Source organism: Moschus berezovskii, chromosome 21 (genome assembly GCF_049115385.1).
Source record: "Moschus berezovskii isolate FMDL1 chromosome 21, NW_MosBer_1.0, whole genome shotgun sequence".
In the NCBI taxonomy this organism is placed as follows: Eukaryota; Metazoa; Chordata; class Mammalia; order Artiodactyla; family Moschidae; genus Moschus; species Moschus berezovskii.
In genome coordinates, this window is record NC_142480.1 from 49,019,430 (window position 1) to 49,090,640 (window position 71,211).

Here is a 71,211-nt window from a genome sequence, read left to right on the forward strand (position 1 = left end):
CAAAATCCCCTTTGTCATGTAAAGCAACTTCTTCACAGGTTCTGGGGATTGGACGAGGCCATCTTTGAGGGGCCGTTATCCTGCATACCACAGGGCCTAAGATATCACATTTCTAACAGGTTTCCAGGTGCCACTGCTGTTTTGAGAATAGCTTTTTTAGGGGCTTCCCTGGTGGCTCAGCTGGTAAAGAATCTGCCTGCCAATGCAGGAGACATGAAAAATACAGGTTCTATCCCTGGGCTGGGAAGATTTCCTGGAGGAGGGCAAGGCAACCAATGTTGCCAATGCCAGCCAAAATCCTTCTACCCATTTCTACACCTAGACATCCACTTCTCAAGGCAACTTCGACTCCTTTGGATCTCATTTTCTATAAACTCTAAAGTGTGCGAGCGCTCTCAGTCATGTCCAACTCTTTGTGACCCCGTGGACTGTAGCCTGCCAGGCTCCTCTGTCCATGGGATTTCCCAGGCAAGAATACTGGAGTGGGTTGCCATGCCCTCCTCCAGGGGACCTTTCCGACCCAGGGGTAGAACTCACATCTCTTACGTCTCCTGTCTTGACAGGTGGATTCTTTGCTGAGCCATCGGGGAAGCTCTGTGGAGACTCTGTACTTAACAGTAAATAACCATCTCAGGAGGAACTCTGTATTAGTCTGCTCAGGAGATTTCTTGCTTCTTCTTGGCAGAATGTAAATGAGACAGAGGTTAAAATGTAAATAGGATCTATCTCCCACCTCTCTGGTGTCTTGATTCCTTATGCTATTGAGATCCCTGGAATTTAAATATTCTTCCATCCCCCTTCCCTTTCCTTTACTAAAATTCAGAGTAATTGATAACAACAGTACTCTTCCCTGGAGTATCTTTTCATTTTAACCAAACCTAAATCAAAGCAATGTTTTTTTAGATTTATAATTCCTATTTCCATACAAGGATACATGAAATACATCAGGATTGTATAAATAAAAAGTAAGTGAGAATGTGACAGGGAAAACAAGGATAAGAACATAAAATTAAACCAGGAACAAGGCTACTATTTAAAAAAAAAAACAAAACACCACTATGGAGTTCTATAACATGAGTTAAATATAAATATAAATAACTAGTTATCCTTTTTTCTCTTGCCTGCCAGGAAACCCAATACGTGCAGCAAAAATATAGAACTCCATAGAAGGAAATGGCAACCCACTCCAGTGTTCTTGCCTGGAGAATCCCAGGGACGGGGGAGCCTGATGGGCTTCCGTCTAAGGGGTCACACAGAGTCAGACACGACTGAAGTGACTTAGCAGCAGCAGTTATTTACATACTTCACAGGGTTCATGTGGGGAAAAATGAATCCACTACTTAGCAGAGGCAGAGTTAAAAGACCAGAACGACCTTGTGTAAAGTAGGGAGCCACCCCTTCAATAACAGCTTTACAATGGACTCAGGGCCAAGTTTCATACAGCATTTCTTTTTGGTGAAGCACAGCAGAATAAAGGTGAGTCTGCAGGGAGTGGAGCATGAGCCCTGGAGTTCATCCCCTGTTTGAACTGATTTAAACTGGGATTAATTTTAAAGTATCTGGATTGGATTATCTGCTTGACTTTCAAAGAGAGCTGTATTACCAGAAAAAGACCTGTCAGTTAGGATCCTAACACTTGCAAGCAACCGAAACTTTAATCCTACTGGCTAAAACAAAATGACATTTCTGGGTTCCTGTGACCAAAAAAGATCAGCAGTAGTTTTAGGATCAGACAAGGCTTTACCTGGGGCTTCCCGGATGGCTCAGCAGTGAAGAATCCACCTGCCAACCCAGGACACACAGGAGATTCAGTTTGATCCCTGGGTTGGGAAGCTCCTATGGAGGAGGAAATGGCAACCCAGACATGATTGAGCAACTACACATGCGAGGCTTTACCTAGGACTTAAAAGCTCTGAAAAGGGCCTGGTTTCTTTCTCTACACTTTGAGGACCACTTCCTGGGTGTTGGCTTCATACTCAGACAGATTCAACAGTTCTCAGAACTGACAGCACTGCACACGGTTACACTGATACAAATAGTTAGAATTTTAGAACATTTCTTTCAGTTCAGTTCAGTTCAGTCACTCAGTCGTGTCCGACTCTTTGCGACCCCATGAATCACAGCACGCCAGGCCTCCCTGTCTATCACCAACTCCCGGAGTACACTCAAACTCATGTCCATCGAGTCGGTGATGCCATCCAGCCATCTCATTCTCTGTCATCCCCGTCTCCTCCCACCCCCAATCCCTCCCAGCATCAGAGTCTTTTCCAGTGAGTCAACTCGTCGCATGAGGTGGCCAAAGTATTGCAGTTTCAGCTTTAGCATCAGTCCTTCCAATGAACACCCAGGATTGATCTCCTTAAGAATGGACTGGTTGGATCTCCTTGCAGTTCAAGGGACTCTCAAGAGTCTTCTCCAGCACCACAGTTCAAAAGCATCAATTCTTCGGCGATCAGCTTTCTTCACAGTCCAACTCTCACATCCATACATGACCATGGGAAAAACCATAGCCTTGACTAGACAGACCTTTGTTGGCTCTACTCAATGTCAAATAGGCACCATCTCAAGCCATCTGAATATCGCCGTGTGTGTGTGTGTGTGTGTGTGCTCAGTTGTGTCTGATTCTTTGCAATCCATGGACATAGCCTGCCAGACTCCTCTGATAATGGAAGTTTCCAGGCAAGAATATTGGAGTGAGTTGCCATTTCCTCCTCCAGGGGATCTTTCCGACCCAGGGATCAAACCCATGTCTCTTGTGTCTCCCACATTGACAGATTCTTTACTCCTGAGCCTCCAAGGAAGCCCATTCCCTAGTGTGGTGGTTAATTTTATGTTCAACTTAACTGGACCAAGGGGTGCCCAGATTAAACATTATTTATGGGTAAGTCTGTAAGGGTGTTTGTGGATGAGATTAGCATTTAAATGACGGACTCAGTAAAGTCCCGTTTCCTCCTGCTCCACTCCCCCATGTGGGTAGGCATCATCCAATCCATTGAAGGACTAAGTAGAGCAAAATGATGGCAGAAGGAGGAATTCACCCCTATTGCCTCTTGCTTGCCAGTCTGAGCTGGGACATCAGTCTTTTCCCGCTCTTAGACTGGAATTTGTACTATTGGCTCCTCTGGCTTTCCTGGTCCCCAGCTTGCAGATGATATATCTCAGCCTCCCTAATTATGTGAGACAATTTCTCATAATAAATCTCTTTGGTTCTGTTTTCCTCTGGAAAGCCCTGAGTAATACATGTAGCCACCCCGGGCCTCCCTAAAATGCAACTGAAGTATTAATGCCCAGTGTAGCCAAGAGCCTTGAAACCCTTGCTTCTTGCACTGGCTTGCTCTGATTAGTCAGATTTTGAAAATTGTCCCTAACTCTACTTTCTCTGTATTGTCTGGGGAAAGAGAAGGTGTTTTTCCCAGCATCCTCAGCAAATGTCCCAAGTCTCAATCTGATTACACTTGTTTAGGCCATATACACCCACTCCAGTACTCTTGCCTGGAAAATCCCAGGGACGGAGGAGCCTGGTAGGCTGCAGGCCATGGAGTCGCTAAGAGTCGGACATGACTGAGAGACTTGACTTTCACTTTTCACTTTCATGCGTTGGAGAAGGAAATGGCAACCCACTCGTGTTCTTGCCTGGAGAATCCCAGGGACGGGGGAGCCTGGTGGGCTGCCGTCTATGGGGTCGCACAGAGTAGGACACGACTGCAGAGACTTAGCAGCAGCAGCAGCGGGCCATATACTTAACCAATCACTGTGAGCTAGAAAGCACTGACTGACCTAAGCTAGATCACACGTTCTATCCTTGACTCCACCCAGTCCCTGGATGAGCACCTTGTCTGGGAACAAAGTGATGGATCAGAAAGTCATGGGCTTTAGAATCAGATCCTGGTTAGTTCATTCATTCGTGGATCAAAGCAATGGGTAGAAAATACCAAACAAAACAGACCTAGTCCCATCCCTAATGGAGAAATTAAATGGGTGTATTTAATGCTGTGTAATAAACCACTCCCAAACTCAGTGACTTTGAAAACAACAACCACTTTAGTTGCTCAGCATTGTGTGGGTCAGCAGTTTGGGCTGGGCTCAGTTGAATGATTCTTCTGGATTCACCCCCCATGTCTTCAGCCAGCTTGTGGGGCACCTAGAGCTAGTTGATCTAGAGTGACCTTCCTACCGGGTGGGTCTGGCCATTGTCGTTTCCTGGGCCAGGCACTTCAGCAGGCTAGACTGGGCTTCTTCACTTGACAGCAGCATTTGAAGAAGGCAAGCCCAATACACATGTGCTTGTCTTTTTTTGTTTGTTTGTTTAACTTAGTATTTATTTAGTTTTGGCTACAATGGGACTTCTCTGTTGCCTGTGGGCTTTCTCTATTTGTGGCAGGAGCAGGGGCTACTCTCTAGCTTCGGTGCACAGGCTTCTTCTTGCAGTGGCTTCTTTTGTTGTGGAGTATGGGCTTTGGTGCTTGTGGTGTGTGGGCTCTAGAGTACGGACTCAGTATTTGTCAGACACCAACTTAGTTGCAGCTTGATAAGTGGAATCTTCCTGGATGAGGGTTTGAACTTGTATCCCCTGCATTGGCAGGCAGATTCTTAAACCACTGAGCCACCAGGGAAGTCCAGCACATGTGGTTTTTCAAGCCTATGACTGCGTCATCATGCTCATGTGCCGTTGGCCCAAGTAGATCACATGGTCAGGCCCAGAATCATTACAATGAGAGGCTTCCAAGAATGTCGGTATGGAGAGACATGATCAGTTGGGGACAGACTGTAATAATCTCCCGCAATCAGTAGCAAACGCATAAACCAATGACAAGTTTTGATTACTGCTCTAAAGGAAGTGATCAGGATGCTATGAGAGGATCATGGGAAGGACCACGTTTAGGTGGGAGTCAGGGCAGGCCTTTCTGAGGAGCGTCATTTGCACTGATGCCTAAGGAAGGAGTCCCTGGAAGAGGGCATGGTAACCCACTCCAATATTCTTGCCTGGAGAATCCCATGGACAGAGGAGCCTGGTGGGCTAATGTCCATGGGGTCACAAAGAATTGGACACAACTGAAGTGACTTAACATGCATGTACTAAAGGAGTAGCCACATAAATGCAGGGATAGGATAGGAGTGAAAGGAGGACATCTAGGACCTTGCTACTCAAAGTGGTTCCTGGACGAGCAGCATCGGCATCACCTGGGATTTGTTAGAAAAGCAGCAACCCGGGCTCTGTTCTAGGCCTGCTGAATCTGCATTTTAGCAAGGCATTCGTGTGTACTATAATCCTTGAGAAGCTTGTGACTATCAAAGAGAAGGTAGAAGTGTAAGAACAAGGGAAGGAAATAGCACAGCTAGGCCAAGACATTCAGGTGTGCTCCTCAGTTCTAAAATTTCTACTGTGACCTAGCTACTAGCCCAGAAGAGACCTTTCCTCCACTGCCCTGGGCCCCAGTGAAGGGCCCCATGATCATGACTCTGTGGTGAGAAGGGCTTTGGTCCAGTGGGCATCACCCAGAAGGAAGCACTCGAAACCGGAGCTCTGCTGGCCTTGGCAGGGCACTTGTTCTCTGGTAGGTGGGAACAGTACAAACGGGGCCTGTTTATGCACACACAGCTCCAGGCGGCAAGGAGGCCTGTTATGGAGCAGGGAGTTCTAGGGCACCCCAATAATCTCTGGGAAGGCCAGACCCTCAAGCCTGCTTTGTCTTCTAGCCCCTCCCTGGGTGTTGAGGGTGATGACGAGTTTTCAGGTCCCTTCAGCCATAAGCCTACAAAGACGCTTTCCTGGAGGGCAAGTGGGTGGCATTCAGCTGTCATGCTAGGGTGATCATATGTCCCACTTGCCTCGGGCAGTCCTGTTTACACCTGCCGTCCTGGTGTAATGATTAATAATGCCTCCTCTCACTCTGGTTTGGATGATAACTAGGGTCACCTTAGAGTACAAGCTTGATTCCCAGAACCAAGGGAAGGTGACTCTGAAAGATCACTGGTCCAGGAGTGAGAAATATGGGCTCTTGTCTTGCCCTACTGCTGACAAGCAGGTGGACCTTGGGCAAGCCCTCTCTGGCCGCCACTGCCTCATCTCTGAATTGAAGGAGTTAGATGAGAGAGGCCTCTCTAGCCTGGGGAGTCAATGAACATGAGACATGGGTTGGGATGATCCCCTAGAGAAGGGATCATCACTCACTCCAGTATTCTTCCCTGGGAAATCCTATGGATACAGGAGCCTGGCGGGCCACAGTCAGACATGACTGAGCAACTAACACACACACACACACACACACACACACACACACACTGTTGATCAGTGTGTGGGTTGGGAGAAATTGACGAGGCCATCTGGGAAAAATACAATCTGCCACATTCTCCCCAATTCATATGGAAATCAGGACTGTTCTAAGTCACAAAATATAGGAGCTGCTTTTGGTTAGCTTAAGCAAAAAATTGGACTCCTTTAGGATTTATAGAATAAGACGCTTGCTCCTTGGAAGGAAAGTTATGACCAACCTTGATGGTATATTAAAAAGCAGAGACATTACTTTGCCAACCAAGGTCCATCTAGTCAAGGCAATGGTTTTTCCCGTGGTCATGTATGGATGTGAGAGTTGGACTGTGAAGAATGCTGATCGCCAAAGAATCGATGCTTTTGAACTGTGGTGTTGGAGAAGACTCTTGAGAGTCCCTTATACTGCAAGGAGATCCAACCAGTCCATTCTAAAGGAGATCAGTCCTGGATGTTCATTGGAGGGACTGATGCTAAAGCTGAAACTGCAATACTTTGGCCACCTCATGCGACGAGTTGACTCACTGGAAAAGACTCTGATGCTGGGAAAGGTTGGGGGTGGGAGGAGAAGGGGACGACGGAGAATGAGATGGCTGGATGGCATCACCGACTCTGTGGACATGAGTTTGAGTGTACTCCGGGAGTTGGTGATGGACAGGGAGGCCTGGCGTGCTGTGGTTCATGGGGTCGCGGAGAGTCGGACACGACTGAGCGACTGAAATGAACTGAACTGAACTGAGAAGGCCAGGATTGTCAAATAAGCCAGAACCAAGGAGGTCTGGAGGCCTGGGCAATAGGTACTCACATAAAGGAGGAACATAAGAACTGTACGATCTAAGAAGTCTAGCCCACCACTGCTCAGATAAATACAATCCCTTGGCACTCAGCTTCCTTGCAGCACTCTAAAGAGCAAAGCCCAGGAAAGTCAAGTTGATGGGCTGAGTCACATGCTTTCCTCCTGACTGGGACCAGTGTAGACAGAGCGGACTCATTGGTACCTTTTGCTTTCATAGTGGCAAGTTGGGATGTTCTCCACAAAGACTACACAGTGGGGCTCCAGCCTCCAACGCAGTGGGGAGATTCTCCCGAAGAGAGGTAGGGTGCTATAGGACAGGGGGAAGAAGGTGCTGGAGATCCCCAGTGCCCAGCAGAGAGTCCACAGACTCAGACACCCCTCTGCAGTGATCGGTGACCCCAGTACTGAGAAGGAGGAACAGAAAACTGAAGAAGACGCTCAGAGGGAGCAGAATATTGTCTTAAGGACTTGAGGGGCTGTTGCTTAGAGGAGAATTTGATTTGTTCAACATGGCTGGGGGATATATTTTGGCCCAATATCAGAAAGAACTTAAAAAATGTTTTTTTGTATTTTTAATGTTTTGAATAGGCAATACATTAATTGAAACAGTATTAACGGGAACGCAGTGAAAGTCTCGCTCCCACCCCTGTTACCTATCCGCCTACTTTTCAGCTTATTCCCCACCTCCACTCCAGATAGTCATCTTAATGGTAGTGGAGGTTTAGGCGCTCAGTCATGTCCGACTCTTTGTGACGCCTTGGGCTGTAGCCTGCCAGGCTCCTCTGTCCATACTATTTTCCAGGCAAAAATACTGTTGCGGGTTGCCATTTTCTTCTCCAACTCGTCTTAGTAGCACCTTGTATATGCTCCCATAGGTTTTTAAAATTTATTTTCTTAATTGTGGTAAAATATACATAACATAAAATTGACCATTGTCACCAATTTTAAGTGTACAGTTCAGTGGTATTAAGCACATTCACATTCTTGTGCAACTGTCACCACCATCCATCTCCAGAATAGTTTTCATCTTCCCAAACTAATAATCTGTGCCCCTTAAAACAATAACTTATCAGTCCTCCTTTCTCCAAGCCTTTGGCAACCAAGATTCTATTTTCTTTCTCCATGAATTTGCCTATTTCAGGTACCTCATACAAGTGAAATCAGCAATCAATGCAAAGCAAAAGAGGAAAACAATAGAATGGGTAAGACTAGAGATCTCTTCAAGAAAATTAGAGATACCAAGAGAACACTTCATGCAAAGATGGGTTCAATAAAGGATAGAAATGGTATGGACCTAACAGAAGCAGAAGATATTAAGAAGAGGTGGCAAGAATACACAGAACTGTACGAAAAAGATCTTCATGACCCAGATAATCACGATGGTGTGATCACTCACCTCAAGCCAGACATCCTGGAATGTGAAGTCAAGTGGGCCTTAGAGAGCATCACTACGAACAAAGCTAGCGGAGGTGATGGAATTCCAGTTGGGCTATTTCAAATCCTAAAAGATGATGCTATGAAAGTGCTGCACTCAATATGCCAGCAAACTGGGAAAACTCAGCAGTGGCCACAGGACTGGAAAAGGTCAGTTTTCATTCCAATCCCAAAGAAAAGCAATGCCAAAGAATGCTCAAACTACCGGACAGTTGCACTCATCTCACACGCTAGTAAAGTCATGCTCAAAATTCTCCAAGCCAGACCTCAGCAATATGTGAACCGTGAACTTCCAGATGTTCAACATCTGCTGAATCATGGAGAAAGCAAGAGAGTTCTAGAAAAACATCTATTTCTGCTTCATTGACTATGCCAAAGCCTTTGACTGTGTGGATCACAATAAACTGTGGAAAATTCTGAAAGAGATGGGAATACCAGACCACCTGACCTGCCTCTTGAGAAACCTGTATGCAGGTCAGGAAGCAACAGTTAGAACTGGACATGGAACAACACACTGGTTCCAAATAGGAAAAGGAGTATGTCAAGACTGTATATTGTCACCCTGCTTATTTAACTTATATGCAGAGTACATCATGAGAAACACTGGGCTGGAAGAAACACAAGCTGGAATCAAGGTTGCCGGGAGAAATATCAATAACCTCAGATATGCAGATGACACCATCCTTATGGCAGAAAGTGAAGAAGAACTAAAGAGCCTCTTGATGAAAGTGAAAGAGGAGAGTGAAAAAGTTGGCTTGAAGCTCAACATTCAGAAAACAAAGATCATGGCATCTGGTCCCATCACTTCATGTGAAATAGATGGAGAAACAGTGGAAACAGTGGCTGACTTTAATTTTGGGGGCTCCAAATTCACTGCAGATGGTAATTGCAGCCATGAAATTAAAAGACGCTTACTCCTTGGTAGGAAAGTTATGACCAACCTAGACAGCATACTAAAAAGCAGAGACATTACTTTGCCAACAAAAGTCTGTCTAGTCAAGGCTATGGTTTTTCCAGTAGTCATGTATGGATGTGAGAGTTGGACTGTGAAGAAAGCTGAGCGTCAAAGAATTGATGCTTTTGAATTGTGGTGTTGGAGAAGACTCTTGAGAGTCCCTTGGACTGCAAGGAGATCCAACCAGTCCATTCTAAAGGAGATCAATCCTGGGTGTTCATTGGAAGGACTGATGTTGAAGCTGAAACTCCAATACTTTGGCCACCAGATGTGAAGAGCTGCCTCATTTGAAAAGACCCTGATGCTGGGAAAGATTGAGGGCAGGAGAAGGGGATGACAGAGGATGAGATGGTTGGATGGCATCACTGACTCCATGGACATGAGTTTGGGTAAACTCTGGGAGTTGGTGATGGATAGGGAGGCCTGGCATGCTGCGGTTCATGGGGTCTCAAAGAGTCGGACTCGACTGAGTGACTGAACTGAACTGAGAGGTAAAGTGCTTCTTGCCACCTAATGTGTCCTCTGAAAGGGTGGAGAGGAATCAGAGAGCAGAATCAGTCTTCAGTGGGCCGGGGTCAGTCAGACAAGGTGACCTTTAAGCTGTCTTCAAGCTTAATGGAAACAAATCTAAAACTTGCCTGATTTAAGAACAGCCCCAACACCTTGCACCTGAAGGTGTGTGTACTGTGCTGTGGTGTTCAGGGAGGGGCAGGTTATCATGGAGGAGCTTCAAGAGGAGGCAGGGGATACCAGCATCCTGGTCTGTTTGTGAGAAGCATCTCATCCCCAGGGAGGGTGTAACAGGGAGTCAGAGCCTAGGAACGCCCTGATTCCAGCTGCTGCAACAGCTTGTTCATGACAACTGTATTTGGAGAGGTCTAGTTTTGGGGAAAAAAAAATCTTTAGTGCTCCTTTCAGGGTAAAACATCTCCCTTTCCATGGCTTACTATCAATCATCTCAGTCTCAGATATTGCCCAATTCTTTGTTTTCCCCACAACATTGCACTTAATGAATGATATTGCTGTGAATTTACAAAGTTATTTCTAAAACTTATGGTTCAAAATCAGCTGTCTTTTATAGTCTGTGTGTGTGTATTTTTCAAATGATGTTGCAAGGGCTAAGTTTTCCCCAAACTTGCTTTTAACAGTAAAAAAAAAAAAAAGAGGGGGAAATCTCTAAATGTTCAAAGAGGTTAAATAAAAAAAAACTATGATGATGTGAAATTTTATTTACTAATACAGGAAAGGGCTTCCCTGGTGGCTCAGCTGGTAAAGAATCCACCTGCAATGCGGGAAACCTGGGTTCAATCCCAGGTCGAAGATCTGGGAAGATCCCCTGGAGAAGGGAACAGTTATCCACTCCAGTATTCTGGTATGGAGAATTCCATGGACTGTATCGTCTATGGGGTTGCAAAGAGACAGCCACAACTGAACAACTTTCACTTTCATCAAGTCTCACTTTTACTTTCAATACAGAAAAAGTGTCCATAAGGTATTACCTAAGGAAAAAAGGAGGTTACAAACTGCTGTGTGCAGTATGATTCCATTTTTGTTTGCTTTAAAAATATAGTACATATTTTAATATACAACTACTTAAATACATTTATGTAAATTCTAGAATGATATGCAGCAAGATGTTGACAATAGTTTTCTCTGGGATTTCAGCCCATATTTATATTATTTCCTTTATTTGTATTGCTAATCGTGAGCTTTCTTTCCTTTATATTCAGGGAAAAGAGTCATACTGAAACCGTTCACTTCAGACTGGGACTTGAACTCATTATGGTCAGGCCTTGAACCTGGCTAAATCCCATGATCTTCCAACTGAGATCACACACCTGGTCTCAGGACTTAATGAAGCTCAGGTTCTTGATGTCACACTGCAGAAAGGATTCAATGAGAGACAAAGTGATAAGTCAGAAGCGGATTTATTTAGCGAGATATACATTCCATAGACAGAGTATGGACCGTCGCAGAGGGCGAGTACAGCCTTGAAATGTGGAATGGTTAGCTTTTATCGGCTGGATAATTTCATAGGGTAATGAGTGGGAAGATTATTCTATTTGGGGGAAGGGATGGAGATTTCCAGGAACTGAACCACTGCCCACTTTCTGGTCTTTGATGGTTGGTCATGGAACAGTTGTGGCTCCTGTGGGTACTCAGCATACGCTGCTTCCCTGGTGGCTCAGATGGTAAAGAATCTCCCTGCAAGGCAGGAGACCTGGGTTTGATCCCTGGGTCAGGGAGATCCCCTGGAGAAGGAAATGGCAACCCACTCCAGTATTCTTGCCTGGAGAATTCCATGGACGAATTCTTGGCAGGCTATAGTCCATGGGGTCACAAAGAGTCGGACTTGACTGAGAGACTAACACTCACTAAAAGATCTTTGCCTGGTCATGAAGATCTCCCCTCATATTTTCTCCCCAGGGCTTTATTAGTTCAGTTTTCACATTTAGGTCTATGGTCCATCTTGAATTAATTTATATGGTGTGAGGAAGGGGTTAGAGTTCATTTTTTTCCCATTATGAGTATGCGTAGAAAAAAATTGGTTTCTACCCAGTTGCATAGATATCTTTATAGTAAATGAAGTTACCATATATGTATGGATCTATCACAAGCAACTTTATTATTGATTTATTTTCATTTTTTTATTTTTGGCTGCGCTGGGTCTTTGTTGTGTATGGGTTACTCTCTAGTTGTGGTCCATTTCGGTGGCTTCTCTTATTGCAGAGCACAGGCTCTAGGGGGTGCAGCCCTCAGAAGTTGTGGAGCAACAGGCTTGGTTGATCTGCAGCATGTGGAATCTTCCCCAACCAGGGATTGAACCAGGGTCCCCTGAATAGCAAGGTGGATTCTTAACTACTGGACCACCAGAGAAGCCCCACAAACAACTTTAAAGGCATCTATTTCCAGATACTCAACTTCTGTATGTCTTTTTTTTCCTAAAATGGATCTGTTTGCCTCTGCAATGAAACATCAAGCCAGTTGTCCTTTCCCACTTCACTTATCTTTCCAAGTAAGGCTTACCTTTCACTCAGTTCCCATGGGAACGTGGTTTGTCATCTAAACAAGTGCAAAGCACTGTAGACCCAAACAAAGGAGCAATTAGAGAGTGCACACTTCTGAAGGAGAAACTCCTCCACAAAGCACAGAGAGCATCAGCTATAAATATTAAAGGGACAGCATCTTATTCCATCTAAGGGACAAATTCTAGGTGACAAGTCTCTGTGCATTGTCTATCTATTTAGCTTAGAATATGAAAAGTGAGATGGTTGTCATGAGGCTATGTATTAATACATTTATCTGAACTGAAAAATGAATCCAGATTTTTCTTTTGACAGAGAGTAAGTCTAATTGGGCTGACTGTTTGACAATGAATTCTGGCTTTGCCAATTAGCTTATATGGCAGACATTTCCCATAAAGTAAATAAACCAAATCTGCAACTCTGAGGTTCTCGAGAAAATATATGCAACATGCAGGAAATTATATTTTTTGTTGCTATTAAAATTATGATAAAAAATTTATATGTCAACTTAAAAATATGAGAGTATGTAGTTTTCCAAAATTCCTTGAGGGGATACACAGTATGAAAATTTGAAGAACACTGATCATGAGCAGTGGTTCTCAAGTCTAGTTGCAATTGGAATCACTTGGGGAGATTAAAAGACGGTGATGCCTGGGCTTCACTCCAGGCCGATTATGTCAAAGAAACTGGGAGTGAGTACTTTTTAAAAACTCCCTAGGTACAGACAGGCTAAAAACCACTTGCTCCTTTCTGCCTTGTCTCTCTGGACTCGCACAATCTAAACCCCTCTCCCTTCCTCACTCCTGGCACCCCAGGCTGTCTCCCTGACTCACACCCATATCTAGCTCCAAGCCTGGACATTATCTCTTGGACATTCACAGGCTCTTCAAACACAACATGTCTCAAGCCAACCTTGGCAGTTGTTTATTTATAATTTTTTGACTGTACTGGGTCTTCAACTGCTTTTGTGCAGTTTTTCTCTACTTGTGGTGACCTGGGGCTATTTTTCGTTGTGGTACACAGGCTTCTCACTGCAGTAGCTTCTCTTGTTGTGGAGTCCCAGTTCTAGGTGCAAGGACTTCAGTAATTGCAGGATGTGGGCTCAGTAGTTGCAGCTCCCGGGCTCTAGAGCACAGGCGCATGGACTTAGTTGCTCTGGGGCATGTGGGATCTTCCTCATTGGCAGGTGGATTCTTATCCACTGTGCCAGCCGGGAAGCCCCTTGGCAACAGTTATGATCATTCGTCGGTAGAAAATGTGTGTGCCTCAAAATACATATATTAAAAAATAAACCAGGGGAGTTTCCTGGTGGCTTAGTAATTAAGATTCTGGGCTTTCACTGTTGTGGCCCAGGTTCAGTCCCCAGTTGGGGGACTGAGATCCTGCAAGCTGAGCAACTCAGCCAAAAAACATTTCTCCAAATTATGTGTATTACTATGTTCAGTTCAGTTCAGTTCAGTCTCTCAGTTGTGTCCAACTCTTTGCGACCCCATGAATCATAGCACGCCAGGCCTCCCTGTCCGTCACCAACTCCCGGAGTTCACTCAAACTCATGTCCATCAAGTCGGTGATGCCGTCCAGCCATCTCATTCTCTGTTGTCCCCTTCTCCTCCCAACCCCAATCCCTCTCAGCATCAGACTCTTTTCCAGTGAGTCAACTCGTCGCATGAGGTGGCCAAAGTATTGGAGTCTCAGCTTTAGCGTCAGTCCTTCCAATGGACACCCAGGATTGATCTCCTCTAGAATGGACTGGTTGGATCTCCTTGCAGTCCAAGGGACTCTCAAGAGTCTTCTTCAGCACCACAGTTCAAAAGCATCGATTCTTTGGCGATCAGCTTTCTTCACATCCAGCTCTCACATCCATACATGACCACTGGAAAATCCATAGCCTTGACTAGACGGACCTTGGTTGGCAAAGTAATGTCTCTGCTTTTTAATATGCTGTCTAGGTTGGTCATAACTTTCCTTCCAAGGAGTAAGCGTCTTTTAATTTCATGGCTGCAGTCAGCATCTGCAGTGAGCATGTCTATAAAATAGGAGCTATAAAAACATGAGACTAAAGATGAATATAAGAGACTTCGCTGGGGGTCCAGTGGTTAAGAATCCTCCTTCCAATGCGGGGGATGAGGTCCTGTCCCCGGTTGGGGAACTAAGATCCTACATACCTCAAGGCAACTAAGCCTGTGTGCTTCAACTAAGACTCCGATGCAGCCATAAAGAAACAGAAATAAAAACCTTTAAAAAATGAATATAAAATACAAGTTCTAACATTTTCTCTCCACATCCTATGGATGACCTCTGTTCTTTTGCACATACCGGTCCCTCTTCTGTAAATTCCCTTCCCCCTTTGTCCTTCCCTACGATCTTCTACTTATTCTTCAAGACCCAGTCCTCTGAGACTCCCCCACATGGGGACCTTCCCTACCTCCAAAATGCCCCCAGGGGACTCTGCACAGGCATCTCCCTTTACAACGACTTGGTTTGGCTTCTTAAATATTTATGTTGGCCAGGACTGCTGCCACATATCCTGCAATGAACAGAAAGCCACACAACAGGGATTCTTTGGCCCCTAATACCACCAGGGCCAAGGCTAAGGATCCCTGCCCACACCTTCCTCCCTCCACATCATGCCTGACAAGCAAAAAATTAAGTCAGCCTGTCAAACGTCTTCAAGGCTGAGATCATGTCACCTGCTTTTCCAGATCTGCCATCCTCTAGCTATGTGACTTTGCTGTGTGCTTAGTCACTCAGTCGTGTCTGACTCTTTGTGTCCCCATGGACTGTAGCCCACCAGGCTCCTCTGTCCGTGGGGATTCTCCAGGCAACAATACTGGAGTGGGTTACCATGCCCTCCTCCAGCAGATCTTCCCAACCCAGGGATTGAACCCAGGTCTCCCACATTGCAGGCAGATTCTTTACCATGTGAACCACCAGGGAAGCCCAAGAATACTGGAGTAGGTAGCCTATCCCTTCTCCAGGGGGTCTTCCCGACCTAGGAATTAAACCAGGGTCTCCTGCACTGCAGTTGGATTCTTTAAGAGCTGAACTACCAGGGAAGCCCTTGTGTGACTTTAGGCAAGTGATTTGACCTCTCTGAGCCAGAGTTTCCACCTTGTTAGAAAAAAAATTAAAAAAAAACAAACTCCCTCCACCTGGCCAGCCACTGTGAGAGGGAGACACAATGATGCCCAGAGAAGGCCCAGCTCTGTGCTTGGCTCCCAGAAGAGCCCAGTTCACAGAGCTTGCTGTTGCTAATCTCTGCTTCTCTCTTCCCGAGACCTCTGCTGTCTGTGGGTTTTGGGACTCCTATACCCAGAACATGGCTCAGTGGTAAAGAATTCGCCCGCAGGTGATGCAGGAGATGCTTCAGATTGAGACCCAGGGTCCAATCCCTGGGTTGGGAAAATCCCCTGGAGAAGGAAATGGCAACCCACTCCAGGATTCTTGCCTGGAGAATCCAATGGACAGAGGAGCCTGGTGGGCTACAGTCCACAGAGTCGCAAAGAATTGAACACGACTGAGGACAGCACCCAGAACACACTCTGCCATGGCGTGAGCTGCAGAGAGAAATGAGAACTGCGCACACTGCGAGGGCAGGGGCTGAGCAGAGGCCTGGCATGGGGTGGGTGCCAAGTGCTGAGTCCCTGGTACATGCTGGTCCCTGTGCTGTAAGGAACACAGGGAGCCCCGTGGGTCACGCAGAGTTTGAACTGTAATCGGGCAGAGTGTGTGGGTGGGACTCTCCTTGAGCCTCTGACTCTGGGCCTTCTGCCCGAGGCCTTGTGGAAGCTGACTCTTCCTCTCAGATATCAAAGGCTCCCAGTGACAGGGCTCCACAAGGGATTTCCCCCAAACTTTGTGTTTGTAAATTTCAAGCCTACAATAAAGTTGCAAGACTGGTGCAATGAGCATACATATACCTTTCAGCTGGATCCACCACTTTTGGTTCATCTCTGTCTGTACACAGGCGTGAGGGCTAGGTCGCTCAGTCACGTCAGACTCTTTGCGACCCCACGGACTGTAGCCCTCCAGGCTCCTCTGTCCATGGGGTTTTCCAGGCAAGAATACTGTAGTAGGTCGCCATTTCCTCCTCCAGGGGATCTTCTGGCCCTAAGGATTGAACCCACGTCTTCTGAGTTGGCAGGCAGATTCTTTACCACTGGGCCACCAGAGAAGTCCCTGTTTGTATACATGCACACACTTTTTTCAGAACCATTTGAAAGTTGACTTCATGACACTTGATCTCAAAATGTTTCCCCAGGCATCCTCTCAGAACAAGGACATTCTCCTTTTAAACCACAACACGGTGATCATATTCAAAACACATGATGCTGATGAATCCCTTAGCTAACTGTGGTTCTTGTTTAGATTTCCCCAGTTGTCCCAATTGTGATTTTTTTAAATAGTTTTTTTTGTTTTGTTTTGATCCAGGAGCTGATCAAGGACCTATCTAAACATTGTATGGAACTATGTAATTGTCAACCCACTCCAGTATTCTTGCCTAGAGAATCCTGTGGACAGAGGAACCTGGTGGGCTGCTGGCCATAGGGTCACATAGAGTCGGACACAACTAACGCGACTTAGCATGCATGCATGCGTTGGAGAAGGAAATGGCAACCCACTCCAGTATTCTTGCCTGGAGAATCCCAGGGACACAGGAGCCTGGTAGGCTGCTGTCTATGGGGTCACACAGAGTCGGACACGACTGAAGTGACTTAGCTGCAGCAGCAGCAGCATGTCTTTTTAACCTAGTTCTCCTTTTTTTTGGTCATCCAGGACATTTACATTTAAAAAAAAAAAAAGATTTTTAAAATTTATTTACTTGTTTTTGGCTGTGCTTGGTCTTCACCACTGCTCGGGCTTTTCTCCAGTTGCAGTGAGCAGGGGCTACTCTCTAGTTGTGGTGTGAGGGCTTCTCTTGTTGTGGAGCACAGGCTCTAGGGCTCAAGGGCTCAGTATCTGTGGCTTCTGGGCTCTAGAGAGCTGGCTCAATTGTTGTGGCGCATGGGCTTAGTTGGGCTTCCCAGGTGACACTAGGGGTAAATGAATCTGCCTGCGAGTGCAGGAGACATGAGACTGGTTCAGTCCCTGGGTTGGGAAGATCTCCTGGAGGAGGGCATGGCAACCCACTTCAGTAGTCTTGCCTGGAGAATTCCCACGGACAGAGGAACCTGGTGGGCCACAGCTCATAGGGTCGCAAAGAGTTGGATGCCGCTGAAGCAACTTAGCATGCACGCACATAGGCTTAGTTGCTCCTCAGGATCTTCCTGGATCAGGGATCGAACCCATGTCTCCTGCATCGGCAGTCAGATTCTTTATCACTGAGCCATCAGGGAAGCCTGATACTTATATTTAAAAAAAAAAAGAATCCAGACTAGTTGTTTTGCCCAAATGTCCCTCAGTTCGCGATTGTCTGGCTACTGCCAATGGTGTCAAAAAGAGTTGGACACAGCTTAGCCACTGAGCACGCGTGCACGCTAGTTATTCATGATTACATTCAGGGTGTGCGGTTTGGGTAGGAATATTAATAGCACAGGGGGCTTTCCTGGTGGTTCAGACATTAAAGAATCCGCCTGCAATGTGGGAGACCTGGGTTTGATCCCTAAGTTGGGAAGATCCCTTGGAGGAGGGCATAGCACCCTACTCCAGTATTCTTGACTGGAGAAGCCGATGGACAGAGGAGCCTGGTGGGCTACAGTCCATGGGGTTCCAAAGTGTTGGACACAACTGAGCAACTAAGAACAGCACATTAATAGCACAGAAGAAAGTTTGATGTGCTTAGAACATCCCACCAGGCAGCACAAGATGTCCCATGTCCCACTATCTGTGACCTTATTTTTGACCCTACAGGTTGTCATAGAGGAGGGAATTTTGCGGGAACCTGCAACCTCTCCGCTTGCCCCCCAGGCCAGCCACATTGGAGACCTCCCCATGAGCATGGGGAAGTGGCACCTTCCGTGACTTTGAGGGACTGAAGGGAATGGAGTGTGGCCAGAACTGCTTCCCAGGGTCCCAACCCCCACCCTCAGCCCCGGGGTTATGGGGGAGAACACCGGGGCTCACTCTCTTGGCTGCTCCCGCTTTATAGATTTTTCAGAGAGCACTAGGGGAGAAAATCATTATCCATCATCGCAGAGGCAACCCCAGTGTTTATGATACTTTTCAATTTACAAAGGACTTTCCCGCTTCATTTCCAGGTGCAAATAAGAGCCAGTCTCCTCCAGCATCAACCATGTTCTGTGTTAAAGTTTCATATGCCTTAGAGTGCTCTGCTCCTCACAGCCATCCTGGGAGGTGGGCACACCCGCCATCCTGTTGTAGAGACGGGAGAACGGAGTCACAGAGAGGCTGAGCAACTTGCCCGAGATCACCCAGCTAGGAAGTAGCAGTGCTGGGACTCGAACCCTGGCTCCTTTGAACTCCTAGCCAGGGTTCTAAGCTGCATGCTGCGAGTTCTCTTTTGAGCTTCACAGCAGATCTGGTGGCAGACAGGGAAGGTGTGAAGGTCCCGTTTGCAGATGGAGGAAATAAAACCAGAAAAGTTGTGTGTTTTGGCCAAATTTGTGGAACTGGGAGTAGGCCCCAGAACTTGGGAGTCCTGGCCTAGTGCCCTTGCCATAGCCTCAGGCTGCTCTTGGGACTGAGGCCAAAGATACCAAGGAGGGACTTCCCTGGTGGTCCAGTGGCTACTCTGAGCTCCCAGTGCAAGGGACCTAGGTTCCATCCCTGGTCAGAGAGGAACTAGATCTAGCACACTGCAACTAAAATAATAATAATAATAATAATAATAGATCTTGGCATGCCACAACTGAAAGATCCTGACTGCTGCAACTAAGACCCAGCCCAGTCAAATAAATATTTTTTAAAAACCAAAAAAAAAGCAAAGATGACAAGGGTCCTGACGGTGATATGCCAAGAGGGATGGCAAGAGGGCAGGGCAATGGCAATGATTGTCCCTCTGCAGCCTCCTCAGCATGCCACCATGCATGAAGCAGGGATCTTCCTTGCTTTTGCTCCCAAGCCACAATCCCCCTCCTGCCTGCCCATGTGCCTGTCTCCTGCCTCTCCTTGGCTGGGAGGGAACCATCCCATGCCAGCCACCCACTTGTCAAGGCACCCTTGTTTTAGAAAGAAATGGCTGGTTCCTGTGGCAAACCCCTGCCTAGCCTGATAGACCTGAGCAGCTGGTTTTTGAACCCTGGTCTCAGAGGAGAAGCCCAGAATCCCCACCTGCTGGAGGCAAGAGGAAATGCTGGGCCAAGATGGGGAGATGGCCTGGAATCACCTGGTGGGACATGGGTGAGACAAGGGAAGCCAGAGGGTGAAGGGGAAAAGGTCTACCTCTTTACTGCTTTACAAATCCTACAGTGGGTCACCTCTTCCATGAAGCCCACCTTGATCACCTTGGCACTCAGCAAGCTCTGCTCAACTATATGTGCTTAGCCAAACAGTTGTGTCCAACTCTTTGAGACCCCATGAAATGTAACTTGCCAGGCTCCTCTGTCCATGGGATTCTCCAGGCAAGAATACTGGAGTGAGTTGCCATGCCATCCTCCAGAGGATCTTCCCAACCCAGGGGTTGAACCCAGGTCTCCTGCATTGCAGATGGATTCTTTACCATCTGAGCCACAAGGAAGCCCCCTCAACTATATGGGAAAGTACTTAATTCTACTTTAACCAAATCAGGCAAAGTACTTGTGTCTCCTCTACACGCCCCAGTATTCTTGGGCTTCCCTTGTCTCTGCTGGTAAAGAATCTGCCTGCAATGCAGGAGACCTGGGTTTGATCCCTGGGTTGGGAAGATCCCCTGGAGAAGGGAAAGGCTACCCACTCCAGTATTCTGGCCTGGAGAATTCCATGGACTCTATAGTCCCTGAACTCTCAGAGTCATACATGACTGAGCAACTTTCACTTCTGGGCTTCCCTGATAGCTCAGTTGGTAAAGAATTCGCCTGCAATGCAGTAAACCCCAGTTCGACTCCTGAGTCAGGAAGATCCCCAGGAGAAGGGATAGGCTACATTCCAGTATTCTTGGTCTTCCCTTGTGGCTCAGCTGGTAAAGAATCTGTCTACAATGTGGGAGACCTGGGTTTGATCCCTGGGTTGAGAAGATCCCCTGGAGAAGCGAAAGGCTACCCCTTCCAGACAGTTCATGGGGTTGCAAAGAGTTGGACACAACTGGACGAATTTCACTTTCACTTTCCTTTTTTATAGTACTAACTGGCAGCTGGCGGGGGGCGGGGGGGGCAGCTTTGTGCAGCTATTTGGTTCTAATCCTGAGTCATGTATGCAATAGGTGCTCAGTGCATGAGTTTTTGCTTTGTGTTTTGTAAAACTAGGTGACCATTGTAGATGCCATTTCAGATGCATTCATTCCTGTATTGTTGCAAACTTGAATTTCCTGAGATACGTCAGACTCCACAAGGATTTAAAAATTCCCTCACCCTCTTCAACAAGATTTTGGCTAAAGATTTGAAAGGATCAAAGTTGAATAGAAGACTTTCCAGCCAAAATGGAAAAAGCATCCCAAGTGACAAAAACCCTTCTTAAGGACAGTGTTAAGAAAACTCTCACCAAGCTATGCTGGAAAACTCATCTAAAAATTACTATCAGGGAAGCCTAAAATGGAAAAAAGTCTTACAAATTGCTCTGCATATACCAGTGGCCCCAGAAGTGGACTAGGAATGAGCCCTTATGAAAGGATATATAGGAGACCATACTTAGCTTCTGGGCTTCTGCAGTGGCTTAGTGGTAAAGAATCTGCCTGCAATGCAGGAGCTGCAGGAGACATGGGTGGGGATCCCCTGTTCAATCCCTGGGTGAGGAAGTTCCCCTGGAGGAGGAAATGACAACCCACTCCACTATTCTTGCCTGGAGAATCCCCATGGGGTCACAGACTCGGACATGACCAAAGTGACTGACCATGCATGCACACTTAGCTTCTAAAAGTAAAAAGAGAAACGTGTCCAACACAGGAGGTAAAATGAAACAGTATGTTCAGCAGGTTGTGTTCCACCAGGTCTCCCTCTCACCTGGAAGCTCCCTTTCCTCCCTTCAAAGCAGGAGGCCAGGTGCTGCTGAGAGTGTGAAAAAGAGAGATGCCCCTGAGCGGCAGCTTGAAGAAAAAGGGAAAGAATCCTATGCTCCTCAAGATTGAGGGGTATCAAAGAAAATGGGGTTGGTGGGGGGAAGTTCCCTGGTTGTCTAGTGGTTAAGAATCTTTCTGCCAATGCAGTGGATCCCTGGTCTGGAAAGATCCCACAGGCTGCAGGGCAAGTAAGCCCATGAGCCACCACTATCGAGCCCATGTACCCCAGAGCCCAAGCTCCGCAACAAGAGAAGCCACTGAAGTGAGAAGTCTGCACACTGCAACGAGAGGGCAGCCCCAGCTCGCCGCGGCTGCAGAAAGCCCGCTCGCAGCAACAAAGACCCAGAGCAGCCAAAAATAAATACATATATAAATCTTGTTTAAAAAGAAACAAACGTGATGGTTTAAAAAAGAAAGAAAAACAAAGGGGTGATTAATGCTGGGCACGACCCTGTGGGGCTGCTGGACATGGAGGCCTTTTTGTCCCCCAGTTTTTATAGGCAAGACTCCAGCTTCCGTTACTCAGCACGTGTTTTGATTAGCTAAATAAAATGAAAGACTATCTATTCATCCATTCATTCACTCGAAAAAATCATTAACATCATTAAATGAGCAACTACTCTGAGTTAGAATCTCTTTTACAGGCGCTCGCCCTCAGGGATTGACATTCTAGTGCAGAGAGAAGATCACAAACAGATAAATAAGCAGATAACGTGAGGCCAGTGCCAGGAAGAAAGAATGAGTGAGTGAGTGAACGAATTGTTGATGGAGAGGAGGAGAAAGTGGATGAAAGCCTCAGGGAGGGAATTCCCATCCCCCTGCTGTGACCCAGGAGGATGGGTGCTCTGCCTAGAGTCTGCTCTCGCCGGAGCTGGGGCAACCTGTTGCCCTGGCCTTATGTTAGCCAGAGAGAAGATATTCCAGGAGGGGATATTTACTCTAGGCTTTTAGAGCACTGGCCATCACCCACCTCCACCCCTGCCCAGAGGCACCAGAAATGAAACTGCTGGCCTCTCAAAGGAAAACCAGAACTCAGTCCACCGCTAAGACCAAGGGCAGCCAGTGAAGGGGACAGCTGCCCTGGCACATTCAGAAAAGGGCAGCAGCGTCCAAATGCGGCCGAGGAGGCCGTGTCCCCAGGTCAGGGCTGAGCTGGGACTAGAGGCAGCAGAAGGACCTTCGCCCTTCCTTCCTTTCGTTCCTCCCTTCCTTCTCCCTCCCTTCTGCAGTGCGACCTTCCCTGGCCACTGCGTGCATATTACACTCCCAGCCTTCTCTCTTCCACTTCCCATTTTATTTTCTCTGTGGCACTTATTACCTTCTAACACACCATATAGTTTATTTATCTATTGTGTTCTTGCTTTTTTAAAGTTAAATTTTTGTTACTCAATAACAAGGGGCCAGTTTACCATGATGTGACAGTGGTCTTAGTAAGAGTAGTAGGAAGGAGCTCAGCATTCAATGTATCTGATACATAAAGCTTTAGTGATTCGTTAAATATGATGATATTATACAGGATCAAAACTTTCAGCACTTCCCTAGGTCTTTAATTGATATCTTTCAGACAAGGAGACATGGATTTGATCCCTGCATTGGGAAGATCCCCTGCAGAAGGAGATGGCAAACCACTCCAGTGTTCTTGCCTGGGAAATTGCATGGACAGAGGAGCCTGGCAGGCTACAGTTGCAAAAGAATTGGAGATAACTTAGTGACTAAACAGGAACAGCAGATAAGTTAAATAATCTAAACAGGTGAGAAATTACCTGCTGACATCATACTTTAGTGGAATTACCTTGCACAGGGAATCCTACTCAATACTCTGCACTGAGTACTCTGTAATGACCTGCTGTACAGCACAGTGTATCAGTTAGACATATACCTGTGCCCACTTTTTTTAAGATTCTATTCCCATATTGTGTTTGCTTTTGTCAACAATCCCCCATACCTCAAATGCAAGTTCCATGAGGGCAGGGATTTACCTCTTCTGCTCAATGTTATATTCTAGCACCCAGAACAGTGCCTGGCACACAGTAGGTGCTTAAAGAATATTACTCACCCCTTCCTTCATCCTCCCAAAATTCCTTCAGTGCTGGTTCTGTGCCAATACTGTGCTGTGGGCAGGGGCGAGAGTCATCAGTAAGACATCTTGGGACTCCCCTGGTAGTCCAGTGTTCAGAACTCTGTGCTTCCATTGCAGGGTGCATGGGTTCGATCGCTGGTCGAGGAACTAAGATCCCTCAAGCAACTCGGTCAGGCCCAAAAATAACTAATAAGACATCACTCCTCTCTTTAAGGCGCTCGTGGCCCCTGGGAGCCATCCTTGGGAATGGATGGCGCCAGAAACCTGTGTGCCCCTCCCCCCACTTCATTCCCAAAGTTCCCCTCCATTCACTCCCCTCGCTGTGTGAATAAGGGGAAGTCTTTCCCTGTAACAGTGAGCACGCGTCCCTGAAAGCAAACCTTCCTTCTGGCTCTGCCCGGAGCCAACAAGCAGCCTGGTCCAGTGGAATCAGACAGCCCGGAATTTGACTCTCCATCCTGTTCCCTGGCTTCCCTGAGAACTCAGTTTCTACATCTGTAGGATGGAATTCCAATATCCACCTTGCAAGCATTCCACCGCAAGTAGGAGATGGCTAAAGGGTTTGGTCAGAGCAGGCAGTAATCAACGGCCCTTCTTCCTGACACTGTTCCTGCGGTGTCTGGCTGTGACTTGCAGCAGGCTGCCTCACGTGGAGAGGACACCCAGGTGCCCCGTGCTGGCACATGGAAGCCACACTCCAGTCCCCAGCACCCTGAGCAGGCACTCAACCTCAGGTGTTCCACACAGCATTCGTGGAGATTCAACCTGGCTATGACTTTTTAAAATCCAGCATTGGTGAGGGTGTGTGCTTGCCACTGTCACACCTGGCTCATGAGGCATGTGTTTTGTTTGGGACACACATTGGAGAAGGAAATGGCAATCCACTCCAGCCTGGAGAATCCCAATCTCAGGGCCTCCCAGGTGGCGCTAGTGGTAAAGAACCTGGCTGCCAATGCAGGAGACATATGAGACACAGGTTCAATCCCTGGGTCAGGAAGATCCCCTAGAGGAAGGCATGGCAACCCACTCCAGTATTCTTGCCTGGAGAATCCCATGAACAGAGGGATATCTATCAAAACAATTCAACCTCAACCTCTAGAAATTCATTGAAACCTGTACAAAGACTCACAGACCTGGGTGTTCATGAAAATGTTATTTATAATACCAAACAAATAAATAACTTCATTGTCTAACACTAGGGATTTACTAGATAAAACATATGATATATCCTGCCATTAAAAATAGTGTTATAGAACAAGAATAATATGGGAAGATGTTTACAAAATATTAAATGAGTAGAGCAAATATAAATCAGTATTATAGTATGAATCTCTTTCCCTCTCTTTCTTGTACTAAAGTTGCCTCTAGATGGTAGGATTACAAATGTTTTCTAGTTTCTTCTTTGTGCTTTTGTGCATTTTCTTTTCTGTATTACTTGTTTTTAAAGAAAAATTAGAAAATCAAACTCATTTTTGCAAAATACAGACTAAGCAGAGATATAACAAATCACAGTTTAATTTTATCTTATGTCATGTCGAGATCACTTATGTTAAACTATAGATAATTTCTGATCATAGCTCAATGAACTTGTGAAAAACTTTTAAACTGTACCTACGATCTTTTATTGGAGAAGGCAATGGCATCCCACTCCAGTACTCTTGCCTGGAAAATCCCATGGATGGAGGAGCCTGGTAGGCTGCAGTCCATGAGGTCGCTAAGAGTCTGACGACTGAGCGACTTCACTTTCACTTTTCACTTTCATGCATTGGAGAAGGAAATGGCAACCCACTCCAGTTCTTGCCTGGAGAATCCCAGGGATGGGGGAGCCTGGTGGGCTGCCGTCTATGGGGTCGCACAGAGTCAGACACGACTGAAGCGACTTAGCAGCAGCAGCAGCAACGATCTTTTATTCAGTTCAGTTCAGTTCAGTTCAGTCGCTCAGTCGTGTCCGACTCTTTGCGACCCCATGAATCACAGCACGCCAGGCCTCCCTGTCCATCACCAACTCCCGGAGTTCACTCAAACTCATGTCCACAGAGTTGGTGATGCCATCCAGCCATCTCATTCTCTGTCGTCCCCTTCTCCTCCCTCCCCCAACCTTTCTCAGCATCAGAGTCTTTTCCAGTGAGTCAACTTGTCGCATGAGGTGGCCAAAGTATTGCAGTTTCAGCTTTAGCATCAGTCCTTCCAATGAACACCCAGGATTGATCTCCTTTAGAATGGACTGGTTGGAGACCAGAAAAGTCCTCTGGAGAAGGGAAAGGCTACCCACTCCAGTATTCTGGCCTGGAGAATTCAAAGAGTTGCAAAGAGTCGGACACGACTGAGCGACTTTCACTTTCATACATATATATGTAAATTCTAAACACCCTTTTCTTTGGGAATAATGTTAATTTACAGAAAATGCAAAGGTAGTACAGAAGGTGCCTCTGTTCCCAACCCCATCCCTCCTAACTTGCATAACCAGGGTACACTTGTCACAACTAAGAAACCAGCACTAGTAACTAAACTTCAGACTATTTGGATTTCACCAGTTTTCCCATTAACATTCTCATTCCGCGCCAGGGTAGAATCCACATCGCCTTGATCTGTTCCTGTCTTTTCAGGCTTCCCTGGTCTGTGACAGTTTCTTGGACGTTCCTGGTTTTTCATGTACCTTTATGAATATTGGCCTGGCGTGCTGTGATTCATGGGGTCGCAAAGAGTCGGTCACGACTGAGCGACTGAACTGATGAATATTGTAATCAGGAAAAGAAAGGGATGACGACGAAGCAGAAGAAAAGAAGATGATGATGATAATGGTGATGGTGAAGAGTTATGTCCCGGAATGCCTTCGTTTTTACCTCGGTGGGAGGCAAAGGATCTTTTCCTTTCTCTCTTCACCGGAACAAAACGGGGAAAGCAGTGGCTGCCTGGCATCTGTGGGATCCACAGAGGCTGGGCGCCTTAATCCCCCCCTGCCCTCCGGGTTCCTGCTCCCGCTACCGTGCCCCCCACCGCACCCCGATGCGGGCGCCCCTGGCTGCAGGGCGAGCCCGGGGCCGCGGGTCCCCTCGCCGGTTGGGCGAGCACGCGGGCGGCACCCGGATCAACTGTTCAGCAACACCCGACCCGGCCGCCCCGCCCCGCCCCTGCCCCTGGTCTTATAAAGCTGTCCTGCCTTCGAGCCTCCGAACTGCCCGCTGCCCGCCCCGGCCAGGCGCCCTCTGCAGCATGATCTGGAACACCAATCTCCGCTGGCGGCTGCCGGTCGTCTGCCTGCTCCTGGAGGTGGCCCTGATAGCCCTCTTCGGAGTGTTCGTGCGCTACGACGTGGATGCCGATCCCCACTGGGTGGAGGAGAAAGTGATCAGGAACTTGTCCACTGACATGGAAAACGAATTCTACTATCGCTACCCGAGTAAGTCCCGCCACCTTGCAGGTCCCCCTTGCAGGTCCCCCCCAACCTCCCCGGGGCGGAGGATGCTGCCTGGCCTCGGGCGGGAGCTGCAGGAGGAAGTGCCGCCCCCAGCTCCCTGCCCCGCCCCTCTGAGGCTCCCCAGTATGGAGACTTCCCAGTGTTTGGAGGTTAAGCTCGGGAAATGGCCTGGCGTGCCCAAATTCCTTTCAACTCGTGAAAACTCACAAAGAGAGCTCAATCTAGGTGTCCTCAGACACCTCCAACCTCCCTTCAGAGAACCCTTCTTGATGTCTTCAGGAGACCCCAGCCAGTGGGTGACCTTGGCTCTCTTGTCCAGCTGTGCCCAAACTCTCCACCTTAAGAGGGTAGTTCCAACATCAAGGGCTGCAGGGGTGGCTCATTGGCCTACCAGCCCTGCTGGCGTGGAGGACCACAGCACAACCATGTTTTGGCTTGGAGAGGGAGAGAAACAGCCCTGAATTCCCTGGCATCCGTGGTGCTGTGATTAACAGCATGGCCGTAGAATCACTGCACCTCACCTGTATCATGGCTCTGCCCTCAACCAGGTGGGTGACCTGTAGGCAAATGTCAACAATACACAGACACGATTTCCTCATCTGTCCAATGGGGATAATAATGGAACCTACCCTACAGGAGTGGGGTGAGGCTGGCATGAGACATTGCACATAAAGTTCTGGCACCGTGCTGGGCATGGAATCCTCACTTCATAATGCAGCAATTACTAGATGAGTACTAAATGCAGAGGCCCTAGGACTCAGCAGTTAGAAGAACTGGTGCAAGGTTACTTGGGTTGGCCCAACCTCTGGACCCCCAGCCCAGGACTCTCTTCATGTCCTTGTGCTTTCTAGTTTTCCACACCATCTGCCAACAGCCAATGACAGCCTCTTTCTAACCGTTGGTACTCACATCGTCATGGACTGTTAGTTTCAGAAGGGACCCTAAAGTTCATCTCCAACAGCCACCTGTGCAAACTGATCTTCCCTCCATGACTTGTTTGTCATCGTTGTTCAGTAGCTCAGTTGTGTCTGCCTCTGCAACCCAATGGACTGCAGCACGCCAGGCTTCCCTGTCCTTCACTATCTCCCAGAGTCTGCTCAAACTCATGCCATCCAACCATCTCATCCTCTGTCACCCCCTTCTCCTCCTGCCCTTCATCTTTCTCAGCATCAGGGTCTTTTCCAATGCCTTGAATCTTAGCATCAGGGGACCAAATTATTGGAGCTTCAGCTCCAGCATTAGTCCTTCCAATGAATATGCAGGGTTGATTTCCTTTATTTAGGATTGATTAGTTTGATCTCCTTGCTGTCCAGGGGACTCTCAAGAGTCTTCTCCAGCACCACAGTTTGAAAGCATCAATTCTTTGGCACTCAGCCTTCTTTATGGTCCAACTCTCACATCTGTACATGACTATTGGCAATGTTACGACTCCCATTTCACAGACCAGGAAATTGAGGCCAGAGAGGGGACATGTCTTGCAAAAGTCACTCATCCAGAAACCTAGTGAGCCAGAGTAGGAGCCCCAGGGACTTGAACCCACCCTCCTGGACTGCTCTCCTCCCTTCCATCTCACCTTTCCCCTCTTCTCCTTCCCTACTGGTGGCTATGACTAGGAGCTGGAACGTAGCTGTGGCCCCAAGCTTGGGTTCCCAGGCCTCAAGGCAGTTCCCAGGGGCGTGGAGTGAGGGCAGTCACTTTTGGTACTTTCTGGGTTTTGGCTCTATGCTGTCAACACCTGTGCAGGCTTCATTTCTGCCCAGAGGATTAGAGGAGTCCTCTGGGCATCTCAGTTTTCAGAGAAGTCTAGCTCCAGCTGGCTCAAGCTGGGGCCCAGGGGTCCCTGAGGACGGCTCCCATGGCATGGGCCCCTTGGAAAATAGCAGGCACAGAACCAGCTGGGGACCCGTCCTGGCAGTGCCCTGAAAGCCCAAGATGCTGATCACAAACTTCCTCCTGAGCTGATACTCTGGGCACTGTCTGGGGAGGTTGGCCTGAGGAGAAGCCATCAGAGCTTGGGCTCTCGAAGCTTCCTGGGAAAACAGAGGGAGAAAGGAAATGACGTAAGGCTGAGGATGCCACAGTTTCAAACACCTGAAGGTCTGGTTCATAAAACTGAGGCAGCAAGGTTCACCCTGAGCTCCTGGGAACCTAAACCTCAGATTCGTGCATTCCTCAAGCAGAGGGTAGTGTAACCTGGTAGTTGACTTTGGAATTAAACAGATATGGGCCCATCACTTTAAATGGAGTAAAGTGAAAGTGTTAGTCACTCAGTTGTGTCTGACTCTTTGTGACCCCATGGACTATAGCCCGCCAGGCTCCTCTGTCCATGAGATTCTCCAGGCAACAATACTGGAGTGGGTTGCCATTTCCTTTTCCAGGGGACCTTCTCAACCCAAGGGTTGAATCCAGGTCTCCTTCATTGCAGGCAGCTTCTTTACCATCTGAGCCACTAGGGAAACCCAAAGTAGATTAAGCCACTTCCCTAATCACACTGAGTCTCAGTATGCTCATCTGTGGAGCGGTAATGTTACTTAATGCACAGGAACTCTTGGAAGATTGAAGATAATGGGTAGCCAGGAGGGCATGTTTCATGACATGAAACCAGAAGACAGTAAGCACTGGTATCAAGCTTCCTCAGAAGGGATTGATGCTGTTGCTGAAGGTGTTTAAGTGCAGGCTTAGGATCCATTTAGTGATGTGTCTTCCCTGATAGTTCAGTTTGTAAAGAATCCACCTGCAATGCGGGGGACCTGGGTTCGATCCCTGGGTTGGGAAGATCCCCTGAAGAAGGGAAAGGCTACCCACTCCAGTATTCTGGCCTGGAGAATTCCATGGACTGTATAGTCCATGTGACTTGCAAAGAGTTGGACACGACTGAGCGACTATCACTTCAGTTCAGTGATGTGACCAAAGAGTATCTCTTTGAACATGAGTTTGAACTACTATAGCATTTAAATTCCTCTGTGCTCTCCCCACTTGTTCAGTCATTAAGTCATGTCCAACTCTTTTGCGACCCCATGAACTGTAGCCCGCCAGGCTCCTCTGTCCATGGGATTCTCCAGGCAAGAATACTGGAGTGGGTTGCCATTTCCTTCTCCAGGGGATCTTCCCAATCGAGTGATCAAACCCGTATCTCTGTCATTGGCAGGCAGATTCTTTACCACTGAGCCACCAGAGAAGCCTTCTTCCCACTCACAAGCACTTTTTGCATGCTCTGTCAGACGAGGAGTGTATTTGTTTCTATTTTATGTTGCCAGAGATGGAGCTTAGAGATTTTCCCAGCTGGTCAGTGGCACAGGCAGGGGTGAGGCCAAGCCCTCACACTGCACAAAACCTGCTTCCCCCAGTCTCTGTGGCATTGCCACTCCTCAACCACCTCCTCAGGAGGTTTTGCAGTGATGGGATGGTTCTGTGTCCAGCTCCGAGTTGTGGGAGAGGTGGACACAGAGACTTGGGGAATTGAGGGACTGGCCAGTGGACTTGAAAGGCAGCAGTTTAGGCTGGGCTGGCCTGTAGAGCATGGGAAGGGCCGGTCCCCAGGCTGCTGCAGGGCTGAGGAAGCGTTGGAGAGAGAGCTGCTGTTGCCCACCAGCATGGGAAACTTGATCCTCAGATTTCAGAAATTTTCAAAACTTGGCCTTCTTCAGACCATCAATCCCAAGAGAGAAAAGTGAGCCAGGAAGGGGTCGCAGAACAGCTGTGTACTGGCGCCCGCTGGTGGTGGCTCTCAGAACTGGCCGGCAGGAGCCAGGCTTGCCCCTCAGGGACCTCCCATGGTGGAGGGAACCTGCCTGGCTGCTTGAATCACTTACTCCAGGCTGGGGAAAGTAGGGGAAGAGAGGCGTTGTCTTATCAACTTCCCCGACCCCCAGCAAGTCGCCAACCCAATGCAAAGCACCTGGTCAGTCTTGAAAGAGAAAAAGAGAAGTAGTAATTAATATAATTAAGCAATTGCTGAGGAGGAGAAAGGGATGACAGAGGATGAGATGGTTGGATGGCATCACTGACTCAATGGACATGAATTTGAGCAAGCTCCAGAAGATAGTGAAGGTCAGGGAAGCCAGGTGTGCTGCAGTCCATGGGGTCACAAAGAGTCAGACACGACTGAGAGACTGAACAGCAACAGCAAGCAATTGCTGAGAAATCAGGCTTATGCCCAGGGCTTTGATAGGATGACATTAAATGTGTACCACACACCTCTGAGTTCTGTTACTATTCCTCATTTTACAGAAAAAGAAATTTGAGGTCAAAAAGGTTATATCCTTGCTAAACGTCATACAATTTGGACCATCAGACCACTTTTAAAAAAAATATTTATTATTCATTTATTTGGCTGGCCCGGGTCCTAGTTGTGGCATGTGGGATCTAGTTCCCTGACCAGGGATCGAATCCAGTACCCCTGCATTGAGAGCAAAGAGTCTTAGCCCCTGGACCATGAGGGAAGTTCTGGATCATTATTATTAAAAGCATTCTCAGTAGCATCAAACTCATTTGGCAGTCAATCCTAAAGGAAATCAACTGTGAATATTCATTGGAAGGACTGATGCTGAAGCTGAAATTCCAATACTTTGGCCTCCTAATGCTAAGAGTCAGGTCATTGGAAAAGACCCTGATGCTGGGAATGATTGAGGGCAGGAGGAGAAGGGGGCAACAGAGGATGAGATGGTTTAATGGCATCACCAACTCAATGGACATGAGTGTGAGCAAACTCTGGGAGACAGTGAAGGACAGGGAAGCCTGGTGTGCTGCAGTCCATGGGGTTGCAAAGAATTGGACACGATTTAGTGACTGAACAACATTTGTATTCCAGTAAGGACCAATTCAGGAGATCGAGAGAAGGGAGTGAGAGAGTGAATAAGGAAGGTGCGGAAAGAGAGCAAAGCTGGAGTCTGGGCACCTGAGGTTGGGGGAGAAGAAACAGATCCACAGAAGGGTTAGAGGCAGAGGTCAGGACAGCCAGGGAGTCACAGAGAAGGACAGAGAACCAGTGAGGTGGGGACCCGCAGGGAGAAGCCCTGAGAAGCTGTGCGCTCTCTGCTCTTTCGCCGCAGGCCTCAGGGAGAACTGAAGGCAGCCCCCAGGAAGGCCGCCTCCAGTCTCTTGAGCCCCTGCCCACCTGCTTCCCCCACCTCCAAACAGCTCACACTTCTCGATATGGAAGTCTGCGATGCTACCTTTCCCAGGGGTTCCCCTCACCTCCCTGCCAGCACCGTCCCTGGCTAATCTGCTCAATTCCGGGCCGGCCAGTCCTCGGCTCCTGTCTCCCGCTCATGGTTCCAACTCCCAGCTCTGTATGCAGGTCTGCTGGACCTCAGACCCCAGCTCCAACCCGAATGGCCAGGCTCCATTGCGCCCACACTACGCCCGCCTGACGCTTGCCACCACCACCCTCCCCCGGGGTCATGGGGTCATCTCAAACTCTCACGACCAGCCCTAGACCCAGCACCTCCCTCCCTCCCCAGCAACCTCTTCCTCCTTCCCTGCATTTACCAACAGAGCTGCCAGCTCCCCTCCCTGCTTTTGTAACTCTGTTCTGAAGGTGTCTCCTCCTTCTCTCTCCAGCCTGTTACCCATCAGTTTCTTCCCAAGAGTCACCATGACACCGTGGATGGCGCTTCACATATGTTAGCTCAGTTTCCTCCATAACAGAAGCACGATAAACCATGAAACACGATAACAACACAAAATCAGCCTCACACACTGTGAAACCCAAGCCGAGCTGCTGTTTGTTTGTGTAAGTCTGTGCAAAAGAAGCCCAAAGCTCAGAGCACCGTGCTGGGACAAGACCCACAGCTCTCTTGCATCAACTTCTGTGCCCGCAACCCTTACCCAGCCTCAAGGAAGCCTGCAGGGGAGACAGATGAGGGCAACGGGGGAGGGGCAGGATAGCCTAAGCATCGCTGCCCACCCGCACTGTGGCTGGTCAAGCTGCTGTGGACATCAGGGCCTATTTACCCAGTGGGTAGGAGACATCAGACAGGAAAGGGTCTGCAGTTCCCCTGATGGTGAAGTGCCACCCGGGGCCCTTGGCTGCTGCTCAGCTGGCATATCGAACTACCCCTGAGATGACAACAGTAATTACCCTTTCATCCCTTCAGGGACATTTATGGAACATCCACCTGGGGAATGAATGCCCATAGGCAGTGGAGAATACCAGCGTGAACAAAACAGGCTTGGCCTGGACTCCTGGGTCTTCCCTGGTGGCTCAGCAGTAAAGAATCCGCCTGCAGTGCAGGAGATGCAGGTTCAGTCTCTGGGTTGGGAAGATCCCCTGGAGAAGGAAATGGCAACCCACTCCAGTATTCTTGCCTGGGAAATCCCATGGACAGGGGAACCTGGCGGGCTACAGTCCATGAGGTCGCAAAGAGTCAGACATGACTCAGCAAATATACCACCACCACCATTTGACTCCTTGGAGCTTTAAAGTCTAGTGGGCTAGACAAACAAACCTAACTACCTAACTACAAATTGTTGTAAGAACTAGAAAAGAAAGAAGAAGGTGTCATGAGGGAGTGAACCAAGTTGAAACTCAGGGGTCTGGAAGGCCTCTGTGATGAGGTGACTTTTTGCTGAGATCCACAAGAAGAAATGGAGAAGGAAATGGTAACCCACTCCAGTATTCTTGCCTGGAGAATCCCATGGACAGAGGAAAAGAGTCAGGCACGACTGACTGAGCGACTAAACAACAAGAAGAGAAGTTGCTGGCCATTTTGCCGGAGCAGTGTCCCACGTGGAGGGACCACCACAGGCAAAGATCCAGAATGAGACTGAGCACAGGGAGGCCAGTGCGGCTGGGGCACCAGAGGGAAGGGAGGACCGAGGAAAGGAAGAAGGAGGAGACTGGCGGGTGGGGCCAGGCCAGGCTTGGTGAGCCCTGCAGTTCTCTTTTATTCAAAAATTTTTAACTGGGGATATCATTTCAAATTTCCAAAGAGTTGCTAAAACAAAAATAGTACAAAGAACACTATATACTCTTTTTAACTCCCATTAAGCATCCCTCTTTTCCCACATAAAAGCAAACGCGTACATACAGTTCCTTTTCCCCTGAACTGAGAGTCCGTTATACATATTGCAGTCTGGCCGCCTTAATTACTCCACTATTTCCTAAGAATAGAGATATTCTCTTCCATCACCACAGTAATCAACCTCATGAATTCACACTGTATGCTACTTTAATATACTGTCCCTATATATTTTGTCAGTGGACCCAATATAAACCTTTGTGGCATTCCCCTGCACCTGCACCCACTCCCTACCCCAGCCAAATCCAGGATCCAGTCTAGGGTCAAGTATTGGATTTATTTGACCTGTGTCTTTAGCCTCTTTAACCTAGACCATTCCTGTGTAGGTAAAGCACCCAGCACAGTGTCTGTCCTATAACAGATGTTCACAATGGGCAGCCTTGCTTTATCTTTTAAAACACTGATATTTTTCAAGAGTCCAGCTTCAACCCCTTTCTAATAGCATGTTCCTTTGTTTGGTGTTTCCTCTTGATTAGATTGGGATTGTGCCTTCTCAGCCAGAGCACCACATAGGGGATGTGTCCTTTTCAGAATATCTTCCTGAAGGTGCACAACGTCCACATGTCCCACACTGGTGACGTTAATTTTGATCACACCATCAAGATGTTGCCCAATTTCTCCACTGTTACCGGATGTTTTTTCACCCTCTTACAACTCATAAGCAATCTATGGGGAGACTCCTTTAAAACGATGCAAATACCTTGCTCTTCCTCAAAATTTGTCCCTGGATTTTAACATCCAGTGATGAAATCTTCATTGTGAAAATTATGATTTTCCAACTTCAGTGCTCATTCCACATTTAACTGTTGGGCTGTCAGCATTCTGTTGTAAGCAAGAACCCTCTCTGCTATCTCTCTCTTTAAAAAAAAAAAAAAAAACTGTTCCTGTTTTTTACGATTTTCATTTGGTATAGTACCTAATTATTTTGGCCAGTCAAGGGACTCCTAGGCCAAATGAGATTAACTTCTCCACAGCAGAAGAATGGAACTGGCAGGTTAAGGCCCTTGGCGAGGGCAGTGAAAGCGGGCTGTCATCTCCCAACACGGACGCTCAGGCATTCCTTGGCCTTAAAACCAATTGGTCTAAGTGGTCAAAGTGGGGGTCTCACCTCCATCTCCCCAGCCCAGTCCACCCCAGACGCTTTTTTTCTTCTAATTGAAGTCCAGTTGATATACAATGTTGTGTGTGTTGGTGGTGTTTAGCAGTGATTCAGTTATACGTATGTATAAATACATTTTTTTTCATATTCTTTTCCATGAGGGTTCATTATAGGATATTGACTACAGTCCCTTTTGCTACACAGCAGGACCTCGTTGTTTATCTGTTGTATACATAGCAGTTTGTATCTTATGATGTGATGGGGAGTAGTGGCTCTTCTACTCGCAGCAGAGTCATAATTACTGCAGGAGCCTCAGGATCCAGATGTAGGGGTGGCGGGACGGGGGTTGGAGGGTGGCCCAGGTCCGGCCAGTGGTGGAGCAGACACAGGCTCAGTAGCGGACCGCACTGGCCCAGACACAGGGCTGCAACGGAGGGGGGCTTCGCTAGGCCACCGGGACTCTGGGCTGTGTTCTCCCCACAGGCTTCCAGGACGTACACGTGATGATCTTCGTGGGCTTCGGGTTCCTCATGACCTTCCTGCAGCGCTACGGCTACAGCTCCGTGGGCTTCAACTTTCTGCTGGCGGCCTTCGGCATCCAGTGGGCGCTGCTCATGCAAGGCTGGCTTCACTCCTTTGACGGACGCTACATTCTGGTGAACGTAGAGAAGTGAGCGCGGCTCGGGCCGGGGGCGGGGCGCGGGGCGGGGCCTGAGCGGGAGGCGGGGCCGGGGCGGGGCCCGGAGGCTGGGGGCTGTGAGCTGGGTATTCGTCATCCAGCCAGGGTACCCAGGGGCCCTGCAACATACACCCCCCACCCCCAACACACGCGCACACACACACACACACTCACGTCCTGATCAGTGAGTCTCCAGGGTGGGCGTTCTCATGGTAGCCAAATGCTGTTGGAGGGTTTCCTTCCTCCTAAGACACAGGCTGCAGGGACACAAGGCCTTTCCCCAGAGTCCAAGTTCGAACTCTGCTCTGACACGTCAAACATCAGCATTTGCCCTGAGAGGCCTCACGCCAAAGGACCCATGGAGGGGAGGGAGTGGGTGGCAGGAGAGAGGAAGGACCGTGGGACTGCCTGAACCAGCCTCCTTAGGTTCATTGTAGAGGGAATATTGAATGGAGAATCCAGTTGCCTGTGTCGCCACCCACGGAACAGAGCAAAGAGATGTGAGGCATGTGTGGAGTTCGAGGGCTGAAGCCCCTCCCTGCCTCAGCCTCCGAGGGGACCCCTGATCCCTATCTCTTCTCACCTTCATCCTGACCACTTTTGTCTGTGATAATCTTTTGGTCTGACAAGTACTACACTCCCTTCTGTCAGGGAACTCGGCCCCTCCCTCTGTCTGAAGAGACCTCCTAGGAGCCTTAGCATGCTTCTCCCCTCAACACCACCACCAGGTTATACAGTAAATTTGCCAACTAACCAACTTGCCAAGCAGTCATCTCACTGAATGACTCATTTATCAAACTCTCCAGCCAGGGAAACTTAAGAAACTGACAACAGTTTCCGTTGCATGGTACAAAATCAACAGCCTTTGGGAGATTTTCCCCCTCCCTTCCCTTTTTAGTCAAGGTTTGGTTTATTGAAGGCTCTTCTTTAAGTCCAGTTAGATTGTCTTCGATTTCTGTAGACATATGACGTTTGGCTAAAGAAAAGTACATTTCATAACTTGAGAAAGTTGTGATTGGTGTGTAAAAACAAGCATTCATTAGCCTGCTTGGAAAACCAAATCCACAGAAAGGGTTTAGAGGCAAATTGGTACAAAACCACATTTTTTTAAACATCTATTTTTAATTGGAGAATAATTGCTTTACAATATTGTGTTGGTGTCTACTGCACATCACATGAATGAGCCATAGGTATACTTACGCCCCTTCCCTCTTGAACATCCCTCCCTAAAACTACATTTAAAGTGCAAATCTCTGCTGTCACATACAGGGCACCAATCAGATATCATCGGCCAGGGGCCTGAAATTTTAAACATATGCCAAATATTTGCAAAACATTAATTCATTTGAGTCAATTAGTGAATCCATGAATTAAGAGAAACAGGAAAAATAGTCGACTAGGTAGAAAATGTTTTGGAACCAAGAAGTTGGTCTTTTTGTATATAAAATCCATGACATACATGCATATCCCTCTACTGTATAAGATACACAGGAAATTCTCATTCCCAAAGCCACCAAAGTTATATAAGATTGCCAGTGATACGTTTAATTGGCCACCACAGCAAAACAGCTATGGCTAAATGCAAAACAGAAGTATAGAGCTTCTTTAAATGTTCAAAGGAAATTATTGTAAACTTTCGTGGGTTAAATTTTTTGAACCAGTTACTTAACAAGTTAGTCACTTGACAACTTGATTTTAGGGGAAATGATTTTCAGCAACTTCCGTTCCCTTCCATTCCGTCGCTCAGTCGTGTCCGACTCTCTGCGACCCTGTGGACTGTAGCCTACCAGGCTTCTCCGTCCATGGGGTTCTCCAGGCAAGAATACTGGAGTGGGTTACCATTTCCTTCTCCAGGGGATCTTCCCAACCCAGGGATCGAACCCGGGTCTCCCGCATTGGAGGCAGACGCTTTAACCTCTGAGCCACCAGGGAAGCTTCAGCAACTTAGCTGGAGCCAATTTCTAGTGCCCAAGGCTGAGGTGAACTTGTCGCCCCCTAGACCTCACCTGAGGATCCTTCTCCTAGCTTCTGTCCTGTCCCTGCTGAAGAGTCCCAGATCCCACCTGTTCCTGCAAGGTTGTTCCCCAGACTCAGGGAGGACCTGCGTGCTCCTCAGCCTCCATTCTCAGGCCTTGCCTGAGATGTGACATCCAGATATCCATCTCCCAGGGGCTGGTGGCCCAGGCATGGGCTTCTGTGCACTCCCTCTCACTCTTTCCTAGGGGGTGATCTCTGGCTGAGTTATGGAGATTTGGGCAAATAACTCGGCCTCTCTAAGTCTCCATTTCCCATCTTTATGATGTGGCTAATAATGGTACCTGTTCCATGGGTCCAGGTGTGATACAGGAGGGCCTGTGCTGCACTGAACAAGCACTGAAGTGCCTCGCACTTAGCACCTGTCATCATTCATTCAGCCAGGCTGGGGGGATGCAGCAGTGAACAAGGCTTATGGTGAAGAGACATTCCAGTGGACATCCTTTGTCTGGGGAGGGACCCTGAGGGGACTGTGCCCTGCCCCCACTCCACACACTGTGCCTACCATCAGCTGGCTTCTTACTTCTCACTTCCTGACTCACACACACACACACTTGAGTGTGGGGGTGGGGGCTCCTGTGGCTGACTGCCTTAAGGAAGTAGTAGCCCCTGCTGTCTTTACGAGGACCCTGGTTGACAACGCTCATGACTTGGAGGCCACACTGAGAGTCTGCCTTGGACTCCAGGACAGCTTTGCTGCTGGCAGGGCCCAAGGAGAACCTAACCTGGGTTAGGCACAGCAGGCACGTGGATGGAATCAGGATCCCCTCTGACCACATGGCATGCCTCTCCTGGCTGGCTGGGTTTTCAGGGTCCACACTTAAGGAGGGCCTGCAAGCTCCTTGGCCTGCATTCTCTGTTGGCCTTCCTGTCCCCTCTCTCCAACCAACCCCCAGCTCCCTACTGCCTGCAGGAAGGTCCCTCCTTCTTTCCTGGACACATATCCTCTCTCCCAGGTAAGGTGAAGAGGAGGTCATGATGACTCAAACCCAAGCAAGGCCCTGCCCTGGTAGCCAGCAGGAGAAGTGTGTGTAGAGATAAGGATTTGGAGGCAGAGACCACATGTGGTTAGAGGTATTGGGGAAGGCTTCCTGAAGAGGTGGTGGGTGAGAAGACGTTTTGGAAGGGCAAGTAGAAAATGAAGGGCAGGACAAGATCCCCAATACAGACTGGACCATATTCAACAACAGCAGCCAGATCACTTGGGTACCTTGAGTACAAGCTGCCTGCAAGGAAGGGGTGGGGCCTGAGATGGGCCCTCAAAGGAAGGGTGTGGTGGCATCTAGTATGTGCCACTGCTGTGCTGGATACTTCACAGGCTATTTCTTTGCATTCTTAAGAGTAGCTCTAAGATGCTATATGCCCATTACCACAGATGGTGAAACTGAGGCTCAGCAAAATTAGACCACAAGCCCAAACCCACAGGTGACCAAAGTTCAGATTCAACCCCAGAGCTTGAGTGCCACTTCTTGCTGTGGCCTCAGCCCCTCCCCTGACTTGTCTCCCCACAGCCTCATCAATGCGGACTTCTGCGTGGGCTCTGTCTGTGTGGCCTTTGGGGCAGTTCTGGGCAAAGTCAGCCCTGTCCAGCTTCTCATCATGACTCTCTTCCAAGTGACCCTCTTCTCAATGAATGAGTACATTCTCCTCAACCTGTTAGAGGTGAGCAGAGCTCAGAACAGAGATGGCGGGTGGAAGGGACACTTGAGGGGACAGGAAGGTGACAGAGAAAGAAAGGACTGGGGAGACAAGCCAGCTGGACTCAATTCAAGTTTGACCAGTCACTTAATCTTCTGAGTCTCAGTTTCCCCAGCTGTAAAGCAGGAGGAATGACATATATTGAGCATCCACATGGTACATCAATCCAGCACCTAGACAGAGTAGAGGTTCCTCACGTGTTGGTTTTCTTCCTCTTTCTCTTTCTGGCACATCAGAGGGAAAGAATGGGGTGTTCTTGCACATCATCTTGCACACACATTCCCAGATTGCTCTGCCAAGAAAATGACCCAGTATACTGAGGGGGCACATCTGTAAGGAAGGTTCCCAGGGGAGTGGCCAAAGCAGACATGTACAGTTGCACAGGTTGCACACTGCAAAACTCTGGAAGTGCCATTCACATGGACCTCTATGGCAGGAATGATGCCCCCTGAAGCTGGCTAATTCACTGGCCAAGGTAAAGAGCATCTTAGGCCTCTGACTCTTGTTTAGACACCTCTTTGGCATATTTGCAGGAGTAGGGATTATTCAGGAACCCCATCCCTTTCTCATTCTCCAACTTCTCTATATTTGGACTCTGCCTAGAAACCCCCATGTTTTTTTTTTTTCTCAGAAGCAGGGTGATCAGGATTTGCACAGTGGTTCCTCAGTATCATCTGGGATCCAATCTTTTTTGTTTCACTATTTTGAGCACATGATTTCCATTCTCTTTTTTTTTCTGTGCTGTGCCAAATGCAGGATCTTAGTTCCCCAACTAGGGATTGAACCCACGCCCTTGCAGTGGAAACACAGTGTTAATGTTAATCTTGGGACTGTCAGGGAAGTCCCATCCCCAGGGGTTTTGCTTTCAGACCACCCTACATTAAGTCACTCATTTTATCATTTTTTTCAGCTACCACACTATCATAGTCCTTCTTCCTGACTCATCTCTCTGTCATCATCCATTTTTTTTTTGGCCATGCTAGGTGGTATGTGGGACCTTAGTTCCCTTACCAGGGATTGAACCTGTGCCCCCTGCAGTGGAAATACAGAGTCTTAACCTCTGGACCACTAGGGAAGTCCTCCCTGTCTTCATCCTTGCCCAATCCACCACCTCAAACTAGCTAATATCCACCAGCAGCTGTGGGGACCTGTTAATAATGTCTATAAGACCATTCCTCTGATTAAAACTGTTTTTTTTTTTAAATTTCACTTCAAATCAAATCTAAACTTGTTTTAAGGCCCTACATGTTCTGGCCTCAGCCTTTTCTCTAAGCTTACCATCTACTCTCTCCTCATCTTTCTGTGATTTGACCATATCCTGCGGTCTGCTTTTCAAATACCCAAGCTTGGTTCCACCTCAGGGCCTTTGCACTTACTGTTCCCTTTGCCTGGAGTGCTCATCTCCCTGGTCCTTTTCATTGTTGAGTCTCAGCTGCAGTCTCACCTCTTCAGAGAGGCCTGCCCAGGTCCTCCTACCAGTGCTGCCCTCTCCCTTACCTCCTCCTAGTCACTATCCTTGACTTATTTTCTTCAGAGCATTTATCCTTAAGGGAAAATAAGGGTGAAGCCTTGTCTGTCTGGAGACTATCTCTATTCCTGGCACCTGGCCCAATGCCTAATAAATTATCAAGAAGTATTTGTCAAGGGAATAAGTTTTGGATTTACATGTCAGGCAGTGCTCCAGGCAGTAGGATACAGGAGTGAGCAGGACTGTTTGCTTCAACCCCAAGGAACTCACAATCTAGTGAGGGGGCCAGGAAGCAAATAGACAATGACCAGACAGTGAGACAGGGATGGAGTTCCAGGGCTAGGTGCCCTGGGGGGAGAGGAGGAGGACCTGAGCCAGCATATGGCAGGCCAGGGAGGCTTCCTGGAGGAAGAGTTGTTAAAGCCAGAAGTCAAGTAGATAATCAGGCAGAGGAATGAGCAAAGGTATTTGAGGCAGAGGGAACGGGGATGGGATGCTAGGAGGAAGGAGCATGGATCATCAAGACTTTCATAGGCTGTGTTAAAGAGTCTCAACTTTAACATGAGGGCAACAGGGAGCTATGGAAAGTTCCAGGCAGGAGAGGGGCACGGTCAAATACATGCTATGGAAGTGTCACTTTGGGTGTGGTGAAGAGAACAGTTGGAAGCAGAGAGTCTAGTTAAGAGGCTGTGTTAGTCACCCTGGTGAGAAGTAACGGGACTGGGTCTGGCCTAGGACAAAGAGAAGAAAGTGGATCATAAGCAAGTTATAAACAAGGTGAATAAACCAGCCTTGGAGACTGGTTGGGGTGGGTAGAGAGAAAGAAGCTAAGCTAGGTGAGGGGGTACACAGGGGAGTCAATAGATGAGATCTGAAATTGGCTGAGAAGTAGTACCTGGGGTGTGAGTTTAGAGGCAGAGAAGCTTCTTTGACCCTCAAAACCCCTCTCTGATCTGCAGAAATTCCCTCAAATGCATGACAGTGTTTGGGCCTCTCCTGCAGCCAAGTTGAAACACAGTAATCACCGCTGACAAGGAGCACTTGCCCTTGCCTGGGTCCTGCTCTGAATGCTTCACGTGGGTTATCTCATTCAATCTTCTCTCTGAGCTAGGCACAGTTATTACTCCCATGTTACAGATGAGAAAACTGAGACTCAGAGAGGGTAAGGGGCTCCCCCAAGGTCACACAGCTAGTAGAGGCACCCACCAGGCTGGGAATCGGGAAAGAGATATGTCAACAATTCAACAACTAGCCCTGTGACATTGGATGACACCCTTACCTCTCTGGTTGGGTTTCCCATCTAAAGGGAAGAAGCAGGTCTATGATTTCTATTTTTTTTTTTTTTTTTTTTTGTGGCTGAACTGGGCTGTCACTGCTGTACAGGCTTTTCTTTAGTTGCTGCGAGCGGGGGCTACTCTTCTTTGCAACGTATGAGCTTCTCATTGCGGTGGCTTCTCTTGTGCAGCACGGGCCCTAGAGCACAGGCTCAGTAGTTGTGGTACATGGGCTTAGTTTCCCTGTGGCATATGGGATCTTCCTGGACCAGGGATTGAATCCATTTCTCCTGTACTGGCAGGAGGATTCTTAACCACCAGGGAAGTTCCCCACTTTAATTTTCATTGAAGTATAGTTGAGGAGGGGATCCCCACTTCCTCCCCTTCCCAGTTGATGGGTCTGCCAGGGCCCTGGGCTTCCTTCTGCAGCCTGTACCTCCTTGGAGACAGCTGCACCTCTGTCTGTGTGTGGGGAGGTGGGGGTGGGAGAGTGTCAGAGGAGGGAGGGAGAGGAGGGTCAGACAGTACCCTGACAGTACCCTTGTACCCATCTACCAGGTGAAGGATTCAGGGGGTTCCATGACCATCCATGCATTTGGCGCCTACTTTGGGCTCACAGTGGCTTGGATCCTCTACCGCCCTAACCTACACCACAGCAAGGAGAGGGAGAGTTCTACGTACCACTCGGACCTCTTTGCCATGATCGGTGAGAGCTTCCGTAGCGATTGAGGGGTCCCGCTGTGCTACCGTGGTGGGTGAGGGTCACCGTGAGCATTTCAGGCTGCGGTGATCATACCTCATCCCCACAAGGTCTGGTGGGTGGCTGCCAGTTCCCTTCGGAGAACGGGCAGGGAGAGGTTGCCTATAGATATTTCAAGGATCCCAGTTACTTGTACGTTTTCCCCACGGGCCTGGAAGAAGTTGGTCAGTCATCCTGCATGTCCCCTCAAATGCCCCAGGGCAGACACAGTGATAACCAGGAAGTGCATCCATCCCTGATCTCAGCAAGGTGTACGTGCCTATTTCTTGTGTCCATTCATTCCAGAGAACACATATCAGCTACCTTCTCTGGTCTCTTAAAACCCAGCCCTGCCTTCAAGGAGCTCCTGACAGGGTAGTAGAACAGATGGCCATGCTCCTTGATTATCTCCCTACAGTGGAGAAAAAGATCCTCCCTCAAGGTGCCTGGGAAGCAGGGTAGGAGGCATTTCACCGAGTTATGGGGTCAGGGTAGACTTCCTGGAGCGGAGTGGAAGACATTAGGTAGTGAGTAAGGCAGGGAGGGCCTTTCAAGATGAGCCGCCAGCACGAGTAAAGTTCTGGGGGAGGGAAATGGCTGGGGTGTGTGAGTCACTTGATATCTCTGGAGCTAAAGGACAGAATGTCTGTCCAAGCTCCGTCAGGCCCATCTAATGCCCCTTCTCCTGGTTCCACCGGCCCTGTCTGGTCTGGCCAGGCACCCTCTTCCTGTGGATGTACTGGCCCAGCTTCAACTCAGCTATATCCAATCACGGAGACGCTCAGCACCGAGCGGCCATCAACACCTACTGCTCCTTAGCAGCCTGCGTGCTCACTTCAGTGGCGCTGTCCAGTGCCCTGCATGGAAAGGGCAAGCTGGACATGGTGAGTGCGGGGGAGGCGGGGGAGCCTTGGGGGAAGCTGTGGCCACAACTGCCTGTGCCCAGTGGGCACTGATCACCACGCCCTGCCAACAACTCAGTGAAGCAGGCAGCATAAGGATTATCCCATCCATCTTGCAGATAAAGAAACTGAGGCCTCGAAAGAAATGATTTGTCCAGATGGCACAGCTGGCTTTAGGTAGAGCCCAGAACCAGATTCGTGGAGGTTCTATCATGCCGGCTGCCCTGGATGAACTGGCTCCTTCTCGTCCTCCTCTCCCTGGGTGCTGACATTAGTTCTGAACTGAGCAACCCCCCCAAAACTGGCCCTCAGCCTTCCTAGCTCTGCCCCTACCTGCCCCCTCCACATGCTCAAAAAGAGAACCCCTTCAAAACACTTGGGACATCTGGGGGGCTGCAGTGTTGCCCAGTATCCTTCATATCACGCCACTGGGACATGTGTTCCTCTCATTCCTGGGGGCGTAATGGGTGTTGGTAGATTTTTCTATCGAAAGAGGACCATCTCTCTCTCTAATATTCTTTTTATTTATTTTTGATTGCACTGGGTCTTCATTGCAGTGCTCGGGCTTAGTTACTCAGAGGCATGTGGGATCTTAGTTCCCCAACCAGGGATCAAACCCACGTCCCCTGCATTGGAAGGTAGATTCTTAACCACTGGACCATCCGCGAAGTCCCACCATCTAATACTCTGACACTAGCTTCTAGACCCAGGCACCTGTGTGCCGAGATGTTACCAGGAGTGTGTGTTATTCCGGGACACAGCCTTGAGCCCCCGGATGCACTGGACAGTCACTGTACAGAGAGATGGGGACACAGGCACAGGGGGAGAGAATCAGACACACTCATGTGGGCACATGCGGGGAGGGACATGGAAGAGGATGAAGGTCAGGGTCTCTGGCTCCACACGGACCTGGATCAAGACACCTTTCTGCCCTTGGCTGGCCGTGTGGTCTTCGACAGGTCCATGAACCTCCCCCGTGCCTTAATCTCCTCACCTGCAAACATGAGAAGGTAACCATACACGCCTCCTGGGCTTGTTGTGGAGATGAAACATACTCCTCGCAAGCCAGCACCACGGTCCATGGCACAGGTCGGTCCTCAGAGAGTCAGCCAGTGCTCCTGTAGGCTCACAGATTCTGACACCAACACACGTGCGTACAGAGGACATCAGACACACGAACCTGGGCACACCTTTGTGTCTGGGCACCCAGATCCAAAGGGGACATGCAGGTGGGCTGAAGGAACTCATGGACACAAGCACATGTGCCCATAGAAAATGCCCCAAGCGCTGGGGAGAGTGGCAGGTGTACAGACAGCACAGGGGTGGCTGTCCCAAGCCTGGGCTCAGGCTGGAGTCCTCTGCAGTCTCCTGGCTGGCTGAGATGCATAGGAGCCATCTCTGGCTCCCAGGTGGCCCCCCACGCACAGGAGATCAACTTGGGCTCTAGGTCAGCTCCTTCAGGACGCTACTCTGGGAGAGGACTGAGTTCCCGCCTGCTCTGCCTGCCCTGCCCAGGTGCATATCCAGAACGCGACCCTCGCCGGAGGAGTGGGCCTGGGCACCGTGGCCGAGCTGATGATCCTGCCTTTCGGCTCCCTCATCATCGGCTTCATCTGTGGCATCGTCTCCACCCTGGGTTTTGTGTACCTGACGGTGAGAGCTCCAGGGCCAGGGACTGGGGGGTGGGGCGGGAGGTCTCTAGGGAGAGGGTGAGGGCTGGGTCTCCGTGTATTTGGGGCTCCCAGAATCCTGGACTCCCCACAGCCTGCCACAGCCCCCTGCCTGAGCAACACTCATCCCCCTGTTTCCAGCCGTTCCTGGAGTCCCGGTTGCGCATCCAGGACACGTGTGGTGTTCACAACCTGCATGGCATTCCTGGCATCATAGGCGGTATCGCGGGCGCGGTGACGGCCAGCATCGCCAACATTGATCTGTATGGGGAGGAAGGGTAAGAATGGAAGCAGTGCAAGGAGCTCCCTCCTTCCTTCTCCATTCCTCCTTCCTACTGTTCCTCTAGGGTCCAAGACTATCTCTGTCCCCTTTCTCGCCCACTCTGGACCACTATTTCATGGGCCTTTCTCCTCAACCTCTGTCCTTCCATAAGAATCTTAGAGACTATCTGATCTTTCTAGTGCCCCCCATTCTGCAGATGGGAAGGCTGAGGCCCAGAGGTTACTGAGCCTTCATATCCACTCATGCATGTGGGGTGACAGTGGGTAGTCACTTGGCCTCTCCAGGGGATCCTGACCTGCCCCCTGTCTCTACTCCAGGCTTGCCTATGCCTTTGGCATTGAAAGATCCAAGTTAAACTGGAGCCCAAACATGCAGGGCAGGTTCCAGGCTGCCGGGCTCTTTGTGTCACTGGCCACGGCCCTGGTGGGCGGCATCATTGTAGGTGAGTGGGGGTGACCATGCCACAGAAGGTGGGGCCCTGTGGTTGGGAGACCCAAGAGTGTGTGCCAGAGGTCACCTGGAGCCCCCAGGAACCCTTTGTCTCTGCACTGATGGCTCTGAGACAGAGGGGATTTTTCCAGTTGAGGGGAAGGTCTGGGTAGTCAGAGAAGAAGTCATCCTTGACCTCTGGGACCTCCAACTTCCTTTAGGGGTCATTCTGCGATTACCATTCTGGGGACAAGCACCTGATGAGAACTGCTTTGAGGATGCAGTCTACTGGGAGGTGAGTTCTACTGACTTGTCCTGCGGCTCCTCTCCCTGGACCCCATCAGCTGGGCTGGGGCCTGGGAAGCCGGAAGCTGAGGGTTGGGGGACAGAGCTTATGTCCTCTGCTCCTTTATCCAGGAGGCTGTCCCCTGGGGGCTTAAAGGTTTCATTCTACAGCGTGTGTGCATGCTCAGTCATGTCCAACTCCAGACCCTATGGGCTGTAGCCTGCCAAGCTGTTCTGTCCATGGGATTTCCCAGGCAAGAATACTGGAGTGGGTAGCCATTTCCTTCTCCAGGGAAATCTTCCCAACCCAGGGATCAAACCCATGTTCCTGCATTTCTTGCACTGGCAGGCGTGTTCTTTTACCGCTGAACCACCTTGGAAGCCCTCATTCTAGAGAGTACTTCCCAAAGTAAAGTGCTCCCTAGAACAGCAGCACGGAGAAGGCAATGGCACCCTACTCCAGTACTCTTGCCTGGAAACTCCCATGGACGGAGGAGCCTGGTAGGCTACAGTCCATGGGGTCGCTAAGAGTCGGACACGACTGAGCGACTTCACTTTCACTTCTCACTTTCATGCATTGGAGAAGGAAATGGCAACCCACTCCAGTGTTCTTGCCTGGAGAATCCCAGGGATGGGGGACCCTGGTGGGCTGCCGTCTATGGGGTCACACAGAGTCGGACACGACTGAAGTGACTTAGCAGTAGCAGAACAGCAGCAGCAGCAGCATCTGGGAACTTGTGAGAAATATAAATTCTCAAGTGCCACCCAGACCTCCTGATTTCAAAACTCAAGGGGCAGGGCCCAGCCCTCTGTCTACAAGCCCTCCACATGATTCTGATGAAAAACTCATCTGTGAACCAACCACCTGAGACCAGTGGGCTTGGGCCCTTACACGGACACTGGAATCACCTGGGGGTCTTTAGAAACGTCCCAGGTCTCAGCCTCCAGAGACTTGAAGTTCACTGGTCTTGTGTGGGGCCTGGATATTAGCATTGTATTTAAAATTTGCCAAGTGAATCTAATATATAGCCTGGGTTAAGATCACAGTGCAGTCCTCAGCTTCTGTAGCCATAAGAACCACCTGGTTACCTGGTAAAAACACTCAGTTTCCCAGACGTTAGCCCAGAAATTCAATAGGGCCTGGACTCTGCATGGGAACTAGCTCCCAGGTGATCTTGTACTGACACACCCCTAAGCCTCTAGAGCAGCCTCTAGAACAGTGTGGTACAAAATCTAACTTGAGAAACATTGTTCTAGAAGCTGAAAGTAGTAGAATGTCACAGAACTCAGCTTCTTTAAAAATGTGGCATAATCCGGGCTTTCTGTGACTTCAGGGTGGCCTTCTTCCCCACGAATCATCATGACAGGTATTTGCCTGTGTTAGGAGATGGGGAATGATACACAGGGTCCTTCTTGTCTCCCAGCCTTCCCCCTCATGACAAGGGCAGAGACCTAGCCTGTGTCTGTGGACCCTGGAGCAAGGGTCTGCCCATCATGTTCCTTCTTTTGGCTGTTTGTTTTATGATTAAAGTATGGTTCATTTGCAATATTAAATTAACTTCAGGTGTACAGCATAGTGAGTCAACATTTTAATAGATTACACTCTACTTAAAGTTACTATAAAATAACAGCTATATTTCCCTGTGCTGTACAATATATTCTAGTAGCTTATTGATTTCATACATAGTTGCTTGCTTGTACCTCTTAATCCCCTACCCCATTTGACCCTCCCTCCTTCCTTCTCCCTTCTGGTGACCTCTAGTTTGTTCTCTATATCAGTGAGTCTGTTTCTTCTCTGTTATATCCATCCATTCTAAAAAATAAATACTTTTTAGATTCCATATATAAGTGATAACATACAGTATTTTGTCTTTGGTGTATTTCACTAAGAACCTTCTATGTCCATCTATTTTGTTGCAAACGGCAGAATTTCATTCTTTTTTTTAATAGCTGACTAACAGCCCACTGTATATCTATACATACACCACATCGTCTCCGTTTGTCTGTTGTTGGGTGCTTAGGTTGCTTCCATATCTTGGCTCTTGTAAATAATGTTCCTGTGTACATCGGCATGCATATGTCTTTTCAAATTAGTATCTCCATTTTCATCGGCTGCGTATCCACTGGTGGAACTGATGGATCATATAGCAGCTCTATGTTCAGCTTTTTAAGGGGCCTCTGGACTGTTCTCCACAGTGACTGTATCAATTTACATTCCCACCAACAGTGTACGTGGGTTCACTTTTCTCACATCCTCACCAACGTTTGTTGTGTGCTTAATCGCTCAGTCGGGTCTGACTCCTTGTGACCCCATGGACTGTAGCCCACCAAGCTCCTCTATCTGTGGGGATTCTCCAGGCAACAATACTGGAGTAGGTTGCCGTGCCCTCCTCCAGGGAATCTTCCCAACCCAGGGATAGAACCCAGGTCTCCCTGTAGATTTTTTGATGACAGTCATTCTGACAGGTGTGAGGTGATGGCTCATTGTGATTTTGATTTGCATCTTTAATGATTAGCTGGCTCTGTATTTTTAAAATCATACTAGAAGTTTTCAGGATAATCATAACTAATATCCACTAAAAACCAATATTATGTACATAACTAATAAGCCTTTTAAATTCACTCTCTTCATTTTTAAAATTATAACATGAATAGAAGCTCATTAAAGAAAATCTGGAAATAGAGATAAATAGAAATTCCATCACCCTCATTCAAGCACTATTAATATTTTGGGTATATTTCCTTCCAGTTCCCCCTGTTTAAATCTACATGGACTTAAATAGCTAAGACGATATTATACTTGATTTCATATCCTGCTCTTTCTCTATCATAAGAACTGTTTTGTGTTATTACATTATGAAGAAACTTGATTTTTTAGCAGCATAATAATTATTCATTCTATATTTGAAGTGGGAACTTAAATTATTTCAGACACCACAATTAGAAACCACACAGATTTAAGGTTAATGAAATAAACTAAGATAAATGTATCCATTCCCATACATAGAAGTTCACTCTTGGTTCCGTTTTTCTTCTTCTTCCTTTTCTGTGGGATTCTAGTTTTCTCTTTAGGGATTGAACCCAGGCACCCACAGCAGTGGACGTGCCAAGTTCTAACCCTGGACCCCTGGGGAATTCCCTCTTGGTTCTGTTTTGGTCACTTACGTTGCTGTTGTTTTAGTCGCTCAGGTGTGTCCGACTCTTTCATGACCCCGTGTCGCCTGCCAGGGCTCCACTGTCCATGGCACTTTGATCTTTATAACTTATTCTAAGTTCACAACTTCTCTGTGCTGTATTATTAGCAGTGCTCAGCTTCAAGCCACACAATCCCAGGCCATTGGAAGTAAGCCACCATCAGGCCATTCTCATGGCCCCTGGCCTCTGGCAGTTTACCTGGGAGATGAGGTGGTTTCCCAGAGGACAGAGGTGAGGTAGATGTCCCCCAGGAGCACAGGTGGGGGCATCTTTAGGATCAAATCTAAGCCTTGAGGCCAAGGCTGGGCTGATCTCTCCCACCCATACTCCATCTACCAATCCACTTCCGGCTGCCCCTACATCCCTGCTCCCCACCCCACCCTCGCTCTTGGGCCATCGTGGAGTTCAGGGAGCTTGCCAATCTGTCTCTTACCTGGTGCATTACTATTCCTCTTTCAAAAGTGCATTTGGCACAATTGGAATGCCCCCAGGCTGGGTTCCCTGGTGGCTCAGACAGTAAAGTGTCTGCCTGCAGTGCGGGAGACCTGGGTTCGATCCCTGGCTCGGGAAGATCCTCTGGAGAAGGAAACAGCAACCCACTCCAGTACTCTTGCCTGGAAAATCTCATGGATGGAGGAGCGTAGTAGGCTACAGTCCATGGAGTCGCAAAAGAGTCGGACACGACTGAGCGACTTCACTTCACTTCACAGGCTGGGTTATCAGCCTCTTGTGTGCAGGTACAACTCTTACTTTCACCGTGCACTTCACTTGGACCCCTTTCCTTTGCTCTAGTGGGGCAAGGACTGTGTCCTGCTTGGCCTCGCAGTGCCCAAGCACCCTGGACAGTGGCTAACTGAACTAGGAGCAGGACACATGTGTGAAGGACTGCCCTGCTTCACGGCATGCAAATTGCATGGTGATCACAAGGTGGCGCCCACCACACACAGTTCGCTGCTCCTGGCCTTGCCCAGGCTGTTCTAGTTCCACCAGGGACACCTGCCCCAGCTGGGCAAGGGCCCTCAGAGCCGCCTCCTCTCTCTGCAGATACCCAAGGAGCCGAAAAGCACTGCCCTGCATTCTGAGGACTCCAGCCTCAAGCCCCCAGAACCTTAAACTCCCGGGTCAAGACAGAAGCAGGTGAGCATGGGTTTGGCTTGTCCGTGGGGGCCCAGCTCTGGGAATCAGATGCCACCAGCAAAGGGGCAGAAAGAAAGCATCAAGAACTGAGGATGTGAGCTTCTACCTGCCAGCGTCATGCTGGGGTTGGTGGGAGAGGCACTTGGTGTCAGACCATATGCCTACTGGACAGACACAGGAATATGTGTGGAAGGCATTCTGGACTGGAAAGAATATAGGGAAAGTGACCTGGGAGCACCCATGGCTTTGCTGCTTACTGCCTACATGACTTTGAGGATCTCTTCACCCCAGAGATTGAGCCTCAATTTCCTCATCTATAAAAGTGAAAATGACAGGGCTGGCTCTATTCAGTTGATCAACTCGGGCAAGAACCTATTTTCCTTTTTTTTTTTTTTTCATCTACTAACATTTCCTTGCTCCCTCTGTGAGATGCACCAAGCCCTTTTTCATGCCTTTTGCACCTGACACCTTAGAGATCTCTACAAGTGCAATTATTTCCCACTTTTTCTTTTCTAAAGATTTTTTTTTCTTTGATGTGGACCATTTTTCTAAAAGTCTTTATTGAATTTATTACAATAAATATTGCTTCTGTTTTATGTTTTGTTTTGTTTTATTTTGGCCACAAGGCATGTGGGATCTTAGCTCCCCCACCAGGAATTGAACTTGCACCCCCTGTATTTGGAGGTGAAGTCTTAACCACTGGGTTTCCAGGGAAATCCCAACTTCCCTCTTCTTAATGCCTGTGTGCATTCATGCTTAGTCGTGTCTGACTCTGCAACCCCCTGAACTGTAGTCCACAAGGCTCCCCTATCCAAGGGATTTCACAAGCAAGAATACTGGAGTGGGTTGCCATTTCCTCCTCCAGGGGATCCTTCCAACCCAGGGACAGAATCTGCATCTCTTGAATCTCCTGCATTGGTATGTGGATTCTTTACCACTGTGCCACCTGGGAGGCTTTTTTAATAGATGAGGAAATTAAGGCTCAGAGAGGTTCAGGTGCTTCAAAGCCAATACAGCACACGTGGAGGAACTGGGGTCCTTCTGGGTCACTATCGTTGCTCTTACCATAGCTATTTGACTTCCTTGGAGACCAGAGTTTGCAAAGAACTGTTTCTGGGACAAAAGGCTGAGTGATGTGGCAGGAGACGTTGCTAGGGATTAAGGAAAGGGAAAAGCGAGACTGTGACCAGCTGCTTCTGATGCTGCCCGTCTCGTCCAGAAAAGGAAAAGGTGCCTGAGGGCCTTTGGGCAGGACTTGACAGTGGCCCGCTGCTCTTGGCTCTCTCCCTGCAGGCTCCACAGATTGTCCTGGTGCTCCACAAGGAGCCAGTGCTGACCAAGCTGGAAACACAAGAGCAAGGCGAGTGGCGCCCCACCTGCTGGCCTGGTCCAGGGCGCATCCATCTCCCCCTCCGCCTTCATCCCAGGGGGCCTGCCTGAGAATGGAGGAGGAGCTGTAGACAAAGTGGGCATCCAAGCCAGGTTCCAGCTGCAGGAGGCCTGCCACTGGGGGTCTTGGCGGCCACATCCTGAGAAAAACAGGCAGGAGTGGGGCTGGGACCTGGAGGTGGACGTGAGTCCTCCTCGGAGACAACATAGCTGCCAGCTGGTGTCTGCTGAGCTCTTCCACCCCCTGCCTGCCCATAAGCCAGTGTCTTCCATACCCCCTGCATCCCCCAGACATCTCTGCACTGTGCAGATGGTGGCCTCCGTGAATAAACATGCCTGGTGTTCTTTGTAGAATGGGTATGAGTTCTCCAACAGGGCCAGTTTGAGAGGGTGTGAGTTACTTGGTCATATCCGATTCTTTGCGACCCCATGGACTATAGCCTTTGTCCATGGGATTCTCCAGGCAAGAATACTGGAGTGAGTTGTCATTCCCTTCTCCAGTTGACCTTCCTGACCCAGGGATCGAACCTGGGTCTCCTGCATTGCAGGTGGATTCTTTACCACTGAGCCACCAGGGAAAACCATCCCAGGCTCAAGAGGAAGAATTTGGGGTGCTGGAGTCAGCTCAGCCTGGAGTGCCCCCTAGCAGAGCTCAGCTTGTAGACTGGGCTCTTTCCCCAAGACCCCTCTTTACTTCATTCATATCCAACCACCCCCCAGAAACACCCATTGCATGAGACCATGCCCATGTGCCCTCCATGTGACCAGGCACCCTTTCAAGGGCACTCAGGCAGGGTGAGGGTGTAGGGAGATAGGGCTTTTGTGGTCAACTCCCCCTTCCCCAACCCTTCCCACCTTCCTTCCTGCTATGCCAGTCCTGTTTTCCCTCCACACTGGGAGAACCTTGCAGCCATTCAGATCTTCCCATCAGTTATTAAGGCCTGTCACCACCCAAGTCAGAGTAACACAGAGCTCCAGCCCCCTGGGGGCTCAGAGTGTAGCTGGGGGATCCACCTGACATCCAGAATCTACCTTGAACTCCAGCAGGCCTTCAGAGCTCCAGGGGCTTACCAAAGAGGCCACCTGTGCAGGGCTTTGGAGGTTGAATAGGAGTTCACCAGAAGGCTGGCCAATAGCTTGAGCAGAGACCAGAGATGAGAATCAACGTGGCCAGGTTTGGCATGGGTAACAAGGTGAGGCGGCAGTGTGCCAGCTGGAGAATAAGAAGCAGATTCCAGATCCTTTGTGGAGCAGAGACTTCAAGAAGAAGAGGGAAGGGGGTGGAGAAGGTCTCTCCTGCCTCTCAGCCCGCCCTCCCCGCCCCCCTCATAGTTCACACGTACAGACACACTCACACATTCGGGCCTCCGTTCCCCTTGCCAGAGGAGGGGGAGGAGGCGGAGGGGAGGAGGAGCTGAAATGCAACCTATTCATGTTCCCGCGATGTAACACCCCTCATTTTCCATGCTGGGTAAAGACAAAAAGCCTTTACAACCTGTTTCTGGAACTTGTCAGCAGCTGCCAAGAGGAGCATGTTAATTAAACGTCGGCAAAGATGGAAGCCGGAGGCCCCGGCTCTAATTGGACAGTTTGCTTCACCGGATTGAAAAACATTGTGACAAAGGAGGAGGTGCGCGGCGGCTCAGCAGGGGCGCGGCGTGGCGGGGCGGGGAGCGGCGGCTTTGATTTCAGCTGATCTGCGCCCCAGCCTCTCTCCCCCTGCGGAGCCGGCCCAGCCCAGCCCGGCACGCCCCGCTAGGGCACGGGAGGGGCGGCGGCGCGGGAGGGTGGGTGCGGGTGAGGAGATCCGGAGTCCTCGAGGTCCCGCGGGCAGTCTCGCCCAGTATGAGGCCCAGTCGAGGACCAGGTTTTGGGGGTTCTGGGCCGGGCCCCTTCCCCTGATGACACGATGGGATTTCTAGGGGGCGAGGGTCCTGCAGTCGCTTCTGTATGGTCGAGGCTGCCCTGGGAACCCAAGCCCAGACCCCAGCAGGGAGAGACCCGGATCTGGACCGCTGTTGCCCAAACTGCTGCTGTTGCTGCTAAGTCGCTTCAGTTATGTCCGACTCTGTGCGACCCCATAGATGGCAGCCCACCAGGCACCCCCGTTCCTGGGATTCTCCAGGCGAGAACACTGGAGTGGGTTGCCATTTCCTTCTTCAATACATGAAAGTGAAAAGTGAAAGTGAAGTCGCTCAGTCATGTCTGACTCTTAGCGACCCCATGGACTGCAGCCTACCAGGCTCCTCCATCCCTGGGATTTTCCAGGCAAGAGTACAGGAGTGGGGTGCCATTGCCTTCTCCAGTTGCCCAAACTATCTCAGGTCAAGTGATTGGGAAAGTGACGTGGCTCAGTCTTGTCGGACTCTTTTTTGACCCCATGGACTGTAGCCCACCAGGCTCCTCCGTCCATGAGATTTTCCAGGCAAGAATACTGGAGTGGGTTGCCATTTCCTTCTCCGGGGTAATTGTGGATTTTGAGATGAGATCAACCTGGATTAAGGTGGGCCCTTGTTTGTGCTCAGCTGCTCAGCTGTGTCGACTCTTTGCTACCCCATGGACTGTAGCCCACCAGGCTCCTCTGTCCATAGACTTTTCCAGGCAACAATACTGGAGTAGGTTGCCGTTTCCTACTCTAAAGTGATTGAGGGTGAGGGCTTAAAAATGTTGAGAGGCTTATCCTGGAAGGCCCACCTCTGAAGGTTTTCTCAGGGCCCTGCAGAGCCCAGAGTTTCCATCACGGTTGTAGGGGCACCTGGAGACTGTCCCCCTTCTGTTGCTTCGTTCCTTCCTGTTCTCAACTCACAAGTGATGGCAGCAGCCATGTATGAAGCTCTGACTGCATGCTGGGCACTGTGCTACCATTACAGGTCCTGGTATGTAACCTCCCAGCAACTTGGGGAGGGGGGTTGGGGGGGCATTTCACAGGTGGGCAACGAAGTTTCCGAGAGGGTAAGTAACCAGTCCAAGGTCACAGTTTTGTTAAACGTGGTGCTAGGGTGAGACTGGAGCCCAGGTCCCTCTGATGTCAATGTTTGAGCCTGGACCCCACATTTCTTGCTCTCTGGCTCCTACTCCAGCCAGGAGATGAGGGTCTTCAGGACACTGTGAGACAAGAGTGGGGTTTAAAAGTGTGTGTGTGAGTCACAGTCATGTCCAACTGTTTGTGACCCTGTGGACTATAGCCCACCAGGCTCCTCTGTCCATGGGATTCTCCAGGTAAGAACACTGGAGTGGGTTGCCATTTCCTCCTTGAGGGGATCTTCCAAACCCAGGGATCAAACCTGGGTCTCCTACATTGCAGGCAGGTTCTTTACCCTCTGAGCCACCAGAGAAGCCCTGAGAACCTCTTCTTCGGGCCTCCAGGACAAATAGCCCGAAAGATGGATGTGCAGCAAACTGGGGTCACTCTGGAGGCCTCTAGGCATGTTCCCTGCTCCTGCATACTCGCTCACTTTGCATCTCTTGGAGTGGGGTGGTTCGTTGACAAGGCCAAGCCCCCTCTTCTGTCCCCTTCTGCCTTGGCCCAGCTTTGTGCCCCACCTCACCCTCATCCGGAGTTGTGACCCAGGAGGGCTCCGACTGGGGTGGGGCCTGTGAGAGGCAGGAGCAACTCTGGGAAAAGGGGCCATTGTGGCTGAGCCTGGGGATTAACAGCTACAAAGTAGAGGGCTGAGGCCATTGGGGTGGGGGGCGGCTGGAGCAGCCTGTGCGTGAGCCGTGTCCAGGCTGCCTGCTGGGCCTAATCCCCTGGGAGCTGCAGGCCGAGAAGCCCTGGAAATACAGCTGCTCTGGAGATAGGGCTGCCCTTGGTGGGGGTTCGGAGGGGCAGGCTGCTCCAGGATGCTCGGGGTGGCTGCTCTAAACAGGAATGGGTGAGGGGGAGGCATGCCCATGGGGTGTGAGTGTACACCTGTGCCCCTGGCTTGGGCAGGGTGCCTGAGTAGGCCACTCGAAAGATAGGTGACCCAGGATATAGAGAGCAAACTGGTGGTTACCTGCGGGGTGGTAGGGAGGGGCAGTGTGGGTGGGGGAGAGGAGGTACAAACGATTGGGTATAAGGCGCAAGTATTGGACAACACAGGGAACAGAGTCAATGTTTTGTAATAACTGTAAATGGAGAGTAACCTTTAAAATTGTATCAAGAAATTAAAAAAAAAAAAAAAGATAGGTGACCCAGTGTGTTAGAGGCAGCGTCATCCCCCTTGTGTGTCTGAGATTTAGGGGCTCCCGTGAGGGGAACAGTCCCTGAAGGCAGAGACCAGGCCGACCCAGAGGTACTCAGAGGTCCCGACTAAAGAGGTGAGCCTGGCGAGAGAGAAGAGGCAGCGCCCCCACCAGCAAGCCTGAGTGGGTGCCAAGTGTGTGTGTGTGTGTGTGTGTCCTCGTGTGTGTGCGCACCATCGAGCAGGGTGCTTGAGAACAGCCCTTCAGAGGCGGCTGGAGGGGCTCCGCAAATTGTAATCAGATTAAGGGGGCCAATCACTTAGGGCTCTTGAAAAGGCCACAAGGTTTCTAATCAGCCCTGAGCGCCCCAGCCCACAAAGCCCAGGAGGAGCTCGGCAGGAGCCGCCTGCTGGAGGGCCGTGGGGGTGGGGGCGGCTTTCTTCCCTCTCTGTCTCTCGTAATTATGTCAATTTGCTAGCCAAATTGTTTGCTCGAGTGGACAGGGGGGGCTTGTGGCCCATTCATGTGGTAATGTGGGAACCGGCAGGCCTCCTGGCTGGGAAAATAGGAGGTGCCGGACCTTGTTCGAGGGAGCAGGCGGGCTGGGGGTGTAGGCACCCAGGCCTTGGGAACTCTTCCCTAGCTCTTGTGGGGCTTTGTCCCATGAATTCCAGAAACTTCCAGCTTGGGTTGTGCTCTGGGATATCCTTCGGGGCCTGTTAAGATGAAGGATGGGGAAGGAGGGGAGGACCCCACAAGGGGACAGAAGAGGTGGCCTCCAGGTTCCTTCAAGGTGAAGGTGGGCAGCTTGCTGTCTTTATGCCTGGTCCTTTGAGGACCAGACTGAGGCTGGGCGGTTTGGGAACTGGATGGCAGGGGTCTGCAACCTCTGGGATCTCATGCCTGATGATCTGCGGTGGAGCTGATATAATAATAATACGAAGTGCAAATCATGCCCCCACCCCTGGTCCGTGGGTAAATTGTCCTCCATGAAACTGATCCTTGATGCCAAAAAGATTGAAGGCCACTGCAAAAGGGGACCTGGGAGATGCTAGAGAGATGGGATCCTGAAAGGGTGAGACGGAGGAATGTGCAGACTTGGAATAACTTATCGGTTTGCTTAGCCTTTATGCAGGGCCAGCCACTGCACCACACTTTGCACACAGCAACGTGTTGAGCCTGAGAGGAATCCAGGGAGGTAGGCACCGGGCTTCCCATTTCACAAAGAAACTGAGGCTCAGAGAAGCCAACGCCATTTGCCCAAGGCCACACAGCCAGTGGGTGAGGAGCAGAAATATTTGTTTATTTATTTATGGCTGTACTGGGTCTTTCGTGCTGCGCTCAGGCTTTCTCTAGTTGAGGTGCAAGGGTTTCTCATTGCAGTGGCTTCTCTTGTTGCAGAACTCAGGCTCTAGGTGTGCGGGCTCAGTAGTTATGGTACATGGGCTTAGTTGCTCTGAGGCAGGTGGGATCTTCCCGGGCCAGGAATCAAACCCTTGTCCCCTGCATTGGCAGGAGGATTCTTAACCACTAGACCACCAGGGAAGTCCTGAGGAGCAAAAATTTGAACCCAGGTCTATCTGATTCCTCTGTCCCTTTGCTCCTACACCCCAGCCACCCACCCATAGGAGTTCATTGATTCCTTCAAGCAGCAAACAAGAAATGACAGAAACACCTGGCTTTGTACAAGGCATGGAGGGTGCAGAGACCTAAGATGACCCAGGAAGGTCAGGGTCATGGGAGTCCTTAGCATAGGCACACTGGCATGAGCTGGGATCATCCTCTACAGTCAGCACAGAGCTACTGCCCCAAAGATGGTCAGGCATTGGACATGGTGCTTGGGAGCCATGGTGGACATTAGGAAGAATGGTTGTCAACAGATCAGATACAGGTAACTTCCCTGTCCAGGGCATTCCTCTGCCCTCTGGGCTCCCCGGCCTTCCTCAGGTCCCCCTTTAGCATGTGAGGACCTTTCTTGTCTCCCTTGGGTGTGGCAACCCAACACCTCCATTTCTCAGATTATGGGCCCCTGTGCACTCTGGCTGCTCCCTGCTGGACCGTCCTGGCTTGTTGCTGTCATGCTCACAGGGCTGCTACCCACACCTACCCCCCAACCCCAACCACTAGGTGCCTCCTCACTGTGCCATTCAGGGCTGTTAGGATCTGCCCTGCTGGAAGCTGGCAGGAGGCTGGGGTGCAGGGTGGCCCTGGAAGTTGGGGCAGGAAGAGAGATTTGAGGGAGTGTCTGCAGTCACAGCTCAGCACCCCTCACTCCCAGCTGGGAGAAAAGGCCAGAATCCATTTTTATCCCTGAATGAAATGATGGCCAGAAATCCTTCTTAGAGCAAATCCAATTTGATGGGCAGTTGTCATTTGACTCTACTAGGCCAGGTACTGGAAGACAAGGGTGCAGGGAGGGGCAGGGGGAGGTTCCACAGCCCTGTTGAGGGCACAGATATGGCAACAGGTCAGGCCAGGAGAGGACTAAAGGCGAATAACAACAGTGCAGAACACACTTATTCTGTGCCAGGCACAGTTTTAAGCACTTTGCATATATTACTTCATTGAATCTTCACGATAGTTCTATGGAGGGAGTACGGTTATTGATCCCATTTTGCCTCATGAAGAAACTGAAGCACAGAGAGGCTGAGTAACTTGCCTCTGTCACACAGCTAAATATAGAGCAAAGCCGGTGTTCAGACTGTGGCCCCAGAGGCCCACCAGGCTTTGAGTCACACACTTTTAGTCGCAGCTAGGCCATTACCCGGAGAAGGCAATGGCAAGCCACTCCAGTACTATTGCCTAGAAAATCCCATGGATGGAGGAGCCTGGTAGGCTGCAGTCCATGGGGTCGCTAAGGGTCGGACACGACTGAGCGACTTCACTTTCACTTTTCACTTTCACTTTTCACTTTCACACATTGGAGAAGGAAATGGCAACCCACTCCAGTGTTCTTGCCTGGAGAATCCCAGGGACGGGGGAGCCTGGTGGGCTTCCGTCTATGGGGTCACACAGAGTCGGACACGACTGAAGTGACGCAGCAGCAGGCCATTACCACTCTTAGTACCTGTATACCAGGTGGCACTAGTGGTATACCTGCCAAGGCAGGAGATGCAGAAAACATGGGTTTGATCCTTGGGTCAGGAGGATCCTCTGTAAGAGGGCTTGGCAGCCCACTGCAGTATTCTTGCCTGGAGATTCCCCAGGACAGATGGGTCTGGCAAGCTACAGTCCGTAGGGTCGCAAAGAGTCGAACACTACTGAAGTGACTCCGGAATCAACTTAGCACACAGCACAGGCTGCTACCACTCTGAGGTCACTTGAGGAGACAAAGGAAGGGAGGATCCTCGGTGGGGGGTTTACATGGAGAGGGCTGCCTCGAGCAGATCAGTGATGCCTGTCAAGGGCCGTAGCCAGCTCCAAGTGACCCTTGAGGGAGGGAGGAGAGGAGACCATGGAACCACAGCCCAGCCTCACGCCCCTCCCTCCTGATAACACCCGCATGAAACCTGTGGATTTGGTAGGACAAACAGAAGTGTATTTAGCCCAACTTTCCAGAGGCCATGATGTCTAATCAGAGTCCTGAAGGACAAATAGGATTTATTCAAGCAAAGGGCTTGGAGGTGGAGAAACCACCTTCTGGGAGGTGACAGAACATCTGGCTCAGGAATGGCCAGGCCTGTGGCCAGAGGGGAAGGTAGGGGACAACTCAAAGGCCAATTTGGATATTACATTCTGGGTACTGGCTTCTCAGATGACTCAGTGGTAAAGAATCCACCTGCCAACTCAGGAGATGCAGGTTTGATCCCTGGATCAAGAAGATCCCCAGGAGGAGGAAAGGACAACCCACTCTAATACCCTTGCCGGGGAAAATCCCTGGACAGAGGAGCCTGGTGCACTACAGTCCACGGGGTCTCGAAAAGTCGAACACGACCTAGCAACTAAACAACAACTCCTTTCCACACTGTGTCCACCAGGCTGTTCCCTACCCCTGTGTCTGCATTGCTCGCCTGCTAAGTCACTTCAGCCGTGTCAGACTCTTTGGGACCCCATGGACTGTAGCCCATAAGGCTCCTGTGTCCATGGGATTCTCCAGCCAAGAATACTGGAGTGGGTTGCCATGCCCTCTGCCAGGGGATCTTACCAACCCAGAGACTGAACCCTCATCTCTTACGTCTCCTGCCTTAACAGGCGAGTTCTTTACCACTGGCACCACCTGGGCGTCCCCTGTGTCTCCATTACTTCTCTGTAAATAGGTTCATCAGTACTATTTTTCCAGATTCCATATATATATGCATTAATATACAGTATTTGTTTTTCTTTTTCGGACTTACTTCACTCTGTATAGCAGACTGTAGGTTCATCCACCTCACTACAGCTGACCCGAATTTGTTCCTTTTCCTGGCTGTGAAATGCAAAATTCTTGAGCCTTCCCTCCCTCAGTCTACAGAGACTCTGAGAGCAGGCCGACAATCTCCAGGTGATCCTAATGCATGCCCAACTTTGAGACCTACTGTCTAACGTATTTAACTATTCCCCTGTGGTTGGACATTCAAGGTTTTCCAGTTTCTTATTGTTAAAGCTTGTGTTACAACACATCCCTTGACATGTGTTTTTGTGTCCTATGAGAACATTTCTTCTCTCTCACAATTATCTTGGTTAATTTTTCACATTTGCTCTACCAGATGAATTTTTTTAATATTTATTTTTACTTATTTATTTGACTCCACTGGGTGTTAGTCGTAGCATGCAGACTCTTAGTTGTGACATATAGGATCCAGTTACCTGACCAGGGATCCAACTCAGGGCCCCCTGCATTGGGAGTGTGGAGTCTTAGCCACTGGACCATCAAGAAGTCCCCCAGATGAACTTTAGCATCTGCTTCTAAATTCCAAGCTCAATGGTATTGCATTGTATATATACTTTAACTTAGGAAGGGTCAAAATGTTGACAGTATTGAGTTTTCCCATCAACTGTTGAAATTCTACAGGATTTTAAGTGTAATTCACATACTTATATGTAATTTAGGCATGCTTTGTTATGACCCCAGATATAACAACTGCAGGAAATATTATTATAATGGTCTTCTTTCCCTAAATTTTATGAAACTAAGAATATAATCGTAAAGGATCAAGTGTATGATTATCCTATTCTTGTTGGGATAGTCTCACTTCTTATGTTGGCGTCTCAGTTTCTTTAATCGGGCCTGTGTGTGTGTGTGTGTGTGTGTGTGTGCTGGGTCTTCATTGTCGTGTGTGGACTTTCTCTAGTTGCAACGAGTGGGGTCTACTTCCTAGTTGCGATGGGCAGGTTTCTCATAGCAGTGACTCTCTTAGTGGTGGGCCGAGCTGCTCTGTGGCATGTGGGATCTTCCCAGAACAGGGATCGCGCCTGTGTCCCCTGCATTGGCAGGCAGATTCTTAACCACTGGGCCGCCGGGGAAGTCTCGGCCTCTCAATTGTGATTCAGTAGAGCCTATGTCTTTTGTGGGAGCAAAGGAAACTTTTTTAGAAATATCCCCTGTGGACTTCCCCGGCGGTCCAGTGGTTAAGACTCTGAGTTTCCACTTCCGGGCGGAGAACCATGCGACGCAGCCAAAAAAAAAAGAGAAATCCTTCTCAATAGACTTCTCCCCATGTTTCACTGGCTATAGCAATTTTAAAGCATGCTCCCCAACCCTAGTTCTTCCAGACTCTTCTCATCAAGAAGTGCAGTCAGTGCGCTCCCCTTGAATTTGACCTTGGTGACTGCTTGACCAATTTTTGTTGTTGTTCAGTCTCCAAGTCGTGTCCGACCCTTTGCCACCCTATGGACTGGAGCAGGCCAGGCTTCCCTGTCCCTCACCATCTCCTGGAGTTTGCCCAAGTTCATGTCCATTGAATCAGTGATGATTGACCAATAGAACAGGACAAAATGACACTGTGCCAGCTTCCAGGCCCAGACCTTAAGAAATGGCAGCTTCTTTTTCCTGTCTCTTGGGACATTTGTTCTAGGAAGCCAGCAGCCATGTCTGCAGAAGTTCAAGCAACGAGGAATGGAGGCCCTTGGCCCACAGGCTAGGCTGAGTGACCAGCCCACAGCCAGTCCCAACTTGCAGCCAGGTGATTGATCCTCTAGCTCCATTCAAACTGCCCAGATGATACCACGTGGGACCTACAGAAGCTGTCCCACTGATTCCTGGTTGTTTGATGTGCTGAGGTGTTTTGTTTTGTTTTAATTGGAGGCTAATTGATTTTTATATTAAAAAAATTTCACTGAAGGATAATTGCTTTAATTGAGATTGTTTGTTAGGGAGTTGTACCAATGGTGCAACTCATTTCAATACCTAAACCAATCACTGACATTGGAACTAGGACTTAAACTTTCCAGAACCCTCCCCCCTGAGGCTGGGGCAGGGGCTGGGTTCCCCTTCTCTGAGCCAGGGACAAAATTAGAGCCATGCCAACAAGGACAAAGCAATGGCTGCTGGTGGGTGACCAACAGCATGTGCTGAGGACATTAGGTCCAGTGAGATGAGAGAACTGGCCCAAGGTCCCACAGCCAGTCTGTGGCAGGGCCAGGATTTGAACCTAGGTTCTCTCCCAGACATCTGGAGCAAGGCTGAAACTTACTGCCCATGACCTCTCCTACCCCTACCTGTGAGATTTTCCTCCAGTGTTCTCTGCTCTACAAAGCCTCCCTGGGTGCCATTTCCCCATAGGCACACCTCCCATCTAATACCGATAACAGTATATTCTCATCATGTGCCTACCCGGCTACCCCCAATAGGACACAGTATCCCACAAGGTGAGACTTTTGCTTCTGTCTCCCTCTGGCATAATGGCGGGCTTGGCAGAGAAGAGGGAACAGGCACAGTGGACCCATATTTTGTGGGCTCAGAGTCGGTACTTAAGGTCAATGTCCAATATAGCCAAAACTACTCCTAATGAGCCTTTAAATTTTGCCTGGCAAGTCAGTATACATGGTTTTGTATATATAAATTTGAACAGTAACACACATGTATAAATGGATGTGCTAGTATGTAGGATACAAGGAAGAGTTTGTATTCAAAAGTATTTTTCAGTATTTTTTAAATATTTGTTTTTATTCATTTATTTGGTTGCATCAGGTCTTAAGTTGTGACACACAGGATCTTCGTTATAGTGAGAGGGCTCCAAAGCTGATGGGCTCAGTAGCTGTGACATGTGGGCCTGGTTGCCCCATGGCATGTGGGATTTTACTTCCCCAACCAGGGATTGAACCCATGTCTCCTGCATTGGAAGATGAATTGTTAACCACTGGACTACCAGGGAAGTCCATGTACAGTATTTTTAATTAAAAATGTTTTGAATATCTATGCACATAATTAAATGCACATGAGATAAACATCATTGTAAATGTTTGCTGGAAGAAGGAATCAATCATAAAGACACAAAAGGGATGGGTCTGGCCCATCTGCTCATTATCCCCTCAAACCTCTTCCCCCACTGGCTCAGCACTGTTTATCCTTCTCTTGTGCCTGAAATTTCCCCACTTGAGTCACTGAGCACCAAGGCACACAGGTCAAGTGTCCCAAAGATCATAGTTATAGGCATCACATTAGTGTCGGATGGGCTTCCGTGGTGGTGCTGGTAATAAAGAACCCGCCTGCCAATGCAGGAGACATAAGAGACTCGGGTTCAATCCCTGGGTCAGGGAGATCCCCTGGAGGAAGGCATGGCAAACCACTCCAGTATTCTTTCCTGGAGAATTGTATGGACAGAGGAGTCTGGTGGGCTACTGTCCATAGGGTCCCAAAGAGTTGGACACAACTGAAATGACTTAGCACGCATGCACAGTGCCAGATGCATGTTTTAGCTTCTCTGATTGTTACCAGTGATTCCTATGGAAGGTCACTGAGCTGACTCTTTGGATGCACCTGGAAGACGGGTTGTGCATGTGTGTGTGTGCTCGTGTGCACTTCCATGTGTGGGTGCTGGTGAGAAGCTGCTTCATCGAGAACCTGGCCCTTCTGTATGTTCCTGAGAGATGCCACTGAGGGGCCCTGCAGGCAGAGCTGGCACGAATGTCAACCAGTAGCCCCATTCCCGCGGCCAAGGGGAGGGAAGGCTTAGGGAACCCCTTGTGAATTTGGCTTAGAGGGCTCCGGATTTGAATTCTGTCCCCTAGAATGTGCCTGGGGGCATTGCTGCTGCTGCTGCTGCTCAGTCACTTCAGTCATGTCCGACTCTGTGTGACCCCATAGACAGAAGCCCACCAGGCTCCCCTGTCCCTGGGATTCTCCAGGCAAGAACACTGGAGTGGGTTGCCATTTCCTTCTCCAATGTGTGAAAGTGAAAAGTGAAAGTGAAGTCGCTCAGTCGTGTCCGACCCTTAGCGACCCCATGGACTGCAGCCTACCAGGCTTCTCCATCCATGGGATTTTCTAGGCAAGAGTACTGGAGTGGCTTGCCATTGCCTTCTCTGGGGGGCATTGCAGGGGAGGAGAATTGACTCTTCACTTGACCCCTTCCTATATTGTCATCGCAGGTTTTTTTTATTTATCATCTTAAAGCGGAATAAAAATTTTTTTAAGGATTAAAAAAAATAATAATTTCAAAATGGTGGTCTCATCCTTCCCAAATAAATGTCAACTCCTTTAACAGGTGGGGGGCGGGGCTCTGTGGAGCCCATTGAGAGCTGCCTTTCTGCCTCTCCAATCTCTTGAAACAGATCAGTCCTGGAGTCGTTCACGGACCAGAGCAGAGGGAGTGAGGCTTCACCTGAGCTTCAAATGCAGGCGCGTACGACCCCCAGGTCTTAGAGCCCAGAGGAAACCTCTCAGGGGGCTCTACTTCTCACCCTTCAGAGCTTCTGGAATCTGCAGAGATGGCCCTGCCAGAGGAAGTCCAGGGGAGGGGGCCTGGGGCCACTTGGGAGTGTGTGTCCCCAGCCTTCTGTCCTCTCCTGCCCTGGTCACCTCCTCTTCTCTGTGGTCTCTCTCCGGCTGTCTCTCCACCATCAGTCTAGTCCCCGTGTTTCTCCCTCCCCACCTCTCCTTCTGCCTCCTCCGCCGTCTCTTGTCTCTCCCCATCTCTGACTTCCTTGGCGTCTCTCTCTGTATCTGCCTGATTCCCCTTCTCTTTCTCTTCTTCTCTCGTTTCCTCGCCTTCCTGCTCTTCTCTGTCGTGGTGGTCTCTCTCTGCCTCTGTCCCTGCGGTCTCCTCCCTCTCGGCCCCTCTAGGGGTTGACCTGTGTTGTGGGATCGTGCCAAGCCCAGAGGGAAGGTCAGGGCGCCCTGCAGAGACCAGCGCAGACTGCCATTAACCTGTCACTTCTGCCTCCAGTGGGGAAAACAGCGGGGCTCAGGGAAGGTGAGGAACGGAGTCACTGGAGATGAGACATCTCCGCTGGGGCTGACAATTGAAAGCAGAAGCCACCCACTCAGAGGGCTGCAGCCAGGCGCTGGGACACCGAGGACAAGCAGAGCGGGGATCTGGACACCAGCCTGCATCACAGCTGCTTTTGGCTTCTGAGCCAGCAGGGACCGCGGCATGGGGAGAGTCTGAGCCGGTGGCCACATTCAAGCCTGCCTCAACTACAGTCTTGGGAACTGAGGATGGGGGTCTCGGTGAGGTCAAAAGCAAAGCTCTCAAACTCAGCAGCCTGACGGCCATGTATGCCACCATCCCCTGCCCCTCAGTGGCTCGAAAATGTGTCAAAAATATGAATCTACATTAAAAAAATTTTATTGAAGTATAGTTGCTTTATAATGTATTAGTTTCCACTGTACAGCCAAATGAATCAGCCACGCGTATATATATATATATATTTTTTTTTTTTTTTCCTCTCTCTTTTTTAGATTTCCTTCCCATTTAGGTCTCCATTCAGGAGCACTGAGTAGTTTCCTGTATACAGTAGGTTTTCTGCTTAGTTGTCTGTTCATACATAGTATAGTGTATATATGTCAGTCCTGAATCTACTTTTTTAAATATTTCTCTTTGTTTATTTATGTGTTTTGGGCTGTGCTGAGTCTTTGTTGCTGTGTGGGCTTTTTCTCTAGTTGAGGCAAGCGGGGGTTACTCTCTAGTTGTGGTGTATGGGCTTCTCATTTTGGGGCTTCTCTTGTTGCACAATACAGGCTCGAGGGTACTCGGGCTTCAGCAGTTGTGGCACATGGGCTCAGGAGTGGGCTCAGGAGTTGCGGTTCCCGGGTTCTAGAGCTCTGGTTCAATAGATGTGGCGTATGTGCTTAGTTGCCACGCAACATGTGGTATCTTCCCAGATTAGGGATCGAACCCGTGTCCCCCGCATTGACAGATGGACTTTACCCCTGAGCTACCAAGGAAGCCCCGGAATCTACATGTTTGAACTGGCAAACTTCATGTATCTTTTTAAAATGTAAGTTTCCTCTTGAGGACCTGGCAACACAGGGCTATGACTGAGCAGCAGTGTTTTCCTGTTCTGCCAGCCCCTTTTCCTTGCACCTGGACACCTCTTCAGTTGCCTGCCTGCCTCTGTAATCTCAGGAGTGTGTGGCCTCTGACAGCAGAGAGGTTCTCTGGGCAGAAGTAGGGGCCTATGTGCCACCACCAACTTACTGGGTGAAATTGGGTAAGGCATGCCAGCTCTGGGCCTCAGCTTTCCCATCTGTAAAATGGGCACTTGGATGAGCCACACAGTAAGAGTCACATTTTGGAGCAAATGATGAAAGCTAGGGACCCTCTCCCTAGAGAAAAGGACCTGTGCATAGCTTTGCCTACCCTGTGAGAAGTTCACATTCTGCTCCCCCTGGGGTGGGCAGGGATCCCAGACTAAGAACTCCTGCTGAGCACCAGCATCCCTTCCCACTTTGTCTCAGCCTCCTGAGTCTGGGCCCAAGGGGATCCACTTTCTTAGAACCTGACAGGCTGGGGCCACCCTTCCTCTGGGTGAGCAGGGATTCTCTGGGTCCCCAGCGGCCAAGTCCCCAGTGATCGTGGCCCAGCCAGGCTGGCAGCCACCCATCCATATGCTGGAGGGGTCCGTGCTGGTGCTGGATTAGCATAAATGTGCTCCTGGAGGTAAAGACCCACCAGGCGGCCTCTGTGTGCAGCGCCTGCCTTTGTCCCGGGGCCCCCAGACTGGGTAGAACAGCCTGGGCGGCTCATACACTTTTGACTGCCAGATGAAAGGGGGCGACATAAAGAGGCTGGCAGGGCTGAGCATGGGGGCGCTTTGTATCCCTCCAGACAGAGTTACAGACGTCTGTGAAACGTCAATTACAGCTGAATAAAGATGTCTGCTCAGTCCAGACGTGCCTCCTTTCAGCTGGGGAGGTGTTTCCAGGCCAGGCCAGGGGTGCTCTGGCAACCTAATTTGGCGATTGTGACTCTATAAGTGGCCCTGGCATTCATCAAACCCAGGGAGGATGGGAACGGGTTGGGCTGGTGTGACCCCGCTCTGTGAGGTGTGCGGGAATGCGGGCTGGGGTGGGGGTGGGAAGAGAAAGGAATGACCCATCTCCTTTGCTTTCTCCCCCAGGCCAGGGCTCGAGGATGGCAGGGGGCATGCAATTTGGGAACCACATAGTCCCCCTGTATCAGCCAGGCTCCCTTCCTGGGCCTTGTCAAGGTGGCTCAATGCCTCTGGCAGCTAAGGATGGGATTAGTGTTCACTGATCCTTTCTCCTGATGGGCTAGTGTGAAGCATTGTTGAAGGGCTAGCGTTAGAAGAGCCTAAGAGCTTCCCAGGAGTCTGCAGTGGTAAAGAATTCATCTGCTAATGCAAGAGATGCAGGAGACTCCAGTTCGATCCCTGGGTCAGGAAGATCTCCCGGAGGAGGAAATGGCAATCCTTTCCAGATTTTCTTCACCAGAAAATCCCATGGACAGAGAAACCTGGCAGGCTGTAGTCCATGGGATCACTAAGTGTCAGGCATGACTGAGCACACAGACACGCATACACACAAGGTTCAAGTGCCAAGGTGACCCGAGATGATAACCCCTGATGTCACTGAGCCACTGGACTCACCCGAGGACCACCAACCTCTTACTGTATGAGATGACTAAGCCTGCATTTGCTTAAATCCTGGTCCTGTCCATCAGATTGTCAGTTACTTGCAGCAGACACAATCCTACCTGACACAGTAGGTAGCCCAGGGCTCAGATTCCTGGTCTTGGATTTACAGAGTTATAGGAGGGGCTGTGCTACTCAGAACTTCCTTGAGTGGAGGGGACATAGCCCTGGTGGGGTGTGAGGACCCAGGGCAGAGCATTGATTCTAGGCACAGTGAGCTGGTCTGCCTCTTCCCCTAGATGGTGCTGGCCCCTCAGGTGCCCTCACCCCAGAAGACCTCATCCCTGGAGGTCTTGAACAGCAAAGGCATTTCTTGAGGACCCCCATGCTCCTTGGGACACCTGTCCTGAAACTTTCCCAGTGGGACTAGACAACGGACCCTTTGGCCACCATGTGTCAAGCCCTGAGTGAAAACTGGTGAGCTGCCTCTTACAGGAGTGCAGAGCAATAAAAGGCCCTAAGAACAACCCTCCTGCCTACTGAATGCCTCTTGTACATCCTAGACTAGGTGTTTTCACGCGACTTGCCATTTCCTTCACCAGGGGATCTTCCTGACCAGGGATCGAGCCAGCGTCTCTTGCATCTCCTGCATTGCAGGTGGATTCTTTTCCAGCTGAGTCACCAGGAAAGCCCCATACTTTATTTAACCTAGTACAAAACTGAAAATGGTTTTTGTGAGACATCTGCTTCACTACCTGTCTCTCATTTGCCCTGTTCTCAAGTCTCCCATTAAAGTAATAACGAGGGCTTCCCTGGTGCTCCAGTGGCTAAGACTGTGCCCCCAGTGCAGGGGGCCTAGGTTCGATCCCTGGTCAGGGAACTGGATTCCATATGCTGCAGTGAAGATCGAATGAAGACCCTGTGTGCCGAAACTGAGACCCAGTGCAGCCAAATAATTTTTTTAAACGAAAGGTAATAGCTGTTTTTCATTTTTTATGTATCCTTCCCCAGAATTTTCTTTATACATAAACCAACCCATCCAAACTTGTCCTCGTATTTTCTTCCCTTATTTGACACAGCTTCCTAGTATGACATTAATCAATCCTCTCTGGAGACTCCTTTGCCTTGCTTTCAACCTTTTGCTTTTGCAAATGTCACTGCAACAAATAACCTTGCTCGTAAGTCAGTTCTCACAAGTGTGAGTGTATCTGTAGGACCAATTCCCAGGAGAGGAACCGCTGGGCCACAGCTTCTGTACATTTGCCATTTTGCTCTACCATCTTCTTCATGGGGGCGCTGCCACCCCCATTCACAGTCTGTGGCTGATGGGATTTTAGCAAGGATGGTCACACATACCCTTTGTGGTTTGGCCCACAGAGCACGGGCCCCCCAGCCTCCCAGCCAGTGCTCTCGTGCAGGGAGAGTGCAAGACCTTACCTGGCAGCCCAGCTCACACTCAAGTCTGTCCTCTTTTGCTCCCCTGCCTCTTCCTCTGAAAGTGTTGTAAAGGAGGGCACCCTCTTCCCCCAGCCACCACACACACACACACACACAAATTGGTTCTGAAAAAGGCAGTGGCAGAGCCCTAAAGGAAGAAGTATATCTGCCCATGTTTACTCAGTCAACAGAGCCATGAGCACCCTCTGTAGGCCTGGAAGCCTCCTAAGTGCTTATATGTGTGATGTGTGATCTTGGCTGTGTCCCTTAACCTCTGGGCCCCAGCATCCTCTTGAGTAAGATGACAGGTATGTTATTTTAAAATTTTGTTTATTTATGGCTGGGCTGGGTCTTCTTTGCAGCAAGCGGGCTCAGTAATTGTGACACACGGCTGAGTTGCTCCATGACGTTTGAAATCTTCCCAGACCAGGGATAAATCAAACTTCTGCAGTGCCAGGTGGACTTCTATCCACTGCACCACCACCAGGGAAGTCCAAGTGTGTTACTTTTTGTTGTTTTTATTTTAATTTTTCTGGCCTTGCTGTGTGGCCTGTGGGATCCTAGTTCCCCGACTGGGGATCAAACCCATGCCTTTGGCAGTGGACGCATGGAGCTCTGACTGCTGGCTTATCAGGGAATTCCCTGTGGTTTTCAAATTTAAGATTAGTTATTTGTTTTGGCTGTGCTGGGTCTCATTGCTGTGTGGCTTTTGTCTAGTTGCAGCAAGCAGGGGCTCTTCTCTAGTTGTTAATACAGGGTTCTCATTGTGCTGGCTTCTCTTTTTGCGGAGCGCAGCCTCTAGGCGCAACGACTTCAGTAGTTGCTGGGTACAGTAGTCGTGGCTCTTGGGCTCTGGAGCACTGGCTCAGTAGTTGTGGCACACGGAGTTTTGTTGCCCCGAGGCGTGTGGATCTTCCCAGAGCAGGGATTGAACCTGTGTTCCCTGCATTGGCAGGCAGACTCTTAACCACTGGACCACCAGGAAAGCCCCTCCAGTTTTTTTTTGTTTTGTTTTGAAGTTGACAGCTATGTACACCAGGGTTCCAAGTCTCCTCCTAGCTCTAATGATATACCATCCTCAAATCATGTGGTCAGTCCATGTGGGCATCAAAGGGACAAAAGGCTTGGAAAACCCTTCTTGGGCTGATAAATGTTGGCACTTTGTAAGGATGGGCCACTTTCCCATCTCTCTCAGGTGGCTAGCGTGAACACTGAATTAGATCTTGTTACTAAAGAGCTGGGCACCTTTGGAAGTGCTCGGGCAAGCGTTATCTGCCTTCCTGG

At 49.4% G+C, this 71,211-nt stretch overlaps 1 protein-coding gene across 2 annotated transcripts; it reads left to right on the top strand.

The window, feature by feature from the left end:
• The first annotated feature begins 26,860 nt into the window (after positions 1-26,860).
• RHCG (Rh family C glycoprotein) lies at positions 26,861-50,955 on the top strand. 2 transcript variants are annotated; one of them, XM_088829795.1, is made up of 11 exons: positions 26,861-27,047; positions 35,670-35,854; positions 38,787-38,860; positions 39,411-39,561; positions 42,898-43,045; positions 43,796-43,962; positions 45,496-45,633; positions 45,792-45,928; positions 46,251-46,375; positions 46,584-46,657; positions 50,887-50,955. In XM_088829795.1, the coding sequence occupies exons 1-11, from the start codon at positions 26,861-26,863 to the stop codon at positions 50,953-50,955; spliced, it is 1,455 nt and encodes a 484-aa protein (XP_088685921.1). The 2 variants fall into 2 exon arrangements, with proteins under 2 accessions (XP_088685921.1, XP_055273786.1); XM_055417811.2 differs by lacking the exon at positions 38,787-38,860 and having other exon boundaries at positions 35,670-35,856.
• The last annotated feature ends 20,256 nt before the right edge of the window (positions 50,956-71,211 follow it).

Excerpts from the sequence above, each read along its gene's own strand:
- RHCG (XM_088829795.1), top strand. The coding sequence starts at position 26,861 with ATGATCTGGAACACCAATCTCCGCTGGCGGCTGCCGGTCGTCTGCCTG. Across the intron at positions 27,048-35,669 it reads ATTCTACTATCGCTACCCGA|GCTTCCAGGACGTACACGTG; the intron begins GTAAGTCCCGCC and ends TTCTCCCCACAG. Across the intron at positions 45,929-46,250 it reads GATCTGTATGGGGAGGAAGG|GCTTGCCTATGCCTTTGGCA; the intron begins GTAAGAATGGAA and ends TCTCTACTCCAG.